The following is a 60,948-nucleotide window of genomic DNA, read 5'->3' as shown; positions in this document are numbered from 1 at the left end:
GTTGACCTAGTTTAGCCCCGAAAGAGCGGCCATGGCGGGGTACGCGTTTGAATGTACCGCCGATTGATACAACCCGCGCGAACTTGGCCAGAAGCTGCGGCGGACCGCACGCGGTTCGGATCCAAGATGGCGGACGCGAGGGCGGCCGAGTGCGATGGGTTGCGGCCAGTGGCGACCGGTAAACGCAGCGAGTGTTTTTGCATAGAATTTTCACTCATGAATTACATGAAATTATAGTAACTTTAAACATAAAGAGTAAATCCACTCAAGAGTAAGCATAGGCTATGAAACTTATAAAGTTGAAGCCTGAGTAGGGACATGATAAACGGTGTTGCATAAGCCGTAGCTAGATTTCAGAGTCACTTAGACGTTAGGTAATTCAAAAAAAAAATCCGGTAAGCGCACGTTCTTGCCAAGATTTTTTTCCCAGACAATAATCACAAGAAATTATAGTAACTTCAATCATAAAATCCCAGGAGTGTCAAAATAAAAACAAATATTCAATACTTAAAAAAAAAACTGAACCCAACTGCTGGTACAAACGTTTTGAGGAATTTGAGCTTTTAATGACCAAGACCCCTCGATGTCCATATTGTGTCATACAACCATTGACATACAACCATCACGCAGCTTCCCCGTAAAGATAGGCAGAGAGAATAGAATTTGATATCAATTACACAATCAAGTTACCTAAAACATACTTATTTAACATTTATATTTACCCAATTAATCGATAGTTGAATCTGACAGGAATCAAAACAGGAAAATGTCAAAAAATACATTCAGAAACAAATTGCTAATCGTAAAAAAGTGTACAATATTTTCATTCCATTATTGATAAGCTTTAACAAAAATAAGGAATACATACTAGAATCTAGATGGATAAGTGTTGGAGAACCACAATTCTTAGTTACTTGAACATAGGTAGAAAATAGATGTTTCTTTTTTATAAAAAAAAAAATATGTATTATATCTGTTTATTCAACCTCTTAAGAATAAATAAATAAATGGTAAACTTATATAAAAAGACGCCTTATGAGAATCCAGGTGGACTCGTATTGGAATGATGTATTACTTGCTTTTTACTGGAAAATATATAAATATGTGCATGATCGATTTTTTTCCGATTTATTTCGGTGTTTTAAGATTAGTATTTTCTTAATATTATGTGCTCAAACGTACCAATGTATGACATTAAATTTATTTTTTTCTGTAAAAAAACTATCGTATTTTTACAAAAGCAATGATTGCATCTAAGATAATATAGTGAATAAATTATGACACATTATTCATGATTTAACTTTCATACGAGTCGTCCGTGTGTCGAGGAAATTCGGCAATCTCCGCCGGTCGCGGCGGCCATGACAGTTTCATAATGTGTGCAGCGGGAAACTGACGGCGCATCGTTCGCTGTCGAGTTTTCACTTTCATCCCTCGCCTTCCCGCGCGCTGATTGGCCGAGAGCCCCGGAGGAAAATTACACTTCCCAGCGCAGCCAATCGCGAGGCGGAGCGCGGGAAGGCGACCTATGATCGCAGGTCGCAAGCTTGGCACATAGGAACGTTGAAGTTCAAATCCTTCGTAGTTCATGCGCTACTGGGAAAAGAGAGATGGCGCGCTACAAAATGTGTTTAATATCTTTTTCATAGGGACGTGACTGCATCGAAAATATCGACTTGTCGATATTTGAATGGAAGACAAGGGAACAAGGAAATTCGGTTGTTTGAATTTTGATTAATGAATTGAATTAAATTGTAGTTATTATTATCATTATTTTTTTTTTTTGACATCACATCAAAGATGAAGAAGAATATGGAAGTCTGGGTATTTACGGGGCTTACGACCATCATAGGCTGGTTTAAGTGATCACTTTACACACGTGTAACATTCACCAATTCTACCCATTATTGACAACCACACTACTCAAATTCTTGGAATTTCTATATATATGAACCAATTTAGAAACCTTGTTCATGAATCACTAGAACTTCACTAGAGACATCTATTGGTGAGATGTAAAGAAACTTTTTATTAAGCAGAAACTCTTATATTAGTATGTGAGATCCGAATCCTGGATGCCCAGACTTCCATATTCTTCTTCATCTTTGATGAGATGTCAAAAAATAATATGAAAATAACTCCTGTAATTGGAGATAATCCAGATTTTGTGAACAAGTATTTGGACACACTCAAAATGTTGTAAATTTTAGTTACATTAAGTAAAATATAGTTACATGTTGATGCGTTGGAATGCATGATAACTATTGACGATGAGATACAATTACTAATATGTTTTATATAATTTATCAAAGGTGTAAATTTTTGACTTTGGAAAAGATTATAGAAACGTCATAGTAATCTTAAAACACGTTATTCCGTTATTCTGTATCTTAATTACGATATATCGTTTAATTAATGTAAACCAAATGTAAAAAAATAAATCAGATAATTTATATTGAAGTAACAAAAAAGTAGGTTTATTCTGAAAACCGTGAAAAAAGTCTGGAAACTCAGAAAAAAACTACATTTTAGATTTTTTAATCGAAAAAATCGATGAATCTTCCGATGTCGATCCCTACTCCTCGTTCAAATACGTGCGAACATTGCGGTCTTCGCTCTTTCTCTTTCTTCCTTAATGAGTACACGTTAGAGTAACAAGGGTAAAGATATATTTATGCTAGACAGGGACCTTTGCTGTGTCTCTTTTTATCTCGATCGTTTTATGCAGGGGTAAGAGAGGTAGCGATACATTTTCCAGAGCTTTAACTCGAGTCGGAGAAGTGCGCGATTCGCGTTTCGTCCTTTTTTGTCATCGGCTAGTCGCCGCAGGAGCGACGAGGGCGGAGATATGCCGGGAATGCGCGAGGAAAGCACACCGCGGGGCTTGGAGCCCCCTGCAAAGATGGGCGATTTGAGATGAAACTTGTGGCTTTTCATTGAATAGAGTAGGCCGCCGCCGTTCTCCCGACGCAGGCGCGTTCCGGCCCGACAAAGGGCCGAAGGCGAAGACATTATCAAAGTGAAAACTGATGTATTTATGCTTTAAAAATGGTGAAACAAGTGCGACGGCGGGCCAAAACTAGAATATTCGACGTGTCGAATCATGACAGAGGCATATGAAGAGTGAGTAGCCCGTTTATTACCCTCCGAGAAATGTCAAAACCTTCCCCTTTTCGCAGCACACTCCCCGATCCAGCCATTTTCTCATTTTCCAAAACGTGCCAGACTCTATTTTCTATCACTCTTTTCATCGCTTGCTTCATTAAAATCACATTGTGACATTTCGTTTATTTGATTAAATGTTATTTTCCTGTTTTTTCGCGTGTTTTTCGACTGTTGGGCGGGCGTGTGCACAATGACGGCGTTTTCAATCAATGACCAAGGCTACTTGCTTCATTCATAAAGACTTTGCATTTAATATCTCGTATGGCTTTTTTCACCGTATCAGAGGCCGATTTTGCGGTGTTTGTGCTCTCCACTCGAGTTTAATTGATCGAATGATACTTAATTATTACACGAATCGACATTTTTCTTCCAAAATTCGAGAAGTATATTATTTTTTTCACCTTGTACTCCCATGAATGGATGTTGGCGATGTTTTCGTTCATTTTTCAATCTTGAAGCAGATTTTCACCCACGTTTTTCGCAATTAACCCGACATTTTTATTATTTTCTTCATTCTATATCATCAATCTGTTATTTTAAATGTGCAATGTATCTCAATACATTTTTTTCATAGATATATTTTTATTACTTTTGAAATCTACACCTTAAAAACGACGAAGTATTAAATTCATATTTTATCTTTTGAAAAAAAAAATTTTGAATACGCAGTTTTTTTTTCATATTCAATACTGAAATATTAACGGATTGATTTCGTTATAAAATATTTATTTGTTTAAAAAAAACTCATTTTTCTATGTGTATTTTCCGACACTCCTAGTTTTAATTCTAAAATATAAATGGCAAAAAAAAATCAATTCATATTTAATCTTTAAAAAAAAATTATTTTAAATACACAGTTTTTTTCACATTTCATTATTGAAATATTAAACGAATAATTTCGTTATTAAATATTTATTTGTTTTAAATTTTTTTCGACATTTTTCTAAGCATATTTTCCGACACTCCTTGTTTTAATTCTAAAATATAAATGACTACAAATATAATTTTAAATTCATATTTTATCTTTTGAAAAAAAAACATTATATTTTAAATACAAAGTTTTTTCACATTTCAATATTGAAATATTAAAGTAATAATTTCGTTATAAAATATTTATTTGATTTACTTTTTTTTCGACATTTTTTTAAAGCATATTTTCTTTCCTTGTTTTAATTCTAAAATATAAATGACTACAAAAATAATTTCAAATTCATATTTTATCTTTTGAAAAGCATTATATTTAAAATACAAAGTTTTTTCACATTTCAATATTGTTTTAATATTTATTAAAGTAATAATTTCGCTATAAAATATTTGATTTTCTTTTTTTCGACATTTTTTAAAGCATATTTTCCGACACTACTTGTTTTAATTCTAAAATATAAATGACAAAAAAAAATTCAATTCATATTTAATCTTTAAAAAAAAATTCAATACACAGTTTTTTTCACATTTCAATATTGAAATATTAAAGTAATAATTTCGTTATAAAATATTTATTTGATTGACTTTTTTTTCGACATTTTTTAAAGCATATTTTCCGACACTCCTTGTTTTAATTCTAAAATATAAATGACTACAAAAATAATTTTAAATTCATATTTTATCTTTTGAAAAAAAAACATTATATTTTAAATACACAGTTTTTTTCACATTTCAATATTGAAATATTAAAGTAATAATTTCGTTATAAAATATTTATTTGATTTACTTTTTTTTCGACATTTTTTTAAAGCATATTTTCTTTCCTTGTTTTAATTCTAAAATATAAATGACTACAAAAATAATTTCAAATTCATATTTTATCTTTTGAAAAGCATTATATTTAAAATACAAAGTTTTTTCACATTTCAATATTGTTTTAATATTTATTAAAGTAATAATTTCGCTATAAAATATTTGATTTTCTTTTTTTCGACATTTTTTAAAGCATATTTTCCGACACTACTTGTTTTAATTCTAAAATATAAATGACAAAAAAAAATTCAATTCATATTTAATCTTTAAAAAAAAATTCAATACACAGTTTTTTTCACATTTCAATATTGAAATATTAAAGTAATAATTTCGTTATAAAATATTTATTTGATTGACTTTTTTTTCGACATTTTTTAAAGCATATTTTCCGACACTCCTTGTTTTAATTCTAAAATATAAATGACTACAAAAATAATTTTAAATTCATATTTTATCTTTTGAAAAAAAAACATTATATTTTAAATACACAGTTTTTTTCACATTTCAATATTGAAATATTAAACGAATAATTTCGTTATTAAATATTTATTTGTTTTAATTTTTTTTCGACATTTTTCTAAGCATATTTTCCGACACTCCTTGTTTTAATTCTAAAATATAAATGACTACAAAAATAATTTCAAATTCATATTTTATCTTTTGAAAAGCATTATATTTTAAATATTAAAGTAATAATTTCGTTATAAAATATTAGATTTTCTTTATTTTCGACATTCTTTAAAGCATATTTTCCGACACTCCTTGTTTTAATTCTAAAATATAAATGACTGCAAAAATAATTTTAAATTCAAATTTTATCTTTTGAAAAAAAACATTCAATTTTAAATAAACAGTTTTTTTCACTTTTCAATATTGAACTATGAAAGGAATAATTTCGTTATAAAATATTTATTTGATTTACTTTTTTTTCGACATTTTTTTAAAGCATATTTTCCGACACTCCTTGTTTTAATTCTAAAATATAAATGTCTAAAAAAATAATTTTAAATTCATATTTTATCTTTAAAAATAAAATTTTAATGCAGTTTTTTTCAAACTTCAATATTGAAGTATTAAAGAAATTTAATATTTCAATATATATTAAAGAAATAAATTTCGTTATAAAATTTTTATTTGTTTGAATTTTTTTTCGATATTTTTTATAGCAAATTTTCCGACACTCCTTGTTTTAATTCTAAAATATATATGACCAAAAAAATACCTTTGAGTAATGGGCAAAAATTGTTTCAAATAAAATACGATAGGAATTAAAAAAAAAAAACATTATATTAAATAAATTTTTCCATTTAAAAAAAATATCAATTTAAATGAAAGTCTGGACATTTACAGAGCCAATGATGTGTCCTCGGCTGGTTTAAGAGATCAATACACGCTGTAACATGCTCGATTTTTTAAGTGATTGAAAAAACATATTTGGTTTTTTGAAGTTTTATTTAACATGTGCTAGATATAACGTCCACGCGTGAGTTTGGAGCGTCATCTGTTGAATTTTATGTTAAGTAATATTGCTATATTGAGACCTTTATCGATGTATGCGATATTCTTTAATGAGGCTTTTTTGAAGATGCTTTTACAGGCGAAAGCTCTCAGTGATATTATATTCTTTTATATATTTTTTTGGGTGTGGTCAAATCTTTATTCACAAAATCTATTTTTTTACTCCTCTTACGAGTTATATATTTATTTGTAAAGTATTGATTTCTCAACATAGACGAAGAAGAATATGTAGGAATCTTACATACATTTCATGAAGGTTTCTGCTAATAAAAAAAACTTACTAATTCCGACCATAGATGGTGCCGAAGATGTGGCGAGACGTTTTCAATTGAAGCATAAATATGACTTCCGAAATTTGAGTAGTGTGGTGTCAATCATGGATTGAATGGTGAATGTTACACGTGTGTAAAAGAGATCACTTAATCCCGTCTATGACAGGTCGTAAGACCTGTAAATGCCCAGACTTCCACATTCTTCTTTATCTACGTCAAGATATCAATAAAAAATCTTGATTCTTAATCAGGTCATACAACGATTTTTCCACACATTCGTCTGAGGGAACGCATTTCAACGGCAATGTTGTAGTAATACCCCTCAATATAATATACAAACATGCCTTGTAATCTACTCGATAATTGCCAAAATTTTTGAATGTGTCCAAATCGTTGTTCACAAATCTGGGTTTGTCCACTTAGGAGTTATTTATATTGACATCTCAACATAGACGAAGAAGAATATGGAAGTCTAAGTATTTTACATTGCGTACGACCTTTTGTAGGTTGGTTTGAGTGATCACTTTTATACTTGTATTATTAATAATATAGTAATATTCACCTCCTTGTAGTGGCTGTCAATCATGGGCAGGATGGTGGTGAATGTTGCCCATATATATAAGTGATCACTTACAATAGCCAATGACAGGTCGCAAGCCCTGTAACTATTCATAATTCTATATTTTTCTTCATCTATGCCGAGTGTAAAAAAATATTGAAAAAATAAATTAATACTACAATTTTGTTTTTATTTTTTAAATGTATTTTTTTAAAACTTTTTGTACGTAACATTTCTACATTGATCGATTATTAGTAGGAAGCAATATCTTCTAACTACCATAATATAATTGACTATAGGGACAATATGTTAAGATTTCACTCGCTATCACAGAATTCAGTAAGCGTCCGGCAGCGCTAGAAGCCGTACGTCTCTTCACGCATATATATATATATATATATATATATATATATATATATATATATATATATATATATATATATATATATATATATATATATATATATATATATATATATATATATATATATATATATATATATATATATATATATATATATATATATATATATATATATATATATATATATATATATATATATATATATATATATATATATATATATATATATTGCATTTTTCGTATGTCTTTTAGAATATATATTGAAAAAATATTTTTATGTATATAAAATATATTTTTATTTTTTAAAAATATTTATATTTATGTTAAATTTAAAAAAAGTCACTTGGTTGGTGTCCAGACTTTGTTTTAGAGTTTCTTGGTTCGACCTCACTCTACCACAATTAATACCATTGTTACCCTAGCTGACAATTTTCTCTAAACCATAAACCCATTACTAAATGAATGGCACTGTGAGTAGTGAATTTATTTAAAAATAATATTTTTTGACATTGCCCCAACGTAAACAAGGTCTTTCGAAGCATCAATTGTACAAAATTGTATCCAATCTTCATACAAATGTTCTAAAATAATCAGCTAAGAGTTTGAAGCCATTTTAGCTAAACGAGGCAATCTCTTTTTTTCACATTTTCTCTTAAAAGATCAACAACATCTTATATGTACAACATTTTGAGTGTGTCCAAATATTTGTTCACAAATATGGATTAATATTAAATAAAAATAAATAAAAAATAAATATATATATTTTTTATTTTATTTAAAAACGTTAAATATTTGTGTTTTTATTATTTACAAAAATACTTCAATTTTATACAAAAGTGATTTTGTTACACATATTAACGGGATTTTGTTTTATAAATGTATGAACTATTGCATGAAAAACTGGTTTTAGGGAATAATATAGTCATTTTTCGCTATATCGCGATTCGTTATATCGCGATTCTACTGTATTTCTGTGAGCCTAAGCGGCTCATTTTAAGAAATTGGTATCAAATTGTGGCAGAGTGGGTTTGGACTGAGAAACTCTGACTCAAGAGTACGCGACACTAACCACGGGACCACAACCCGACCAGTTCTCTGTAGTTGATTTGTTTGGTGTGTCCATGTTCCAGGATGTCAATATTGAGATCTCCTAGTATTATTAGATTGACATTAGCTATTGATCTCCTTCTTCTTCTTCATCTTGTTGTAGGCCTTGTGGTCTGTTTTTAAGAGGGATTAGCCTCCTGCGATGTCGATTCCCAGCTAACGACCCATCTCTTTGGTGGTCGTCTACCATGGAGTTGGCCGTACAGTACGATGTGGGGGAGTCTGGATGGTTCCATTCTCACACGCGCATAACATTGTCTCCTTCGTTGCCTTCCCCACCTAACGACATCTTGGATCTCGCATATTTCCCTGATCCTGGCGTTTCTTATTCTATCTCGAAGACTCTTGCCGGATATGCTTCTTGGAGTCTTTATTTCTGGCACTCTAAGCGCCTTTTTTGTGCCAACGGTGTCCGCACTAGTTTCGATTCGATACGTCATGATGGGTCGGACACAAGTTTTGTAAATCTTGATTTTGCTGCCAATCTTCATTTTGCTGCCAACCTTCATCTCAGGGTTTTTTATGTTAGCTATTGGTATGTTGTTTTACTTGGTTTTTTGTTGTTTGCAGTGATTGGTTGGTCCGAGTGCGTGCGCAGGTGATGTGTCGGGATGAAGGCACGGGGGGCTGGGTGCCCTTGGGCGGCGGGGGTCTCTCCAATGTCATGGTGCGGAAGCGCCCCACTCACAGTGAGTATCCTCTAGCTCTTTGGGCGTTATAGGTGACCGGCATGGGCTGAGATGTGATGCTGCAGGCGTGGGGATTCATCGGAAGAAAGGGGTATCAAGCAGGCCTGGGGAGTCTAGATGCTTGCTGAATAAAGTAACACAACAGCAAGCCAGACGGATAGACCATAATATAAGACACTCAGGCCTGCTTCTTACGAGTGCGGAGTGCATATTGCTCACTCCTTTCAACAACGTCATAAATCAAATAACTTGATTTTTCCGGAGATCGTTTTTAAAGTTTTAGAATATAATAAAATGTATTATTTATTGATTCGGCATTAACTTTGTAGAATGACATGATTGAATTTCAATTTAATTTAATTTGTACCAGAAAATGAAAATATCTGTCGTTTTCGAAACTAGTCGTATATATAAATAAAACTCATTAAAGTGGTATATGCGTTTAATTTTAATAAAATAATAAAATGTATTAAAAATAAATATCAAGCCACTTATTGAACTTTTTACCGTGCAACAGATATTTTTAGTCAAAACCTGAATGTTTTTTCTCCATTTGAAAAATATTTAGTAAATTTAAAAAAATAATTAAACAATACCTTTTCTTCAAAATGCGAAAACAACACTTTCTGCCCTGTAGCGGGTAAATATTATGTTAAAAATATGCCGGTTTTGCTGGGATATAGTACATTTTCTGGGCATTCCGAAAACATGCACAGCTAAAAATTCACGTTTTTTGATTTATGATGTTCTGGAAAGGAGTGAGTAATATACTCAATAATATTCATATAACAACCAAAATGAATGGTTAATTTATTTATTTAAATTTAAATGTATTTTATTTATTGTTCCGGCATTCACTTTGTGGTAAGACATGATGAAATTGTAAATGAAAAACACTTGTTTTTACCACTTGAGTTATATTAAATTTATTTTAACGACTAGTTTCAGAAGCTACAGATGCTTCCATCTTTGGGTCTAGTCGTTAAAATAAAATAAATATAATTCAAGTGGTAAAAAATAAACATTTTTCTTTTACAATTTGTATGTACATGTTAGCACAGCCAATTACAATGTACATTACATTAATAAATATTTTTTTAAAAATACAAAAATTAAAATAATAATTTTCAAATTATCGGAAATAAATAACCTGCAAATTTTCAAAATAAGATCTTCATTAAAACTCAATGGGTTAAACATATTTTCACAGTTTTTTTTTCTGGGAAGGTTGAGTCATTTGTAATTTTTGAAAAACTTGCTTGTACCCCATTGCCTTTGCACTGTGTCTGACCTTTGTGCCGTGTATTTCCAGGTCTGGGTAATTTGGATACCCTTTTGTGTGAAGGACACCGCCATGCCTCCTCGAGCGCTTCCCAACAGCCCTCTACGACACAGCCTAAGGGGAATCCCTTCAAACAGGTGAGTTTGTAAAAGAATGAAAGTAGACTGAGAGATGTAAAAATGTTAAATGCAATTTGACACTCTAACCCAGTGTTTCCCAATGTGGGGAATGCTTCTTCTTCTTCTTTTTCTGTTTGTGCCTCAGCTTGTAGCTCTTGGGATGTCTTTCCATCTTTTCGGAGGTCTGCCTGGGGGTCTGCGTCCTTCTAGGATTCCTTGAAGGGCGATACGTGGAAGTCTGTCATCTGACATTCTGTTTACATGATCATTCCAGTATCGCCTTTGTTGTCGTCCCCGCCTCACGATATCCTCCGTCTTACACATGCTCCGGATGTCGGTACATATTTCTTACTTGGTCTCGCAATGTGTTTCCGGTTATGGATCGGAGAGTCTTCATCTCGGGGGTTCGAAGTCGAGATTTTGTTCTAGAAGTATCTGCTCTTGCCTCAATCCCATAAGTGGCTATTGGTCGAACACATGTTTTGTATATTTTCATTTTACTTTCTATTCTCATGTGTTCTTCACACCGAGTTTCTGAGGCATCCGGATATAACTGCAGCCTTATTAATTTGTTTCTGGGTCTCACCATACAAATGCACGAATCATTATTATTTTACAACATTTTGAGTGTATCCAGGAGTTGTTTTATACATTTTTGACATCTCAACATAGTTTGAGTTTTGCCATGCGATCCATGATATCCTCTAATTTGGTTCTTTCCTGGTAACTTCATTTTTTATTTTATCCCTCAGGCTAAAACTAAGCATGGATCTTTCCTGAGCTTCTCTGCATTTATCTTTGTAAGAGCCATAGTCTCTAGTGCATATGTCGCTCACTCCTTTCAAGAACGTCATAATTCAAAAAAGTTGTATATTATCCACTGACACTTTGTGATGGAATTGCATTTTTAATTTATTATTAGATTAAAACCAATATTTTTAGCTAGTCCAGTCTGATGATGTCGGTAACGACGAAACCCGGTCGCTGGTCAAATAAAAAAAGTGGAAAAGCTAAAAATATTGGTTTTAATCTAATAATAATTATTTGACTTATGTAAATATGATTGAGTCTGTGCAGCAAAAATTTCTTCGTATGCTCACATTTAAATGTCACCTAGGCCGAACTCTGTTATGTTATGAGAAGCGCCTAGAATATTTCAATATTGACAAATTGGAAATCAGGAGACAAATTGCAGACTTAATGTATCTTTATAATATAATCCATGGTAACATTGATTCAGCATTTTGTGTTGAGAAGATAGCAATGAATGTTCCCTCTCGGCGGTTAAGGAGGCACAACACATTTTCTCTCACAGTATATAACAATAATATGGCACACTTTAACTCCATTTCTAGGATGCTAAGATTGTATAATAATTTAGAAAATACTGATAATGTGACCATCGACATATTTAATGATGGCACGGAGAAATACAAGAGGACTATTAGCGGATTGGTGAAATCAATTTCAAATTGATTTCACCAATTTGGTGGAGTCTTGAATTTTATACCTTATGTAGCGTAGTTTAATTTCACTTTTTATTTTTACTTCTAATTTTTATTTTTATTTTTCTTACTTTATTACTTTTAATTGTTACTACCCTTTTTTTTCCACCAAATTACTATTGTTTATATATGTGTTTAACCTGCACCTTTATTGTTTCTGTAAGCTTGTTGTGTTCCCATGTAATTGATGAAAAACATCAAAACTATCTGTATTGCACTGTATTTCGTTTATTGTAATATGTTTTTCATTGTTTGTGAACCGTAAATAAATAAATAAATAAATAAATCAAACGAAAAAATAAAAAAAATAAAAAAATAAAAAAAAAAAATAAAAAAAAAATAAATCAAAAAAGTTGATTTCTCAGGAGAACGTTTTTAAAGTTTAAAAATATAATACAATGTATTAAAAATAAATATCAACATTTTACTGTGCAACAGATCTTTTAAGGTAAAACCTGAAGGTTTTTTTTCTCCATTTGAAAAATATTTAGTATATTTAAAAAAATAATTAAACAATACCTTTTCTTCAAAATGCAAAAACAACACTTTCTCCCTTGTAGCGGGTAAATATTAAGTTAAAAATATGCCTTCTTTTCTGGGATATAGTACATTTTCTGGGCATCCCAAAAACATGCACAACTGAAAATGAACGATTTTTGATTTATGACGTTTTTGAAAGGAGTGAGCGACATGTACTCTTCTATTATGACGTTGAGTGGATTGTTCGTTATAAAATCAAATATGCAATCGGAGCATGCTCAATAGTGTAATGTCTCTGATTCCAGCTGGTAGGCAGCAGCACCCAGACGGACCCTCCCGGGCAGCGAGGCTGCGGACCCGACTCCTCCAGCACGGAGACCAACACGGAGCGCGGCGCGCTGCCCAAGTTTGAGTACTTCATCTACGGCAAGAGGATCAACGATCAGTCGGTGAGTGCGTCACCCGGGACTCTGTCCTGACGGGGGCAGTCATGAGATTTTAAATTTTTATTATTACAGTGAAACCTCTGTCTATCGTTCCTTGAATAATCGTTTTCCCGGATGTGTCGTTTATTTCTTCTACCCCGAATTCATTTCATAGAAAATAGATCGCATCTATCGTTTCTATCCACCATTTTACCGCATTCATCGTTTGAATTATGCTACATATTTTATATAATTTGTCTGTTCTTTTACTTTTTTTTTTAATTTTCTCAATTTTTTTACATTTGACGACAATATTTCAACGTGAATTTATAAAAATTTATCCATATATTTTAAATTAAAAACAAAAATGCATTTACTAACTATGCATTTCAAAAATATTTAACCTATATGTATAAAATACCGCCTATACAATGCCTGCATTGCTCCTGTTCTCTTATACGGCTGTGAAACATGGCACCTTACAAGGGCCCAGAGCAGCCGTGTACTAAGCTTTGAGAATAGGTGTCTGTGGAGAATTTTAGGCGTGCGATGGTCTGACTTTGTGAGGAATGAAGAGATAAGGCGTAGGACGCAGGAAGTCTTGGTCACAACTGTCGTCAATAAGAGGCGATTCAGTTGGCTTGGCCATGTACTCCACATGCCTCCTGAGAGCCGCCATCAAGCTTGCCTCTTATACAAGGCATCAGGTTCGCGCCGCCCAGGATGACCACTGCTGACACTTCGTCAGCAGCTCTTGTCAGGACTTTGGGACGCGGATCTGACTTGGGAGGATGCAAAGGAGCTGTCCGTGGAGGAAGAGTCGAAGTTGAATATATAATAAATTGATTGGCGTCTTTCTCTGGTCAGGTGGTGTTGCAGTGCACCATCAAGAAGGACTTCCAGTACAACAAGGTGATGCCCACATTCCACCACTGGCTCACGGACGAGAAGCGCTTCGGGCTGACCTTCCAGACTGCCGCCGACGCGCGCGCCTTTGACCGCGGCGTGCGGACCGCCATAGAAGACCTCCTGGACGGTGAATATCCGCCCCGACCCCCAATCCTGATCTCCCGATACTCCCATCGCTTCAACGATGACAAACTATCTCATTTTATGACATCTCAACATAGATGAAGAAGAATATGGAAGGCTGGGCAATTTACAGGGCTTTAAGTAGGCCGGTTTAGTATCCCATATACGCAAAAAACAGCAATACTTAGTAAATTTTCCTTGCAAACATAGTCATTACAGTCCATACATATAGAAGCGCCCTGCGAGAATACATTCAATTACCTCATGAAATAATACAGTTAAATCAGTTATTTCTTCGCCAGGGTACTAGGTACGGGCAAATCCGCAAAGACCCATTATTTTGCTTGTATATGTGTCGCCTACTTTCAAAATCCGCCAGATCCAATTTTATAAGATTTTAAAATAAATACTCTATCGGAATGCCAAATGTGGGTTTTATTATTTAAAATATCTATATACTCTAAAACCCTGCTAAAAAATACTTAAAAACAGCGTTGTATTTCAAATTTCGCTATATTCATGGAACTTGCCTTTTGACCCATATCGGCCAATCAGACAGCGGGGATAGGTCAAAAATTAAGATGACTTAATTATTGGTTTGAGTCTCTTGTATTTTTTTAAAAACTGTTTTTTTTTTTTAAATGTTAAAATTCTCCATTTCATAATATTTTCTCTAAAGATAGACAAATCTTTTAAAGATATATGTTACCCTGCGAATTTTGCTGTTTTTGCAAAATCAACTTACACGGATCTGGCGGATTTTGAAAGTAGGCGACACATCGCTCACTCCTTTCAAGAACGTCATAAATCTTGATTTTCAAAACTTGATTTTCAGGAGAATGTTTTTAAAGTTTAAAAATATAACACAATGTATTAAAAATAAATATCAAGCCACTTATTAAACTTTTTACTTTGCAACAGATCTTTTTATGTAAAACCTGAAGGTTTTTTCTCCTTTTGAAAAATATTTAGTTTATTAAAAAAAAAAAATAAACAATACCTTTTCTTTAAAATGCAAAAACAACATTTTCTGCCCTGTAGCGGGTAAATATTAAATTAAAAATATGCCTCTTTTGCTGGGATATAGTATATTTTCTGGGCATTCCGAAAACATGCACAACTGAAAATTGACAATTTTTTATTTATGACGTTCTTGAAAGGAGTGAGCGATATGATATAGGGAAATCAGGCATAGGGTTAATAAAATTAATAGGAGTTGTGATAATATGCTAGAGAAATTTTATAAATGAACTAATTTATCTAATGTGCTTTCTATTTGGTTGCGCATACACTGGATTTCTCCATGGTGAGTTTATTTATTTATTTATCAAACCACGTACGTATATTAACGGACATATTAATGTGAGAGAAATCTTCCAACCAACCAAAAACAGACTACAGTGGAAACCCGAAAATCTGAGCAAAAGATTTTGAAGAAAAAAATTGCAAGATAACATTAGCAAAGACTGAAGAACACATTTATGTGTTCTTCAGTCTTTGCTAATGTTATCACTGTAGAACAGGGCTACTTGAACTTTGTGTTACTTGAGCCCAGTACGAAAAAATATTTAGATCTGTATTTGGTCTACAATAATGAACGTATCGTAACAATAAGTGTCACCTGTCAGGGAAACAATGAATCATGTCGATACGTTCATTATTGTAGACCAAATACAGATCTAAATATTTTTTTTGTACTGGGCTCAAGTAACACATCAAAGTTCAAGTAGCCCCGTTCTACGGCATATAATAATAAAATAATAATAAAACCCTTATCCGCACCCCAACGGTGCATAGGGCACTGCGTCATATAAACGCAGTGTTATCTTGATCGTTTTACACATAAAGGAAAGGTGATCAGCCCTCCGCTTCAGGTACCAGTCCAGGGTAATAATATTGAATAAATATTACAGTGAAAAAATCACTTATATTTATTTGACCCCCCCTGGGAATCGAACCCGGGACCTCCAGAACGGTAGCCGAGCGTGCTGACCATTACACTACGGAGGCGGTTTAATTATTTTTTATAACCTAATCTGTCTCCTCTTAATAATTCTGTCCGTCTCCATGGTGTAATGGTTAGTGTGTTTAGCTACCGTGCTGGACGCCCCAGGTTCGATTCCCAGGGGGTTGAAAATAAATATTATCGATTTTACACTCTAATATTTATTCAATATTACCTTGCACTGGTCCCTCAAGCGCAGGAGCGATCACCTTGCCTTAGTGCAGGTAACGATCAAGATAACATTGCTTTTATGTGATGCAGTGCCCTATGCGCCATTGAGTGCGGATAAGGGTCAGAATAATTTGGATTAAAAATTATAGAAAAGTTAATAAAGTATTTAGTAATTTACTTGTATTGCTACTCAAGTACTGCAATACATATTAGATTGAAATGTAGCGTGAAGTACTATGTATATTTATGTATTAATTTTTAAATCAAACACAGATTTTTTGAGTCTACTAAGTTGTGTTTTATTAACAAAAACATAAAAAATTAATAATGTGACAATTGTTTCGCCTAGTTATGGAATTTTCAAACGAATTTGTATATACAATACTATGTATGTATATACTATATTACAAATTTCTCGGCTAATCTGAACAGGCCACAGCCACAATAAGGATTTCAGGGACTCCACTGTAGTAAAAGTGGTCAAGGTTTGAGCCTCATCTGGGTATTTGCAATCGGTTGACAGATAGCGCTTGTACATGATTGAGAAGTGAAATGGAAGAGTGGAATGAACAGGGTATAATGCTATTAAGGTGGAGACTGACCGGAGCATTTCGTGTTACTTTACGATGCAAGCATTCAGGCAGTCGGTACAGCAAGCCGAGCGCTCCATCCATAGTTTCGGATGCTCGGTGATGCTCGCCGCGAGTGATGTTACGACGTTATATTATGACGAAATGCTCCGGTCAGTCTCCACCTTTAGGTTGAGGAGATTCCAAGGAAGAGATAATACTTGTTTATTGTAACTGCAGACAGTTGGTAGAATTACATATTGAATTGTTGGGTAATATATCCAAAAAAAAACACGGTTTTTTGGATTGAATTCTACATTAATTTATGTATATGTTAATATGTGACGCATTTCGTCTTCTTAGGACATTATCAAACGATAATGTCCTAAGAAGACGAAACGCGTCACGTATTAACATATACATAAATAAATGTAAAATTCAATCCAAAAACCATGTTGTATTTTGGATATATTACCCAACAAGAGAAAATACAATGGACAGATAGTGTTCAAATGGGTTGAATTTTCTTGTTTATAATTTTTTTTCCTTTTTTTATAGGTCTGGGTGGGGCGTGGCCATCGCTTCACGCGTATAAAAAACACAATCCAGCTCCACAAGAAGACGAAGACGACAACATATTTGAGGTGGGTTTGCTTTATGCATCTCTGGGCGCAACCCGTGTTCATCTAAATCCTCGTGAAGCTGCTAGAGGAGCACAGATGGGGGCTGGACATGTCGCTTACTCCTTTCAACAACGTCATATATAAAAAATCGACAATTTTCAGTTGTGTATGTTCTCGGAATGCCCAGAAAATGTACTATAACCCAGCAAAAGTGTCATATTTTTAACTTAATATTTACCCGTTACAGGGCAGAAAGTGTTGTTTGTGCATTTTGAAGAAAAGGTATTGTTTTATTATTTTTTTATATATACTAAATATTTTTCAAATGGAGAATTACCTAAAAAGATCGGTCGCACAGTAAAAACTTCAATAAGTGGCTTGATATTTATTTTTAATACATTGTGTTATATTTTTAAACTTTAAAAACGATCTCCTGAAAAATCAAGTTATTTGATAAATGACGTTGAAAGGAGTGAGCTATATATGTATTTAATTGTAATCAAAACCTTTTTTTTTTTTAATATACTAAATATTTTTCAAATGGAGAGAAAACATTCATGTTTTACCTAAAAAGATCTGTTGTACAGTAAAAAGTTCAGTAAGTGGCTTCATATTTATTTTTAATACAATGTATTATATTTTTAAACTTTAAAAACGTTCTCCTGAAAAATCCAGTTTTTTGATTTATGACATTCTTGAAAGGAGTGAGCGATATATGGTGTCAAACATTTTGATCAATATCACTAGTCTGTTTTTGGTTAGTCTGAAGATATTGCTTTTTAGCAATAAGCTCGCCAATGTACTTATTTCTTTTCTGTACATGAAGTTTAAATAAATATGCTATGTATGTATATTACTTTTGTGTGAAATTTACCCGTATCCCTTGTGACTGCTATGTTTCCATTTCTCCAGTGCCTGAACTTGCCGTCGGACTCGCGCTCTAGTTCGGAGAACTCCACGACCTCGCGCAGCGTCAGCCGCCACCCCCTCCCGCCCGTCACCACTGCCCCCGCCGTACCCCCCGCTCCATTCCACCTGTCTGGTGAGTCACACACATATTGCACACTATGATCATGTTGCAGGAGCCTGGGTCAGGACCTATCCGACACCGGATCCGTGATAGTTCACAAAGAACTGTCACGAGAGGTGGTATCATACATCGCTCACTCCTATCAAGAACGTCATAAATCAAAAAACTTGATTTTTCAGGAGAACATTTTTAAAATTTAAAAATATAATATAATGTATTAAAAATAAATATCAAGCCACTTATTGAACTTTTTACTGTGCAACAGATATTTTTAGGTAAAACCCGAATGTTTTTTCTCCATTTGAAAATGTTTAGTTTAAAAAAAATAATTTAACAATACCTTTTCTTCAAAATGCAAAAACAACACTTTCTGCCCTGTAGCGGGTAAATATTAAGTTAAAAATATGCCGCTTTTGCTGGGATATAGAACATTATCTGGGCATTCCGAATAACAACATATATATACAAAAAAAATTACTTCCTATTTCGGCACGCGAAAACCCTTATTTGTTAATTTAAAATTGCGAATATCGCTCACTCCTTTCAACAATGTCATATATCAAAAATCGTCAATTTTCAGTTGTACATGTTTTCGGAATGCCCATATAATGTACTATATCCCAGCAATATACTATATTGGCATATTTTTAACTTAATATTTACCCGCTACAGGGCAGAAAGTGTTGTTTTTGCATTTTGAAAAAAAGGTATTGTTTAATTTTTTTTAAAAAAACAAAATATTTTTCAAACGGAGAAAAAACATTCAGGTTTTACCTAAAACGATCTGTTGCACAGTAAAAAGTTCAAAAGTTTAATAAGTGGCTTGATATTTATTTTTAATACATTTTATTATATTTTCAAAGTTAAAAAACGATCTCTTGAAAAATCAAGTTTTTTGATATACGACATTGTTGAAAGGAATGAGCAATATATCGCAGTCATACAGGAGAAAGTGACCTAGTGCATTTTTTATAAAAACATGATCATTGACTATTTGATATCTTACTAGCTTAATATTGCCCTGAAAAAAGTCCCAAAGTATTTTAAACTTGGAAGTATAATATATTGACTTGTTGAAAATGACTAACTGCATTGATGTTTATTTTCTTGTCAAGCGAAAGTGACCTAAATGGTCCTCCTGAACATTTTACGTTGTTGAAAGGAGTGAGCGACATATGACCAGCCCAGTTCCACATTGATCCTTGTGTTACCTGGAGTTTATAGTAATCTCCGGGCCATATACTAACATTACGGTATTACAAGTTTGCTTTTGTTCAGGTTTGTCCGCGTCTGCCCGAGAGCTGTTGCTGAAGAAGAAACTGGCCGGATCGTGCAGCGAGGAGCCTCCCATGTTTGTGGAGGATCCCCTCAACGCCGAGAACTACTACGTCCAGCTCACCCAGGTACGATTGTCCTCATCTGCAGATAGGATAGTCAAACATTCGGGTGAGATATCGCTCGCTCCTTTCAACAACGTCATGAATCAAAAAACTTGGTTCTTTCTTTGGCGCGTAAAAAACATTTTTTTAAATATACTGGCAAATTATAAATATACAGAAAACTTCCACATTCACCGTAAAAAGGTGTTCTTACATAGAAAACTCATGATTTTGGTTTTGATTACAATTAAATACATATATCGCTCACTCCTTTCAACAACGTCATAAGTATATGAAAAAACTTGATTTTTCAGGAGATTGTTTTTAAAGTTTAAAAATATAATACAATGTATTAAAAATAAATATCAAGCCACTTATAGAACTTTTTACTGTGCAACAGATCTTTTTAGGTAAAACCTGAACGTTTTTTCTCCATTTGAAAAATATTTAGTATATTTAAAAAAAGAATTAAACAGTACATTTTCTTCTAAATGCAAAAATAACACTTTCTACCCTGTAGCGGGTAAATATTAAGTTAAAAATATGCCGCTTTTGCTGGGATGTAGTACATTTTCTGGGCATTCCGAAAACATGCACAACTGAAAATTGACGATTTTTGAGACATGACTTTCTTGAAAGGAGTGAGCGAAATGTCAAAAAATTCTCCAAATACTTGAATACTTGCATGAAAATACCTGATCTTTATGCACTTTGCATAGCTGAATTCAAAAACGAAAGCAAAAAAAAATGTAGCACGTCAGATTTTTTAGTTATGGATATTTTTAATTCTGATATTGACTAAAGTTTATCTTATTATTTATGTATATATATATATATATATATATATATATATATATATATATATATATATATATATATATATATATATATATATTTATATATATATATATATATTTATATATATATATATTTATATATATAAATAAATATAAACATATAATGCTATCATATTTAATATTAATAAGTTAATATATTTATTATATATATATATATATATATATATATATATAAATATATATATATAAATATATATATATATACATATATATATATATATATATATATATATATATATATATATATATATATATATATATATATATATATATATATATATATATATATATATATATATATATATATATATATACATATATATATATATATATATATATTTATATATATAAATAAATATAAACATATAATGCTATCATATTTAATATTAATAAGTTAATATATTTCCACTGTTACTCCATAATTATAGATACTTTTTTTGAATCCCTTAGACCTTAGACTAAAGCATGTCTAGATACCAACCACTATTACGGTTTCAACGTATGGGGTCCATACAAACAATAATATAACTGTAACATCAAAACTTGACGTGATACAAGCTTTTCACCATATAGACTTTGAATAAGAACGATTTTCAAACTTAGTCCAAATCAGTCATCAAATTTTTAGTTACAAAATCGTTTTTGGCCCGGGTTCGATTCCGAGGGGGGTCAAATAAATATAAGTAATTTTTTCAATTTAATAATTATTCAATATTACCCTGGACTGGTACCTGAAGCGGAGGGCTGATCGCCTTTCCTTCGTGTGTTAACGATCAAGATAACACTGTGTTTATATGATGCACTACCCTATGCACCATTGGGGTGCAGACAAGGGTTTGAATGAAAAAAATGAAATTCCCATAGACATATTTTTTTTTGCATGTACCAAGTAAATTCATGTAGACCCATTTTTTAACTTATTATTGTTTAGTTGAATTATTTTATAGCATTGAAAATGTTGATCGGTTTGATTTGCAGGTGCCAGAGTATGTATACCCGACCCTAGGCAGTGGTTTGGTCACAGTTTCTTCAGACAGATCTCCCTCGCAAAGTGCCCTGCAAAGAAGAGATTCCGGTGAGTACCATCGCATCCTCAAACATCGGCTTTATCCATCAAACTTCTTGTTAGTTTGACAGATATACGTTAAAAGCCTAACATCAAAAGCTAAACTTATAACTCTTATCTGCACCGAATGGCGCACAGGGCAACGCATCGTATTGACGCAGTGTTATGTTGATCTTTACTTACATGAAGGCAAGGTGATCACTCCTGCACTTAAGGTACCAGTCCAGGGTAATATTATACAATAACACTCTCCTTATCATTTATCGTTCACTTTGTGTAATATCACTTTAATAAACACTAATTTGTGACTACTATTTGTAACAAAATTATTTTGGTATGACATTTATGTAAAATTTGTCCAGCCTTTTACATAGGAATAACATCGCGTAAATTCACTATCAGAATCAAAGAACATCTAAAGGGGGAGACTGACCGGAGCATTTCGTCGTAACATAACGTCATAACATCGCTCGCGGCGAGCATCACCGCGCATCCAAAACTATGGATGGAGCGCTTGGCTCGGTGTACTGACTGCCTGAATGCTCGCATCGTAACGACTTACGTTACGACGAAATGCTCCGGTCAGTCTCCACCTTAAGGTGCCTTTATAATAAAAAAATCCTGAATTTGCTAATCAACTTTTATCTGAAGACCATAATTATTATAAATCAACGGGTATAGAAATTTTACATGTAAATAAAACGGTCTCTGTTTAGATAAATTTGGAAAAATTAGAAATTAGTAATGCTCGGAATTATATACATATTGAAGTGTTCTAATAATAATAATAATAACCATATCCGCTCCCTAGGTGGAGCATATGGAGTCCACAAACTGTCTCCAGGCTTTTCTGTCGGCTGCCAGCTCCCTTGCATCCTCCCAAGTCAGATCCGCGTCGCGAAGTTCTGACGAGAACTGCCGACGAATTGTCAGCAGTGGTCGTCCTGGGCGGCGCGAACCTGATGCCTTGTAAAAGAGGCAAGCTTGATTAAGGCTCTCAGGAGGCATGCGGAGTACATGGCCAAGCCAACTGAATCGCTTTTTTTTTACGACAGTTGTGACCAAGATTTGCTGCGTCCTACGCCTTATCTCTTCATTCCTCACAAAGTCAAACCACCGCACGCCTAAGATTCTCCGCAAACACCTGTTCTCAAAGCTTAGTACACGGCTGCTCTGGGCCTTTGTAAGGTGCCATGTTTCACAGCCGTATAAGAGAACAGGAGCAATGCAGGCATTGTATAGGCGGCATTTGGTTTTCACCGAGTATAAATCCGATCTCCAGACAGCCTTCATACTGTTAAATGCGGACCCAGCGAGTCCTAATCGCACTCCCAGTTCCTTTTGAAGGCTGCCATTTTCAGTCGCGTACACTCCCAAGTACATACTTGAAACTCTCGACCCTTTCGATGCGCTGGTTACTCAACATCAAGGGTTCTACTCCCATATTTATTATTTACTCTTGGGACCATCAACCCTTCGTTGTGGGTAAAGCGGGTATCATAGTTGTGTACTAGAACATTTTTATATTTTCTATTATTTTGTTGTTCAACTACGATACTCATTCACAATATTCCTGGCTTTATATAGATCTGATTGAAAATGTCATGTACAATCTGCAGGATCTTCACTGAAGAAAAGGGGTCCTCCGGGGCCCTACGGGGAGCCGACACTGAGCGGAGACAAGAAGCCCTACCCTATACTGGAGGGCTACAACTCTAGGCTCAAGTGCAGGTCAGTCGTTCATCTATCAACACATTTCGGACGGGTACTTTTTTACCCCTGCGGACCGCTGGCGACGGGATTTAATAATTGTGAACAGTTTTGATCTCAATAAAGAGATTGGTATGTAAATTCATATAAAAACATTGGATAATTCCTTCTTTTCTGACATTGAAACTAGGCCGGCACAAAAGGTAAAAATAATATTTTTTATTTATTTATTGGAAAACCAACAGGATATTTAACAAATAATAATAATAATAATAATAAAACCCTTATCCGCACCCCAATGGTGCATAGGGCACTGCGTCATATAAACGCAGTGTCCGCTTCAGGTACCAGTCTAGGGTAATATATATAATAAATATTACAGTGAAAAAAATCACTTATATTTATTTTATCCCCCTTGGGAATCGAACCCGGGACCTCCAGAACGGTAGCCGAGCGTGCTGACCATTACACTACGGAGGTAATGTAATGGTCAGCACGCAACAAAAATGACATAATATAATAAAATACAAAAAAATAACATTCCAATCAGAGGTTTTCACTTAATTAATCTTAAAATATAAATAAACTGTCATATACATAAAAGTATAACTGTATAAAAATCTTACATTACATGTTTTTATCAAATAATAGAAATTTTCTTTATCAACTAGTCAGATATACATCAACAATATTTCTCTTAAACGTATTAAGAGAAACATTATTGATTATTTTTTGACATCTCATCAAAGATGAAGAAGAATATGGAAGTCTGGGCATTTACGGGGCTGACGACCGTCATAGGCTGGTTTAAGTGATCACTTTACACACGTGTAACATTCACCAATTCTACCCATTATTGACAACCACACTACTCAAATTCTTGGAAGTTCTATATATATGAACCAATTTAGAAACCTTGTTCTTGAATCACTAGAACTTCACTAGAGACATCTATTGGTGAGATGTAAAGAAGCTTTTTATTAAGCAGAAACTCTTTTATTAGTATGTGAGATCCGAATCCTGGATTATAATCACACACATGAGAAACGCCAGAAAATACCATTTTCATTTTTATTATTAAGCTTATAATTTGACCAGATAATTTATTTACAACATTTTGAATGTGTCCAAATACTTGTTCACAAAATCTGGATTATCTCCAATTACAGGAGTTATTTTCATATTACTTATATTATTTTCATATTATTTATATAATATGAAAATAACTCCTGTAATTGGAGATAATCCAGATTTTGTTTACAAGTATTTGGACACATTCAAAATGTTGTAAACATTATTGATGCCTATTTCATTAAGCATTACATTGCACATATCGCAGGCTTGATTTAAAAATGAATTTTGGTTGACTTGGTAGGATCTTTATCTCAGGATTTTTCCATATAGCATTTTTCAGGCATCCTGAAATGGCTGCAGCCTTGTTTACTTGCCCCATCACTTCGCATCGCAGATCCGTTTAATTAGTAGGTAGTGTACTGTGTATAAATATCCTAATAATGTGATGTTCGTTTGCAGACACTGTCAGGAGTGGTACATGGAGAACAGCAACAGGCCGGGCAGTTGTCAGTACGCCCCGGACTGCTTCAAGTCCTGCATCAACGCGTCCACGGGAATACAGTGCGCCCAGGTAACTCGGATTGTACGCCAGAGATGTGACTAGCGGGTAGCTGCTCGAAATCCCTCATATCGTAGTCGTACAGGAGAAAGTGACCAACTAACAAAACGTAAAATGTTCAGGAGGGCCATTTAAGTCACTTTTGCTTGGCAACAAAATAAACATCAATGCAGTTAGTCATTTTTAACATATTATACTTCTAAGTTTAAAATTGCAATGGGATTTTTTCAGGGCAATATTAAGCTAGTAAGATATTAAATAGTAAATAATCATGTTTTGGTAAAAAATGCACTTGGTCACTTTCTCCTGTATGACTATGATATATGAATATCGAAATCTCTCACATATGAATTTTAACTCCACAGCTTTAATATTATAAGAGCTATTGACTCTGCGTTTCAAAATATGAAAATTTTGTTTTTGATGAAAGCCACAATCAGTCAGTACCGCAAGTTCTCCATGCATCAGGACGTTTATTTTTGTCTGATAGAGACATGTTATTTGTTTCACTCTAATAATGTAGTATTATCACAAGGAGAGAGCGAGACAATTAGATTACTCCTTCATTTGATCCAATTTCCGGCCTCTCGCTTATCGGATGGCCACCGCCAGTCGCCGCGCTGGGTAGGAAGAGTAGGAAGAGTAGGAAGATTTTAAGAGACCTCATTTTTAAAATAATGTGTTGCAGTGTATGCTGTACCATTGTATGGCGGACGCGGAAGGAGAATTCGGCGCCCATCCTTGCGATTGCAACTCCAACGATGAGGGCTACAAAAGAAGGTAAGCTATCCGCAAGTACTACACTGTTCTGTATCTCCCTTGTTGGATGGTTGGTTGACGCGTGTCTCTGTCCAGGTGGGTCGGTCTGGCCCTGCTCAGCCTGCTGGTGCCGTGCCTGTGGTGTTACCCGCCGCTCAAGGCCGCGCACTGGTGCTGCGTGGGCTGCGGCGTCGCGGGCGGGCGGCACACGCCGGCACAGCGCTCGCTGCACGCCTACCCCCACCACTAGCCGCTAGCCCCTAGCCGCATGTAGAGCGCAGCTCCCTCGCCGCAGTGGCCTTATGCTCCCGGCTCTTGTACGCGCAACCGCCTGCAGTGCGGTGCCGGTTAACGTGAAGGGACACGGCTGGACGTGGAGACCGCCGGACGTCGTGGAGGAGAAGGTCGATCCGGAGTCTAATTGGTAAAGTGACGGCAGGAGTCGATATACGACTGCATGCTTCTCAACAGCTGTCTCACAGTCTACTTTGGACGATGATCAATATACCTTCCAGTCACCGTCATGACGAAGAAGATCGATCCAGAGTCTAACCAGTGTAATGATGGCAATACCGAGTGACCGCATGCTTCTCAACAGCTGTCTCACAGCCTACTTTGGAAGATGATTAATATGCCTATCAGTCACCGTCATGAAGAAGAAGATCGATTCAAAGTCCAATCAGTGTATAACGGATTTCATAAAAGCAGGAGTTGATTTACAATACCGAGAGACCGCATGCTTCTCAATAGCTGTCTCACAGTCTACTTTGGATGATGATCATTTACCATCATGAAGAAGACCGATTCATAGTCTAATGACGGCTATCACAAACGTAGGCAGACCGCATGCTTCTCGACAGATGTCTCACAGCCTACTTTGGACGATGATCAATATAACTACCAGTCGCCGTCATCACAAAGAAGATCGACACAGAGTCTAATGACGGCTATAACAAAGGCAGGCAGACCGCATGCCTTACGACAGCTGTCTCACAGCCTACTTTGGACGATGATCAATATACCTACCAGTCGCCGTCATCACAAAGACGATCGACACAGAGTCTAATGACGGCTATAACAAAGGCAGGCAGACCGCATGCTTCTCGACAGCTGTCTCACGGCCTACTTTGGACGATGATCAATATACCTATGAGTCACCGTCATCACAAAGAAGATCGACACAGAGTCTAATGACGGCTATAACAAAGGCAGGCAGACCGCATGCTTCTCGACAGCTGTCTCACGGCCTACTTTGGACGATGATCAATATACAGTGTGTGTACAGACGGCGGTCGCTCCAAGCCACCATAACACCTCAGCGGTGGTCGGCACGTTAACCGGCACGCCTATATCGCTACAAGACATGATTTGTTCCCAAAACAAGAAACTCATATGTCGGCTGTCAAAATTGATCATATTTCTAATGAAAAAAAAACGGACTTAATAGTGCAATGGACACTGAAAAGTAACCGCGCGGTTTAAGGACGCGTTTTGACATTTTAAAGTTTAAAAAAATTGTGATTTTCTGTGCGATTGCCGCATAAACTGTGTAAAAAGTGATTGTTTATTTATATTGTCGGGTAAATGTGTGTTTGTTCCCTACAGGATAGCGAGTCCGCATATTTCAGCGGGAAATTCGCTTGAAAATGTATCGGAAAGCCGAATGGCAGTTGTTTATTTGATCGATGTTTAAATTTTACTCGAGCGTGCGATATTCGTAAGTTTGTCAAAAAAGGTGGAGGAATTTCTCGTCTGTTTTGAGATGTGTCAGACTGGAATTTACGATTGTAGTAATTCAGTATTGAAAGGTTAATTACGGGTCGTTGCGCTTTTCAAATCGACGTAATAATTTGTACATTTCATTCAAAGTGAGATTGAAAAATAGTAAAAACACGCAGGTAGAAATTTAATTATAAATTATGACAGAATCGCTTTTATTGTAACTGCAGACAGTTGGAAGAATTCCGTATTGAATAGTTGGCTAATAATAAATAATAAAACCCTTATCCGCACCCCAATGGTGCATAGGGCACTGCGTCATATAAACCCAGTGTTATCTTGATCGTTTACACATGAAGGAAAGGTGATCAGCCCTCCGCTTCAGGTACCAGTCCAGGATAATATTGAATAAATATGACAGTGAAAAAAATCACTTCTGTTTATTTTACCCCCCTTGGGAATCAAACCCGGGACCTCCAGAACGGTAGCCGAGCGTGCTGACCATTACACTACGGAGGCGGACGATTGTTGGCTAATATATCCTAAATTTAAACAAGGTTATTGGATTGAATTCTACTTTTATTTACATATATATGATAATATGTGAAGCGTTTAGTCTTATTAAGACATTATCAAACACTCCACAAAGTGTTATACTACATACATATTATCATATATATCTAAATAAAAGTAGAATTCAATCCAATAACCGTGTTTGGTCTTGGATATATTACCCAACAATATGACAGAATCATTTCAACATAAAGTATCAGATTTTAATTGATGTTCAAAAAATGTGACTTTGTTGCTGAAAATTAACTTGTATTCAGAATTTGACAGGTGAAAAATGATCTTTATTTAAAAATTGTCATGTGAAAAATTATCTTTATTCAAAAAACTTCCTGTGAAAAATTAACTTTATTCAAAAATCATCCGGTGAAAAATGATCTTAATTAAAAAATTATATTTATTAAAAAATCATGGCAAAGAATGTATTATCAATTTTGAAAACAAAATGGGTATTCCTGATTTATTTGTAAAAAAATATTAAGTGATTTTTTTCACTTGTATGTTTAGTTAATACACCCTGGACTGGTATTCTTATTGCTAATGGTCCAGTCAATCGACCGCCCTATGAACCGTATGGCGCGAATAAAGATGATGAGAAGAAGAATTGCGGCATTTCAAAGGGATGCAACTAAAATAAATTGTAAATTGAATGGTTGATGAAAAGTACAAATTACTGGTGTCGGATGAAAAGGCATAAAAATAATGATGAAATGATTTTTTTATTGTGTAACAGCATCCTTTCCACACTTTGACTTGCAAGTCTCTGACATATCATGACATGTTTAATTAAAAAACTGTCATCGAAACAGAATGACATGTTTAATTTAAAAACTGTCATCGACGCAGAATGACATGTTTAATTTAAAAACTGTCATTGACGCAGAATGACGAGTTTAATTAAAAAATTGGCATTGGCTCGGAATGACATGCTTGGTTCAAAAACTGTCATTGGCACAGAATGGCATGTTTAATTTAAAAACTGTCATTGGCACAGAATGGCATGTTTATTTTTAAAAACTGTCAATGACATATATATATAATTTTAAAAACTGTCATTGGCACAAACTGACGAGTTTAATTTAGAAAAAAAAAATGTCGGTGACATGTTTAATTTAAAAACTGTCATTGGCACAGAATGATACGCTTAACTTAAAAACTGTCATTGGCACAGAATGATACGCTTAACTTAAAAACTGTCATTGGCACAGAATGACACGTTAAGTTGGAAAACTGTCCGTGACACAGAATGATATACTTAATTTAAAAAAAAAACTGTCATTGGCACAAAGTGACACACTTGTTTAATACTAGTCGTTGGCACAAAATGACGCGCTTAATGTAAGAACATTGTGAAACGGGAATGGATGGCTTTCGATGTTCTAGAAATTGCCGGCTCAAGTTTTTGACGAGGCGTGCAATTGGTCGTTGCGCAAGTGTGACGCACCTCCGCGTCCGCAAAAGCGCAAAGACGCGACCAATATTCAGAATGTTAGACGAAGAGCGCAGCCATTTTTCGTAATTGAATCATCTGAAATTTGTAATTGAATCATCAGTGTATTTTTGGCATAACAACATACATCAGTGTACGTTTCGTAAAGATTTTTTTCGACAATCGGAAAGAGTGTTTTCAACGATGTACCCACGTGTGTGTTATGATTTTTTACTAGCATAAGCGTTTGTGAGGGGAAACCAAAGAGAGTGACACAATTGTATTGTGAAAAATACTCTTATCGCGTATATTTGTTTGCGATTGAAAGTTGTACCGTTTTGTTGAGTAGAAATAATTTGATCACTCGAGATTATTTAACTCTAGATACTAAACTATATTTATAGATACATAATAACTAAATATTCGTCAGGCGGACTACGCAATTAAAAACGTGAAAATTATCAAAAGTATTTATTAAAAATGGTAACTGGTTACATGACACTTGAGTTTGGTTTATTAGGAATGAATGTAAAAGGCATTTAATAATAAATCAGTATTCCGTAAACAAAGCCTGGCGGGTGCGGGGTGCAGGGAAGTAGGTGCACTTGACTTGCACCCAGAAGGGCGTCGTCGCGCGGACGAATGTTTAGTTATCTAGCGTTAAAGCAAGTAATTTTAACAAATGAACTTGCAAATGAAGTTTTAATATTATTATTTTTAAATATAATATTTAGTATAAAGTCAAATACAATTAATGCCATTTTGAAATAAGTCCTGGTTTAAAAAAAATATAAATCTCAGGCTTTTTACTGAATTTATATTAATGTTTATATATTTTTTTGAAAAATATGTATGTAATATTTTAAATCTTAGTCGTATAAGAGTAATATTTTAATTCCGTGTAGTAAACCTCTCCAAATAACTTATTTTCTTCTGACCATAGAACCAGTGTTCATATTGTAAAACACATAGACATCTCTCGGGATAATTGAATATTCGCCATTGAGAGAAATGTGCGATTTAACACAGGCAAAATAGCCTAACAGCGGAAGCTAAACTAGCAGTGCACAACGGAGTCCTGGTACCATCTCTGATGTATGGAAGTTAAGCATGGAGTTGGCGAGAGAAGCATGATTGTAGACTTAACGCAGTCAAAATGCAATAGCGCATGCAATAAAATAATATGCACAAAAACAAACGATGTATGAAATTGTTTGAATGGTGAAATGAGGAAAGAATGCAAGGAAGAGATAAGCACAGATAATTAATATATACAATATATTAATTAGCATATACAATATATCACAAAATTAATATATACAATATATAATTAATATATACAATATATCACAAAAGTGAATTGAGATGGTTTGGACACGTGGAACAAAAGAGTGAGGATAGAAAAGTAAAGAGAATATATGAGGCGAATGTAGTCGGAAATAGAAGCAAAAGAAGACCGATGGAAACTTGCTTTGATCAAGTACGGGTCAAGAGTCTTAAGAATCGGCGGGTGTGAAGAGATGCGTGAATGTGGAAAAGACTTAAAATGTTTGAAAAGACAGAGTGGTGTGGCGTCCTGTGTTGGTTAGTTAACATAGAACTTGAAAGGATATTCGTTATGTATTGCGCAATCTATATAACGAGTGCTAATTTTTATTATACAGTTATTTTTCTGATATATAGAATTTTACCTAATAGCAAATAATAAAATGTATGGTGGCCAATAGGATAGCAATACTGATAAACTATTCTTTCCACAAAATGTAATATTATAACTAAGGGAGATTCCTAAATTAATAAGTGTATAATAGTTAATATTCACACACATTTTAATGATCAGTGTTTAATATTTTTAATAAATGGAAAAAAATAAAATAATTTTACAGAAACCATAAAAGTTTAGTTTAAATATTTTAGAATATTTATCTAGTACATATATCGCTCACTCCTTTCAACGACGTCATATATCAAAAATCGACAATTTTCAGTTGTGCATGTTTCCGGAATGCCCAGAAAATGTACTATATCCCAGCAAAAAAGCGGCATATTTTTAACTTAATATTTACCATTTTTAATTAATGTTTTACTTAGTAAATACCACTATTTCTTAAAATCTACTGTGACACGTGTTTCGATGCATTCCGCATCATTTTCAAACTCGGGTTTGCATCGAAACACGTGTCACAGTAGATTTTAAGAAATAGTGGTATTTACTAAGTAAAACATTAATTAAAATGGATAGATTTTACCACAAAGTGACTGCCGAATCAATTAATGAAATTTATATTTACCCGCTACAGGGCAGAAAGATTTAGCATTTTGAAGAATCTGTATTGTTTAATTATTTTTTAAATATACTAAATATTTTTCAAATGGAGAATTACCTAAAAAGATCGGTTGCACAGTAAAAACTTCAATAAGTGGCTTGATATTTATTTTTAATACATTGTATTATATTTTTAAACTTTAAAAACGATCTCCTGAAAAATTAAGTTTTTTGATAAATGACGTTGTTGAAAGGAGTGAGATATATATGTATTTAATTGTAATCAAAACCAAAATCATGAGTTTTCTATATAAGAACACCTTTTAACGGTGAATGTGGAAGTTCTTTAAATATATTTATAATTTACCAGTATATTAAAAAAAAGTTTTTTATGTGCCAAAGAAAAGTTTAATGTATGTATATATATATATGTGTTAAAATAATTTTAAAATATTGCCAGTAAACGAAAATTATGCTTAAAATGTTGTTTTTTGTTTTGTAATTCTACGTAGGTACCAATATTTAAGTTATTAATTTTAGGAAATAGTTAAATTTTAATGGAGTGACTTGAAAAAATATGTTTAACTCAATATTTGGTTGTGTTATTTTTAATATTTTTTTCTCCTTATATTATATTGCAGTAATAATGTCTTTTCCGATGCGTATTTTTATATGTTTTGTTTTCTAATATTGTAATTTATCTTTTTTATATTTTTATATTGACTCTTGGATTTAATTTTATAAAATATCTACTCGTAATAGATACCATTTTGATCAATTAGTAGAAAAAAAACTTGTCAAAGGGTCAAAATTACCCCGTAAGTCAGTACTTTAAAATCAATTAATTCGGCAGCTGGTGGCAACAAAATGAGATTTTTCCTTCCTGGCAACACTGTCACTTGGAACATTTTTGAATTTTGAAAATTTCGCTATCTCTTTTATTCTAGTTGGGATATATGGGGAGTCAGTGCGATAGATATAGTCATTATAATTTGCATGAAGTATATGACAAAATGGTGGATTTTGTATTAATTTGTAAAAATAATTTTTGATTATTTATTATACGTATCAGATAAGCAGTTTAAATAAGAAATAACTTCAATTTGATTACTGAAAAATTTCATTATTACATATTACAATTGATTTTTTTGGCATTTATTTTTCTCCAAAGCACAGAAGTATTTTTGCTGCATTTAAAGAAAAACCTTTATCCCTGTTAAAATTTACATAATTTATTGGCGTTGCCTTTTTTCGAAATTTATCTCAAAATATTACATAAGACCTATTTTAAAATCAAAAAATAATATTCGTCTAAGTGTTTGTCTATCTGAATGTTATTCGATGTACTAAAATAAGATAATATATATTTAAAATGGGTGTTATATTCATGTTCCAGAGAGTTTAACGAAGTTTAAAGGAATTTTAAGAAGAAGAAAAAAGAATGATTAAAATATCAGGCAAAAGGAATAAAATATGTGTTAGATGGTAATACTTAATATCTGTACTGTGTAATTTTCAATGTATAATATAAACTTTCTCACTATTCTCTTTCATATTGATAGTCAAAAAGCTCAAAGTGATAAAAAAGTAACGATTTACTTCATAATTTTTAATTAAAAGTTTTCTGAATGTTTTCTCAAGGGCTCAACAGAATTCATTGATAAAACTTTTGATGTTTGTAAATTTTTATTATATATTTTAGCATTTCAAGTGTACTTTTTTTATTACAAGAGCTTTTAAAAACGTGTCAAATCGCTTTTGAAACTGGCCTAAAGGTGATTTAGTTGAAAATATTTTAAAAATTTGATGTAAATCTATTAGTTAATATTTTTTTTAATGTATTTATTTTTGTATATATCTTTTGGCCTGTTTCATTCGTAAGATTACGCGTGATGTGTAATATACATTTGAAATATCGGTGTGTAAAATTACACATAAATATTGTACCATTCCATATGATCAGTGTAAAATAATTCTTTAGCGTCTAGATGTAATGTAACTAATTTGTAATCATTGTTATCGATTAAACGTATGGTGTCATTTCTGGTCAGCATAAAATCTCAGCCTCTAAGCGAAATATAATTATAGAGAAACAATACCAAGTAATATAGTGAGCGTAAGGTACTCGTGAGGTCCTCGTAAGGTCCTCGTAAGGTAACGCATGTGTGCCGGTTTGATATTCAGCAAGTCATAGAGAGTACGCATAGTGTCGTAACTTAGGATAATGATTACCGAGTGTAAGTTTTGCCAAATGTGAGGCAGATAATTAACGTATGGGCATGTTTCAATATCATGCATCTTATTTATTAAACTAGATTAATGTATCAAGTATTATGTATGCTACTTACAAATAAAGTATAACTAAACGTGACACGTGTTTTATTTTTCTTTTTATGAATTTTGCAAGGATTAATTTCTTTTTACAATATTACATATCGCTCACTCCTTTCAAGAACGTCGTAAATCAAAAAACTTGATTTTTCAGAACGTTTTTAAAGTTTAAAAATATATTAAAAATAAATATCAAGCCACTTATTGAACTTTTTACTGTGCAACAGATCTTTTTAGGTAAAACCTGAAGGTTTTTTCTCCATTTGAAAAATATTAAGTATGTTTAAAAAAATAATTAAACAATACCTTTTCTTCAAAATGCAAAAACAACACTTTCTGCCCTGTAGCGGGTAAATATTAAGTTGAAAATATGCCGCTTTTCCTGGGATATAGTACATTTTATGGGCATTCTGAAAACATGCGCAACTGAAAATTGACGATTTTTGATTTATGACGTTCTTGAAAGGAGTGAGCGATATATAAGGTGGCCCAGACTGGGTGCCAACCGTGCGGTGGCAGGTATCAAAGATGGCACAAACTGTGTGCCAACCGTGCTGAGGCCATTATCTTAGGTGCCACATACTTTGTGCCAACCATGAGTGGTGAGTATCTTAGGTGGCACAGACTGTGCAAATCGTGTGATGACTAGTATCCAAGGTGGCACAGACTGTTTGTCAATTGTGTGGTGGCTACTGTCCAAGGTGACACAGACTGTGTGCTAATCGTTAGGTGGTAAGTATTCATGGTAGCACAGACTGTGAGCCAACCGTGTGGTGGCTACTAAGCAAGGTGACACAAACCGTGTGCCGACCGTACTGTGGGTACTAGCTAAGGTGGCACAGACAGTGTACCAAGCCAGCTGTCACTACTATCTAAGGTGGCACAGACTGTGTGCCAAGCGTCTAATGTACTGTATTCAAGGTGGCACAGACTGCGTGCCAACTGCGGCAATGTGTCAATGTATTTTTCAAACGTTGACCTCGCTGTTTTGCTATCGATAACAGTTCTCAAACGGGCAAGATTTATTGACATTGGCAATGATGAATTTTTTATAGATAATAATTAAGAAACATCAATGTATTACAATCCTAAATTGAAACAAATTGGAATGTCATTTTTCTAATCAAATCAATTCACTTGCTAGGCCGATAAGATTGTATAATTTACTTTAGTTTACGTCAGGGTCATTATTTAAAATATATACTAAAGCAAGGGTGGCTAACCCGCGGTCCGCGGGCCGCATGCGGCCCGCCGGGTGTCTTCTTGCGGCCCGCGAAGCAAATCACACATTTTTCCTTTAGTGTACACAAAACCACCAAAATAATATTCCATCGTGCGTAGTTCGTATAATATCCCATATATGGGAGTATTTCACTATCCTGGCAATTTCAAGACCCATAATGGCGTCAAGTAGTTAAAACGTTGGACTAAAGAAGAAAAGAAACATTTTGAGTGTGTCCAAATACTTGCTTTTTACTAAATGAAAATAAAAAATTGATCAGTTAAAGTGTGTTAGTGTGTTGCAATGGATATATAGTATATAAATATATATATACATATATATATATAAATATATATATATATATATATATATATATATATATATATATATATATATATATATATATATATATATATATATATATATATATATATATATATATATATATATATATATTATATATATAAATATATATATATATATATATATATATATATATATATATATATATATATATATATATATATATATATATATATATATATATATATATATATATATATATATATATATATATATATATATATATATATATATATATATATATATATATATATATATATATATATATATATATATATATATATATATATATATATATATATATATATATATATATATATATATATATATATATATATATATATATATATATATATATATATATATATATATATATATATATATATATATATATATATATATATATATATATATATATATATATATATATATATATATATATATATATATATATATATATATATATGTGTGTGTGTGTGTGTGTGTGTGTGTCCTTATCTTGTTTGCTTTGAATAATACAATAAATTTTGTTTTACGGCCCAGTAGGGAATCTCATTTCCAAAATCTGGCCCGGCTACTGAAAATGTTGGCCACCCATGTACTAAAGGTATCTCAACTCAGACAAAGCATCTGCCGATCATATACCAAAGAAGATGGGGGACAGGGAGGGGGGTTATCATTTTGTTTTTACCATCCAAAGTACATAATAGTACATCAAACGACAAAATATAGATAGGTATGACTCAAAATAATGCACTGAAATTGCATTTATGCACTGATTTGATCAGTGAATATTGATTTCTCTTCATTTAACAAGGGCTCGCCTGAGCCCCTCCGAGCCCCCTGCAGCCCATCGCTGGTTAAGGTTAACAAGACTGAAACACAAATCGGTAGTGTAAAGGCAAAGGGGTATAGCTGTCTCATACCAAATTTTACAGGAGAGCAAAAACAAACTTGTGAAATTAAATAACTTATCTGTTTTATACATTTTTATATGAAGATATTTATTTTAATAGAACTAATTAAGTATTGCAACTACAGCTATATCCTTTTGCCAGATTATGGAATACACTATTTTAGACATTTTGTGGAACAAACTTAGAAAATGAAAAATTTGACAGATATACATGCCATTACACTACCGAAATAAGAAAGTTTAAAAAAATCAATCAAGCAATCTATAATTTGATCTAAACTATAGTTTGAATTTTGATATTATCTACGTTACCATAAATTATGATTTGTATGCTTTGCTTTATGTACCTACCTATCACTAAATTCAGTTCTTATAACTAGTTATCATCCCTAAAAGTCCACGCGAAATGTCAAATTACACCGTAATGGCGGCCGACTGTCGAATAAAGGCGGCAAATTGAGGCGCGCTTGTTATTTTTCGAGGCGTTTTCCTTTTGTCATTTGCGTCCGAGACGCGTCCGATAATACAACGTCTCGTTTGCGTCCAGGGCGAGATGTGGGACGACTTCTGGTGAATTATTAGACCTCGTTTTGCAGAAACCGTCCCACCTACAATTTGGCAAGCTGAGATAATCGGTTTTCCTCATAATCACAAGACTATCGGTAGCATTCTTATTGAAACCTGTAGAGAAGTAAGGGAGATATCGTAGTCATACAGGAGAAACTGACCAAGTGCATAATTTTTTACAAAAACGTGATCATTTACCATTTGATATCTTACTAGGTTAATATTGCCCTGAAAAAATCCCAAATATATTATATATATATATATATATATATATATATATATATATATATATATATATATAAATATATATATATATATATATATATATATATATATATATATATATATATATATATATATATATATATATATATATATATATATATATATATATATATATATATATATATATATATATATATATATATATATATATATATATATATATAAATTTATATATATATATATATATATATATATATATATATATATATATATATATATATACATATATATATATATATATGTATATATATATATATATATTTATATATATATATATATATATATATATTTATTTACTTGTTAAAATGACTAATTGCATTGATGTTTATTTTGTTGCCAAGCAAAAGTGACTTAAATGGCCCTCCTGAACATTTTACGTTTTGTCAGTTGGTCACTTTCTCCTGTACGACTACGATATGAAGGTTTAAACTTAAAATATTTTAATAAAACGAAAAACGGACACCGCTATACGTCATCAAATTTATTCATCGGGTGTGTTATGGGGCGTATCCCTTTATGTATCTGCTTTATAGAGCTGTAATATTAGTAGTATGGATTCGTTTCTGTGACGTCATTGGTTAACAACTTACTTAAGCAATTTTAATTAAATTAAACACTTGAATAATCCACTGAATTGAGTTTTATTTTTATTTACGACTAGTTTCGAAAACGACAATTGTTTTCATCTTCTGGTACAAATTAAAACTAACGAATAATTAATAATAATAATAATAAAACCCTTATCCGCACCCCAATGGTGCATAGGGCACTGCTTCATATAAACGCAGTGTTATCTCGATCGTTTACACATGAAGGAAAGGTGATCAGCCCTCCGCTTCAGGTACCAGTCCAGGGTAATATTGAATAAATATTACAGTGAAAAAATCACTTATATTTATTTGACCCCCCCCTGGGAATCGAACCCGGGACCTCGAGAACGGTAGCCGAGCGTGCTGACCATTACACTACGGAGGCGGACGAATAATTATCAATGTTAATTATCATTATTATCAATGTTTCCTTTTACAAAAAAAATTGTTCCTTAACCCCCCCTACCTAAATTTATAAACCTATATAAACACCTAAATATTATTCGTTAGTTAGTTTTATAGATGAAAACAATTGTCGTTTTCGAAACTAGTCGTAAATAAAAATAAAACTCGATTCAGTGGATTATTCAAGTGCTTAATTTAATTAAAATAATCATGTCATTCCACAAAGTTAATGCCGAATCAATAAATAATATTACTTAAGCAACGTTTTTACGAGGGCTAATTTCGCAAAAGAAAATAATGAATGAAAATATTAATTATATCGGCTGTTATAAACACAAAACTAGTCTTACACAATCCTTTGAAGGTTGAGTTTGTCAAATTAGATATTCCTCCCAAGTGATAATACCTTATTGCATTTAAATATTTTCAGAAAAAAAACATTACTATGTTAAGACCTAATAACGTACGTTAAATCGCAAATTAAAATGGCGATTTATTAAAAAAAAATACCATGAAAAATGCCAAAGCTAAAATCTACCCACATGGATATTTCTAACATTTTTTTTTCATGCATTTTTTGGCTTGTCGGTTAGAAAAAAAGTTCTCCGAAAATATCGTGTTGATCATTTGGGTCTTCAGCAAATTAAAAGTTGACTTCATTTAAAGTAGCATTCAAAAAGTAAAATTTTACAAATTGCTGGTTGGATGGTTTTGGCATAACACCGCCGAATGACGTCACGGGGCGTAATGGCGACCGTAAAGAGAAAAGTTTTAATGAAGCGCAGGAAAAGCGCAGGGCTGTCACTAGTAAGTTACGCGCATAAAACGGATTATTCGCTAAATTCAACATATTCTGGACTAGGACTTCTTAACCCAAAAGCGATGTATAAAAACGCGGTAAGAACGGTGAAATAAGTAAAGAATACAAGGCTCAGATGCACAGCGAGTGTTTTTGCCTGGAATTTTCACTCATGAATTACATGAAATTTATAGTAAATTTATTGATTTGGCGTTTAATTTGTAGAACTCATTTTAATTTATGTATTAATTTTCATATAATTTTTTGACATCTCATCAAAGATGAAGAAGAATATGGAAGTCTGGGCATTTACGGGGCTGACGACCGTCATCGGCTGGTTTAAGTGATCACTTTACACACGTGTAACATTCACCAATTCTACCCATTATTGACAACCACACTACTCAAATTCTTGGAAGTTCTTTATATATTAACCAATTTAGAAACCTTGTTCTTGAATCACTAGAACTTCACTAGAGACATCTATTGGTGAGATGTAAAGAAGCTTTTTATTAAGCAGAAACTCTTATATTATGACGGTCGTCAGCCCCGTAAATGCCCAGACTTCCATATTCTTCTTCATCTTTGATGAGATGTCAAAAAATAATATGAAAATTAATACATAAATTAAAATGAAGTTCTACAAATTAGAAGCCAAATCAATAAATAAATAGTTAAGTTGAATTATGCTTTTAATTTTTACTTCTTATTTTTAGTATTTCATTACTTTTTATTGATATTACTCTTTTTTGACAACCACATTTTATTCTTTCTTTTTATATGTATTTAATATATCCTTAAAATTGTTCCTGTAATGTTGTGTTCACACATCGTGATATTTATCCATTTAGTTACAAAGTCATTTTCTTAATGTGAGGCACATCTCTTATTGTTTATGCTTGCTGATAAACATAAGAATGGTCCCAGATGAGATTAAGTGATTGTTTAACTGCTGCGATATAAAATAATACCACCGCGGAGTCCACTCATGTTACAAATTCTTAAAAATGTAATTTGTCACCAAGATAAAAACATACTTTGATGCAGAATTCACATATCGCTCACTCCTTTCAACAGCGTCATTTATAAAAAATCGTCAATTTTCAGTTGTGCTTGTTTTCAGAATGCCCAGAAAATGTACTATATCCCAGCAAAAATGGCATATTTTTAACTTAATATTTACCTGCTACAGGGCAGAAAGTGATGTTTTTGCATTTAGAAGAAAATGTACTGTTGAATTAATTTTTTAAATATACTTGATATTTTTCGAATGGAGAAAAAACATTCATGTTTTACCTAAGAATATCTGTTGCACAGTAAAAAGTTCTATAAGTGGCTTGATATTTATTTTTAATACATTTGATTATATTTTTTGAACTTTAAAAACGATATCCCGAAAAATCAAGTTTTTTGATATATGACGTTGTTGAAAGGAGTGAGCGAAATATTATAATCTAAATGTGCATCTACAACATTTTTAGGTGTGTTCAAATCCTTGTTCACAAATGTGGGTTTCTCGACATTTTAACATAGATGAAGAAGAACATGGAAGTCTCTATTTTTATTCATAACATTTGTCAAATCATCTTCTAACCCTTATCCGCACCCAATGGTGCATAGGGCACTGCATCGTATTGACCCAGTGTTATTTTGATCGTTACTTATATGAAGGCAAGGTGATCACTCCTGCGCTTCAGGGACTAGTCCAGGATTATATCAAATAAATATTAGAAAATATTTATTTAAAAATATATATTTATTTATTTATGAAAAAGTAAAAACACTCATATTTATTTTCATCCCCCATGGGAATTGAACCCGGGACCTCCAGCACGGTACCTAAACACGCTTACCATTATACCACGGAGGCAAAATCACGAGGCACGGAGGTCAAATCATAAGCTGCATAAAATTTTAAAATCATGTTTTCTGGCATCTCCCAGCATGTAAAATAATCCGGTTAGGTCCTAGACCTAACCGGAGGTGGCCTGATGATTTTCAATTTTTATGCTGCTTAAAATTTTACCAGATTATTTTATTCCAAACATTTTTAGTGTGTTCCAAATACTTGTTCACAAATTTGGGTTTCTGCATTTAGGAGTTACCCAGATTTGGTAAAAAATGGAATCGAACCCGGGACCCTACAGCACTGTAGCTAAACGCGCTAACCATTACACTATAAAACGAGGCGGACAACGTCAAATGTTAAAAAAATAAAATAAAACCCTTATCCGCACCCCAATGATGCATAGGGCACTGCGTCATATAAATGCAGTGTTATCTTGATCGTTTACACATTAAGGAAAGGTGATCAGCCCTCCGCTTCAGGTACCAGTCCAGGGTAATAATATTAAATAAATATTACAGTGAAAAAATCACTTATATTCATTTTACCCCCCTTGGGAATCGAACCCGGGACCTCCAGAACGGTAGCCGAGCGTGCTGACCATTACACCACGGAAGCGGACACGTCAAATGTTACCTGGGTATAAAGAAAATTTAAAAGTTGCGATTTATCGTATATAGGGCTATCCAATTACAAAAACATACCACAAAAAAACAAACAAAAAATCGATCTTTCTCTTTGGGTCAGCCCTATTTTGATCGATTTTATAGATTTATCTATGGAGTCGAAAATAACATCTACGACGGATCTCAAATAACGCCAGATCGCGTAACGGTACCTTGTTATGTACATCCAGAATAGACGCGTCAATCAATTTCCCGGAATATAAATATATATATCGACAAATCGGAACATTTACGCACATAAATAATCGTAAATTAGAATAGAAAATGGCGGGCGTCATTCGACCGGAAACCATAGAAGTTTAAAACCGTTTCACAACAATAAAATAGATCTAAATAAAAATGTAATTTGACATTTCGACAAAGATGAAGAAGAATATGGAGGTCTGGGTATTTGCAGGGCTTAGGACCTAATATAGGCTGGTTTAAGTGATCCCTATATACAGTGTAACATTCACAAATAAAAATGCAAATTGACATTTTGATAAAGATGAAGAAGAATATGGAGGTTTGGTTGTTTGCAGGGCTTAGGACATATTATAGGCTGGTTTAAGTGATCTCTATATAGAGTGTAACATTCATAAATAAAAATGCGAATTGACATTTTGATAAAGATAAAGAAGAATACGGAGGTTTGGGTATTTGCAGGGCTTAGGACATATTATAGGCTGGTTTAAGTGATCTCTATATACACGTGTAACATTCATAAATAAAAATCTTAATTGACATTTTGATAAAGATAAAGAAGAATATGGAGGTTTGGTTATTTGCAGGGCTTAGGACCTATTATCGGCTGGTTTAAATGATCTCTTTACACACGTGTAACATTCAACAATTCTACCCATTATTGACAACCACACTACTCAAATTCTTTGGAAGTTCTATATATCGCTCACTCCTTTCAAGAACGTCATAAATAAAAAATCTTCAATTTCCAGTTGTGCATGTTTTCGGAATGCCCAGAAAATGTACTATATCCCAGAAAAAGAGGCATATTTTTAACTTAATATTTACCCGCTACAGGGCAGAAAGTGATGTTTTTGCATTTTGAAGAAAAGGTATTGTTTTATTATTTTTTTAAATAAACTAAATATTTTTCAAATGGAGAAAAAACCTTCAGGTTTTACCTAAATAGATCTGTTGCACAGTAAAAATTTCAGTAAGTGGCTTGATATTTATTTTTAATACATTGTATTATATTTTTAAACTTTAAAAACGTTCTCCTGAAAAATCAAGTTTTTTGATTTATGACGTTCTTGAAAGGAGTGAGCGATATATGAACCTAATAAGTTCTATATACCTGTTTTTGTTTAAAACGAACTTCGTAAATAGGTCATTGCCATTTTTTACAAAAAACAATATTTTTAATGCCAAAGTAATTTTTCATTAAGTTTTGGGAAGATTCCAATTTTTTTACGCATTTTTTGCACAGAAAACTTGGCCCATATATTTTTTTGCATTTAAAAGTAAACGATTTTATAATACTTGCTTTCAGCTTATCTTTATATAATTAAAACCACGTCAATCAGATACAATGCCCTATGCACCATTCGGAGTGAGGAGGCTAGGGGTTAGATGAAGAAAAGAACATGAATTTATTAGAATTATATAAGATATACGAGAACGAACAAAAAAAATAATTATATAAGGAAGAAATAATAAATATAAAAAAGGCAATGTATATATATATATATATATATATATATATATATATATATATATATATATATATATATATATATATATATATATATATATATATATATATATATATATATATATATATATATATATATATATATATATAATTCAAAAATGCAAAAACATCACTTTCTGCACTGTAGCGGGTAAATATTAAGTTAAAAATATGCCACTTTTGCTGGGATTTAGTACATTTTCTGGGCACTCCGAAAACATGCACAACTGAAAATTGACGATTTTTATTTATGACGTTCTTGAAAGAAGTGAGAGATATGACGTTGTTGAAAGGAGTAAGCGATACGTGAATGTATTAAATTTTAGGTACAGCGTGGAGTCCCACCTTTGCAAATTATTTTGCAGTGCTTTATTCTCGACACGTTTCAATATACCATTACTAGTATGGTGCATTTTATGACGCACATTAGTATGATAATAATCTACTTGCAGTGGCTTAAAATACACGTGACATATAGTCGTTATCAGATATTCTTTAACTTGTGTCAATTATAATTTTTATGAAACAATAACAACGATTTTTTTTCTTATTTACTTGTCCGCCTCCGTAGTGTAATGGTCAGCACGCTCGGCTACCGTTCTGGAGGCCCCGGGTTCGATTCCCAAGGGGGTAAAATAAATATAAGTGATTTTTTCACTGTAATATTTATGCAATATTACCATGGACTGGTATCTGAAGCGGAGGGCTGATCACCTTTCCTTCATGTGTAAAAAACGATCAAGATAACACCGCGTTTATATGACACAGTGCCCTATGCACCATTGGGGTGCGGATAAGGGTTTTATTATTTATTATATTTATTTATAGTGGTTACAAAAGTTTTTATTATAAGTTATAGTTTCTTTTGAAGGCTGCCATTTTCAGTCGCGTACACTCCCAAGTACTTGAAACTTCACCCTTTCGATGAGCTAGTTACTCATCGCTAAGGGTTGTTGGGCATCTAGATATCTAGGTAAGAATTTTATATACAGGGTGTCTTATAATCCGACGTATTCCTTTTAAAGGGTTAGGCCAGCTTATGATACACCAAAAAATTAAAATATGACCTCAGTAAAAGTGCCTTAGTTTTCCAGATATTTCCATTTTTGTGAATTTTCCGAACATTTACGCCTTAGATCAGTTTTTTGAGTATTACTTTTTCAATTTTTCATATTTTAGGATTTTAATTTTTGTTTCATAATACTGAATAAGTATTTTATTGATCACAGTCCAAAATGTTACCAATACTGGCTTGCCTTGGCAGAAAAAAAATATATATAAATATATATCGCTCACTCCTTTCAAGAACGTCATAAATAAAAAAACTCGATTTTTCAGTAGAACGTTTTTAAAGTTTAAAAATATAATACAATGTATTAAAAATAAATATCAAGTCACTTTTTGAACTTTTAACTGTGCAACAGATCTTTTTAGGTAAAACCTGAAGGTTTTTTCTTCATTTCAAAAATATCAAGTATATTTAAAAAAATAATTAAACAATACCTTTTCTTCAAAATGCAAAAACAACACTTTCTACCCTGTAGCGGGTAAATATTAAGTTTAAAATGTGCCTCTTTTGCTGGGATGTAGTACATTTTCTGGGCATTCCGAAAACATGCACAACTGAAAATTGACGATTTTTGATTTATGACGTTCTTGAAAGGAGTGAGCGATATATGATTTTAAAATAAATTTTTAGGTGACCTATGAAAAAATGTATCACGCTAACCTGGCAAGTTTTTTTAAAATTTTGCTCAATTTTTGTCATTTTGAAAACAGTATAACATTTACTATATTTTACATTACAAAAAAAGGTATTGCTCTTTAATGCATTATGAGCTGATTTTATAATTATTTCATTTTTAGGAATTCCGATGTAAAGAATTGCTTTGTTTTATTACAGTAAAAAGTGTTCATGTTAAATTAAAAATTTTCTGTGTATTACTGTGAAACAAAAATTAAAATACCTAAATACGAAAATTTTAAGAAATTTAAAGAAACTCATAAAACTGATCTATGGGGTAGATTTTCGGAAAATTCATAAAAGTGGAAATATCTCGAAAAGTAAGGCACTTTTACTGAGGTCATATTTTCTTTTTACGGTGAGTTATAAGCTGGCCTAATAAAAAAGCGGAGGGCTGATCACCTTTCCTTCGTGTGTTAATGATCAAGATAACACTGCATTAATATAATGCAGTGCCCTATGCACCATTAGGTGCGGATAAGGGTTTGCAAAAAAAAAATGAAAAAAGTTTCCGTCGGTCTCCCTTTGCTATATGTTAATATAATTAAAAGTCCCTAAATATTTTTATTTAAAAAATTTCGGTAACATTTGAGAACCTGTTTGTGTAATTTGAATATTCTATGCGCAGTGTGATTTATTAGAGAAACAATTAAAGATAACTGTCCAAGAATTGGAGTCATCGTTATCTAATTAAATTTATTATTGATAATTATTATCATATATGTGTTATATGGTAGCGTTAAGACGTAAAAGGACTTGTGATTTTTTTGCAAGGGGCTATTAAAATAGCGATAAGAGAATGGATCATTCTCATGACGTGTTATTATTAGCTAATAAATTAATATAAAGAATCACAAGACTATCGGTAATATTCTTATTGAAATCTGTAGGGAACTAGGGAGATATGAAGGTTTAAACTTTAGATATTTAATTAAAACGAAAAACGGACACCGCTATACGTCATCGGGTGTGTTATGGGGCGTATCCCGTGTTTAGTTTTGGATATATTAGTCGTTATATTGTCTTTGTCTAGCCCTGTCGGAAAGCCTCGTGTTGGTTAGTTAGTTTATATATGTATATATATATATATATATATATATATATATATATATATATATATATATATATATATATATATATATATATATATATATATATATATATATATATATATATATATATATATATATATATATGTATAAATAAATAAACACATATATATAAATATATATATATATATATATATATATATATATATATATATATATATATATATATATATATATATATATATATATATATATATATATATATATATATATATATATATATATATATATATATATATATATATATATATATATGTATAAATAAATAAACACATAGCTAGTTAAATTACACTTGTTTAGCGCCATTTACCGGGCTGTAATCAATGAATGCTTTGTTCCAGTAAGATAAGCGTTTAAAAATAGTACTTGAGAATGCAACGACATACATATTTTTCTCTTACAATATGCAATTTGCATTTCCTTGTAAGATTAAAATGCGTTGCATTCATACAATGGTACATTAACTCTGTAGTCGGTTTACAAATACTTATTTGAAGAAATTATTTAAATTTAATTTAACGATTTACTGGATTACTTATAATCATTTATATTTATATATTATATAATAAAATATTTAATCGAAATAAAGACAAAATTGAGAGTTCACGTATCCGTGAAAGCCTGGGTGGAACTGACATCAATAGTAAGGTAGAGGAAAGGCAATTGAGATGGTATGGGCACATAGGACGCAGAGAACCTGAATATATTGTAAACATGGCAATCGCCATGGATCTTCCTCGAAAGGCATCTAGAGGAAGTTCAAAAAATTCATGGATGCTGCAGAAAGATAACATGATTCGAAGGTATGGCCTAGGTGACGTTGTAAATGATAGAAGGACCTACAACCTGAAGCAAGAGCTGATCCCCAACAGTCTAAAAAGAAGATAAGTTGGGATGGAGCCAAGAAGAAGAAGAATATAACATTTATTCACAAAATTTTGAGTGTGTCTGAATCCTTGTTCACAAATCTGGGTTTCTCCGCCAAAGATTATTTTAATATCTTAACATAGATAGATGATAGAGCAGATGCTTCTAGAACAAAATCTCGACTTCGAACAAATCTCGACTTCCGAGATGAAGACTCTCCGATACATAACCGGAAACACATTGCGAGACCGAGTAAGAAATACCGACATCCGGAGCATGTGTAAGACGGAGGATATCGTGAGGTGGGGACGACAACGAAGGCGATACTGGAATGATCATGTAAACAGAATGTCAGATGACAGACTTCCACGTATCGCCCTTCAAGGAATCCCTGAAGGACGCAGACCCCCAGGCAGACCTACAAAAAGGTGGAAAGACAGCTGAGAGTCAACATCCCAAGAGCTACAAGCGGAGGCTCAAACGGATCCTTAGGATCTAGAAAAAAAAGAAGAAGAAGAACATAGATAAATAGGAATATGGAAATATGGATATTTACAGGGCTTACGACTTATAGTAGGCTGGGTTTATTGATCACACTGTAACATTCACCGTTCTTTCCATGATTGTCGAATACACTACACTAATTTCATAAGTTATTTGTATACAATTGAATAATCATGATATTCCTTGTGTAAGTTCTTCGATGACATCTGTGCTTGAAATTAGTAAGTAAATCCACAACTCGACATAACCCTTAGTGTCGGGTTGCAGTCCCGTGGTAAGTGTCGCGGACTCTTGAGTCAGAGTTTCTCGGTTCGAACTCACTCTTCCACAATTTGATACCTATTTCCAGGGCTTTTTTGCCATGTGACACGGTGGAACGTTGTTCGTCAAAATAATAAAATATGGTATTATAATGAATATATATTATCTTTTATTAACATAAATTGTTCCGCCTCCGTAGTGTAATGGTCAGCACGCTCGGCTACCGTTCCGGAGGTCCCGGGTTCGATTCCTAAGGGGGGTAAAATAAATATAAGTGATTTTTTCACAGTCATATTTATTCAATATTACCCTGGACTGGTACCTGAAGCGGAGGGCTGATCACCTTTCCTTCATGTGTAAACGATCAAGATAACACTGCGTTTATATGACGCAGTGCCCTATGCACCATTGGGGTGCGGATAAGGGTTTTATTATTATTTAACATAAATTGTTAACATTTATTTTAATCACAATTTTAAACATTTTTAAAATAAAAATCGCAGAGACCCACCAAGCCACCTTGTGTGTCTTGTCGGTGGAGTTCTTTTTTAATACATTTTTCATTGTTTTTAACCATTTTAACCTAATATATACACAAAAAAGAGAAAAATTAAGGAATTAATATTTTTAAATTTTCATAAAATTAACTGTTGATCATTCACCCATTCCATTATTTTTCCTAACATGATATTTGAATACATTTTTTAGTAAAAAGCTAGACATGAAGTGAGTTCTGGGACCTATTTTGTTTTAAAAAAGCCCTGCCTATTTCTAACAATGAGCCGCTTATGCTCACAGAAATGTTTGAAAATCATAAAAAAACATCAATATTTTACGTTTAAAAAAAGTATTAATATTTTAAGCTTTATTTTATGAAGTTGTGTGGTAGGTACACTTAGGATTCTATCCACTGTATGTACCATAAATCGTTTTTAGTATTGTTTTCCTAAAGTGGCAACCGTTCGTACTATCATGTAGTGATCAAAAATTTACACAGTGCTGGATTAAGGCCCAGTATTCGTAAGTCGCAACATAATTTACTCTAAATCCAGATAATATTTTACGTTTTTGATTTTTTCTTAAAACACGGTTTTAGCATTGAAAAATTATATAAATAATTATATGATTTAGAAAAGAAAAGATTTATTGAAAGGAAAGGAGTTAAATAAAACATATTATATATTTTTTTATGTATATAAAAAAATCTATATACCGTAAAGTGGGTATACTTTGCACCATGGGTGATACTTTGCACCACCTTCTGTAAAGAAATTGTAGAGCTGGTCATCTCTGATACATGTCATTTTTCATTCTACTTTCTATTGTTTCTGATAGATGGCACTTCAATCCACTTTTTAGTTTACAGAAGTAACAGTCGGTCGCTATTGCTTCAATGCGTTTTTCCTGTCCGAACGTAAAGAAAGTTTTCTGTCTGAAAATTGTGTCCGAAAAAATCCAGTGGAATCAGTATACTGAAACTAGTTACAACAAGTGAATGGTCTCTAAATCATAGGTAGATAGGCCCTGCTTTTCTCAAATACTGTATTTTTTAGTTACGTTGTCAAGTTTATGTAAAAATAATATTTTTTTAAGAACTGACTTGTATTGGCCACATTTGGGGTAACATTGCACCAAGTGCAAAGTATCCACAAAAGGCCATAGTTAATTAATTTGATGAAAAGTCTTAAAACGGATAATACAACTTGACATGTTTGCTAAATATCTATTGGTTTTGTGTACTTACTTAATTCCTGATGGTATATTTTTTTCAAAAATGTCAAGAACACACAAACAGCGGCCTTATGCCAGACGATACTGCAATTTTACACCGAAGAGAGTGGAGCAGTGTGTGGAGGTCATTCGAAATGGTACAATCAGTCAAAGAAAGGCTGAAGAAATTTTCAAAATCCCCAGAAGGACGATTAACTATAAGCTCAAAGGTCAGCACACAAAACCTGTGGGAAAACCTCCGATATGTGACAAGTGCGAAGAGCAATCCTTCGTAAACTGCATAGTAGACATGAGTGAGTACGGTTTCCCAGTGAGTGTTTTTAACATTCGCTACATTCTAATAGCCTATTTGGATAGATTTGGCAGAAGAGTACGAATATTAAAGAACAACGTACCAGGCTCTAAATGGATAAGATCATTTTTGCAAAGACATAAAACCTTGACTGTTGCTAAAACTAGTCAGTTGCTTAATCGGTTGCCATTAAAAGCGTATGACGATGACGTGCGCCAGAGTTTTCAACAGTTTTTGGAAGAAAACAGATTCAACCCAAAGAATTCAGTCTTAAAACGCAGGAAAACAATACCGATAGAACCAGGTTAGAGCATTGCTCACAATCCAAATGTCGAAATGAACGTTGACGAGACACAAATGCTACCTGAACCAACTACATCAATGATCCCACCTTCCACATCGAAACTTCCAGCATATCTAGCATTAACTGATTATAGTTGACACGGAAGCTTTGAGGAAGAGGGAGAAGAACAAAAACGATGACTGAAACCAGTTATCGTATTTGTTCTTCCGTTTCATTAGGACCAGTAAAAAAGAAGGTGGGAAAATATGTCGTATTTCATTATGAAGGAGAAAATTTTCCGGGACAGATTTTGGAAATAAAGAAAGACAGAGCTGTTAAATCCATGCAGGAGAGTCTCAAAACGTGGAAGTGGCCGATGAAGGATGACTTTCTTCAATATTCTTGGAAGGATGTAGCGGGTTCCATAAAAGAACCGAAAATGCAATCCAAAAGAGGTTTCTTTACCGTCCCGGAACTTGACCATATTTAGACCTAATTTAATTTTGATTCCTATTACCTATATAGTACGATATGTTTTAATATCCACCTTTTATTTTATATAACTTTAAACCTTCAGTATTGAAAAAAAAAACATTTTTGTTAGATTTTTCAATATTTAAAAAAAAAAAAATCTATCAAGTGTCTTATTTTTCCATAATTATACAATATTATAATCTGCATTTAGTGAACTGTGAGCCAAAACCCTTCATAAGGTGCAACAAAACTTGTAGGATAGCCTTTACTTTGCATAAATTTGGATTCTAGTACGAAAAGTGTAGAGAAAATATCATGGTGCAAAGTTGTACTTTACCCCGGGATACTTTGCACCAAAATATAAATATAAAAAAAATACAGGCAAAATAGATAAAAATTTAAAAACGTATCAGACATGTTACAGGTATATGTGTTATTACATTGCAATAGTTGAAACCTCAGAAAAAGTAAAAAACCTGATCTGAATAGACAATTTTTTGAAAAAATGCAGTATTTTGGTGCAATGTAAACCCACTTTACGGTACTGTATTTCTACATATACAGGGTGTATTTCCATAATCCAATGTATTCCTTTCAAGGGGCGTTAGGCCAGCTTATTACTCACCAAAAAATGAAAATATTACCTCAGTAAAAGTGCCTTAGTTTTCGAGATACTTCCACTTTTATGAATTTTCCAAAAATTTACCCCTTAGATCAGTTTTTCGAATGCCACTTCTTCAAATTTTCATATTTTAGGATTCTGATGTATGTTTCACAATAACACACAAAAATAATTCAATTGCACATAAACGCTTTTTACTTAAACAAAGCAATTCTTTACATCGGAATTTCTTATAAATGAAATAATTATTCGAATCCACTCTACTACAATTTGATACCTATTTGTAATAATGAGCCGCTTAGGCTCACAAAAATAGTATAAAATTGTATTTTATTAAATAAAATAAAAAAAAACACAAATATTTCTCTTGTTAATAAAAAATAAAAATAAAAATCTCGCTGTTCCCAGCGTTCGCCAAAATAATATAATAATAATAATAAAAATAAATCTTTATTCCAGCTTGACTAAATGGTGGGTGCAATACTTAGCCAGCCATATGTGTTTAACAACATATTTTTTATAAAATGAAATTAAAAATAATAAACAAATAAAAATAAGAATACTGAAAAGAAACGATGAAAGAAAAAAGTATAAAAAATATAAAAAGTAAAAACTTAATCCTGTCCTGTTGATCAGGCGCCAATGAATGGTGGAATGGTGCCTAATTCGGCTGATATCCTTAATAGGGCAGCTATTGGTGGAGTTAATATGACGGCTCTTTTTAAATTAAAATGAGATACTGTTTTATATCAAGGGGAACACCCAAGACCATTCCTATCTTGCTACTATTACTCATAATAATAATAAAAATTATGGCTTTTTTTCCATGTAACGCGGTAGAACGGCGTTCCGACACCTTTTTTCACAGATATATATATATATATATACACACATATCGCTCACTCCTTTCAAGAACGTCATAAATATAAAAAACTTGATTTTTCAGGAGAACGTTTTTAAAGTTTAAAAATATAATACAAAGTATTGAAAATAAATATCAAGCCACTTATTGAACTTTTTACTGTGCAACAGATCTTTTTAGGTAAAACCTGAATGTTTTTTTTACTATTTGAAAAATATTTAGCATATTCTAAAAAAATAATTAAACAATACATTTTCTTCAAAATGCAAAAACAACACTTTCTGCACTGTAGAGGGTAAATATTATGTTAAAAATATGCCGCTTTCGCTGGGATATAGAACATTTTCTGGGCATTCCGAAAACATGCACAATTGAAAATTGACGATTTTATATTTATGTCGTTCTTGAAAGGAGTGAGCAATATATATTTTTTTTAATTTTCAAAATCAATCAGACGAAACAATGTTTGCTGTTATGTAATTACAATCTATATTTATATAAGTCGTCTAACTAACTAACTAACCATCACGCCGCTTCCCCGCAGGGGTAGGCATAGAGAATAGAACGCCACACCACTCCGTCTTTGCAAACATTTTTCGCCTCCTCCACGTTCATGCATCTCCTCATACATACCCGTCGATTGTGACGACTCCTAACCTGATCGTGCTATGTTTTTCTCGGTCTTTCTCTGCTCCTTTTTCCAATTGCATTCGCCTCATAAATTTGTTTTACCGTTCTTTCCTCACTCATTCATTATTTTTTTGCTCTTTTTTATTTCTAGTTCTGTCCGCCTCCGTAGTGTAATGGTCAGTGCGCTCGGCTACCGTTCTGGAGGTCCCGGGTTCGATTCCCAGGGGGGTCAAATAAATAAAAGTGGTTTTTTCACTGTAATATTTATTCAATATTACCCTGGACTGGTACCTGAAGCGGAGGGCTGATCACTTTCCTTCACGTGTAAACGATCAAGATAACACTGCGTTTATATAAAGCAGTGCCCTATGCACCATTGAGGTGCGGATAAGGGTATTATTATTATTTTTTATTTAAGTCGGAATATTCGGCGGATATGTATGAGGAAATGCATGAATGTGGACTGCACTACGCAGTTAAAGCTTTAACTTCCCTTTATAATCGATGCCCTTGCAGTATTATTGGAAGTGAGATCATTTCCCCCATGAGTCACGGACGTGGTTGGCTGATTGCGCAGTATGCATACCGCCGGAAGGTTTGAGTTCGAATCCCGGAATCGATTCTACGAAAAAATATCAAATTACTGTTATAAAATATCAAATTACTGTTATTTTATACGGCCGTATCAGTATATAATTTGCAAACTATGTGGTTTGAGATTTGTACTGACATTTTTCGGCGACTCTGCATTTTATATAATAAAACAAAAACTTTATAACATTTTAGGTACGTCCAAATCCTTTTTCATAAATTTGAATTAAAATAATCGACGATATAAGAAAGGAATGTAAGGCTGAACGAGGAATAATTGAAAAGATTAGAAAGAGCTCTTTGCGGTGGTATGGACATGTGGAGCGAATGGATAGCGAGAGAATGACTAAGAAAATATATGTGGCGAATGTGAGAGGGAAAACAGAACGTGGACGACCGAAAAAGACTTGGCACGATCAGATTAATCAGAACCTAAAATCTGGCGGTGTCAAAAGTCTGCGTAATCGGAGGGCATGTATGACTAGATGTATGGATGTGAAGGAGGCTAGGAGTGTATGTCAGGACAGAAGAGTGTGGCGTTCCATCCTCTCTGCCTACCCCTGCGGGGAAACGGCGTGATGGTAGTAGTAGTAGTAGTAGTAGAATTAAAATAATTGAAAATCATGTTTTTGGGTGGTGACAAATGTTTCTATATATTTATTAACATTGTCCGCCTCCGTAGTGTAATTTGTAACAAAATTTTTATTTCAATAAAAAAATAATAAAATTAATAAGTGTGGCAATATATTGTGAATTAATTATACGGTCAAATTTTAAGCTAAAATGACTAGTATATTTTCTGGCGTTTCTCATGTATGCGATTATAATCCAGGATTCGGACGTCACATACAAATATAAGAGTTTCTGCTCAATAAAAAAGCTTCTTCATATAACCGATAGATGTCTCTCGTGAAAATTCTCGAGATTCAAGTACAATGTTACGAAATTGGAACACATATATTTAAATAGAATTTCAAATCAATCATGAGTGGAATTGCAGAATGTTTCACGTGTGTAAAGTGGAGTTATTTTCATATTATTTTTGACATCGTATATATTACATTATATATATATATATATATTTATATATATATATATATATATATATATATATATATATATATATATATATATATATTTATATATATATATATATATATATATATATATATATATATATATATACATATCTATATATATATATATATATATATATATATATATATATATATATATATATATATATATATATATATATATATATATATATATATATATATATACAACATTTTTAGTGTGTCCAAATACTTGTTCACAAAATCTGGATTATCTCCAATTACAGGAGTTATTTTCATATTATTCTTTGACATCTCATCAAAGATGAAGAAGAATATGGAAGTCTGGGCATTTACGGGGCTGACGACCGTCATGGGCTGGTTTAAGTGATCACTTAAACCAGCCGATGACGGTCGTCAGCCCCGTAAATACCCAGACTTCCATATTCTTCTTCATCTTTGATGAGATGTCAAAAAATAATATATATATATATATATATATATATATATATATATATATATATATATATATATATATATATATATATATATATATATATATATATATATATATAAATATATATACGTATGTTTGTATATATATATATATATATATATATATATATATATATATATATATATATATATATATATATATATATATATATATATATATATATATATATAGAATTTCATGTCTATCATGGGTGGAATTGGTGAATGTTACACGTGTGTAAAGTGATCACTAAAACCAGCCATGGCTGTCGTAAGCTCTGTAAATGCCCAGACTTCTATATTCTTCTTCATCTTTGATGAAGATAGCTTAGAATGATTTTTTAGCGGGAATATTCTCAATCATTACGTAAAGCCGTTTATTTACAAAAACTTTCTCACCTAAAATAAAATGGCGTATCTCTATTTATAAACGATCTGTATAAACAATGATTCCAGATGGAAATTGGCTTATTAGTCATATTTTTAAATATAATTTCGACAAGTAAACAGTTTGCGCGAGTTTATTATTTTCAAGGTTTCCAATACTATATATATATAGGTACCGTATTTTCCTAACTGTGTTTTTGCCTAGAATTTTCACTCATGAATTGCATGAAATTAAAGTAATAAAATAATGATAAAACCCTTATCCGCACCCCAATGGTGCATAGCGCACTGTGTCTTATAAACGCAGTGTTATCATGATCGTTTTACACATGAAGGAAAGGTGATCAGCCCTCCGCTTCAGGTACCAGTCCATGGTAATATTGAATAAATATTACAGTGAAAAAATTACTTATATTTATTTTTACCCCCCTTGGGAATCGAACCCGGGACCTCCAGAACGGTAGCCGAGCGTGCTGACCATTACACTACGGAGGCGGACAAGTCGGACGGATAGTAACTAAACATAAATAGTAAATCCACTCACGAGTAGGCATAGGCTATGAAACTTAAAAAATTGAAGCGTCAGGTCATAATAATCGGTGTTGCATAAGCCGTAGCTAGATTTCAGAGTCACTTGGACTTTAGGTAATTAAAAAAAAACTGACTAAAAGACGAACTTTTTTTCTTTTAAAAAAATAAGGAAAATCAAAGAGCATCTAAACTAACTTACTAACTAACCATCACGCCGCTTTCTCGCAGGGGTAGGCAGTGAGAATAGAAACCCACATCAATCTGTCAATGACAATACCAAACAATGCTTTTAATAAATAAATACAGATAAAAAATGTAACTTTATTAAATAATATTTCACAAGAAAAATACTTGTATAAGTGATTAGTTATATTTTCTATTTTTTTAAAAGTGGTATTAGACAAAGTGAACGAAGAATGATAAGGAGAGTGTTATTATATTAATATTACCATACTACAAAGTTAAGAATGCTTTTTAAATATAAAAATGTAGCATTATTAAATAATTAAAAGAATGTTTGTTATATCGCTCACTCCTTTCAACAAAGTCATTTATTAAAAAAACTTGATTTTTCAGGAGATCATTTTTAAGTTTAAAAAATATAATAAAATGTACTAAAAATAAATTTTAAGCCACTTATTTAACTTTTTACTGTGCAACAGATCTTTTTAGGTAAAACCTGAAAGTTTTTTCTCCATTTGAAAAATATTTAGTATATTTAAAAAAATAATTAAACAATACATTTTCTTCAAAATGCAAAAACAACACTTTGTGCCCTGTAGCGGGTAAATATTGAGTTATAAATATGCCTCTTTTGCTGGGATTTAGTACATTTTCTGGGCATTCCGAAAACATAAACTATTGAAAATTGTCGATTTTTGATTTATGACGTTCTTGAAAGGAGTGAGCGATATAAATATAACAGTATACTTTGAAATATTGCGTCTCAGCATTCAAACGGTTAAATTAACAAATAAATCCATTTTTTGTTCGACTGAGATATAAGTATTCTTTAAGTGGGTTTGTTTGTTTGTTTGTCTTTTAAGTTGGATTTTTTCAATTCGATCGCCCATGTTTAAGCGGTTAGCGACGCATCGATATTCGTCCACTCACATGTGATAGTTATTAGAGACTAGTTTGAGTATGTATGTAGTATTAATACCCAGTACTTAGGGCACATCAAGCGTACGTGGAAGAGTCTGGAATGTTCCGTACGTGTAGCTATTGCCACTATGGATCCGCCTTACTTTAGCTCTCGTGCTATTTCTCTATAACCGCTTTTTATTAAAGTGGCATATTTTTAACTTTATATATACCCGCTACAGGGCAGAAAGTGTTGTTTTTTGCATTTTGAAGAAAAGGTATTGTTTAATTATTTTTTGAAATAAACTAAATATTTTTCAAATAAAGGATAAAACTTCAGGTTTTACCTCATAGGATCTGTTGCACAGTAAAAAGTTTAATAAGTGGCTTGATATTTATTTTTAAAACATTGCATTATGTTTTGAAACTTTAAAAACGCTCTCCTGAAAAATCATGTTTTTTGATTTATTACGTTCTTGAAAGGAGTGAGCGATATGTTTTTGTATGTTTTTCAAAGTGAAAAACATCCATATACAGGCGGACTGTCATCCTTCGCACAATTCGCTATTTCGCACATTATTTTTTTTTAATGACAATAATGCACAAAAACAATTAAAGTGTTAAGAACGTACTGAATTATAATATTGTTGTCGTACAGGAGAAAGTGACCAACTAACGAAACTTAAAGTATTATTTTTTGAAGTATCGGGGCTTACGACCGTCATAGCCTGGTTTAAGTGATCACTTTACACACGTGTAACATTCACCAATTCTACCCATTATTGACAACCACACTACTCAAATTCTTGAAAGTTCTATATATATATGAACCAATATAGAATCTTTGTTCTTGAATCTATAAATATAAATATATATATATATATATATATATATATATATATATATATATATATATATATATATATATATATATATATATTTATACATATAAATATATATATATATATATATATATATATATATATATATATATGTATATATATATATATATATATATATATATATATATATATATATATATATATATATATATATTTATATATATATATATATATATATATATATATATATATATATATATATATATATATATATATATATATATATATATATATAAATTAGTTAAAGAGCAGTTTCAGGTTGACCTAGAGCTGGGTGATGACATCACTACTCGCAACACCATAGAAGACACGCTGGTTATGTCAGCCAACAATGAGCTGTTCGCCATAACACTATGGTGATTGGGAAATAATTCAAGGCTAGTGGCGCTGCTTCCCGTTATAACCGAGTACATTCATACATGCTGTAATTACATTATAATAATATTTAATTCAGATGCAGCAGATAACGATTGTCTCCACCATAGTATATTTTTAATATAAGTATATGTATATTCTCCTACATCCTAAACTATGAAAATTTGAAAAAATGGCACTCAAAAAACTGATATGACGCGTAGATGTTCGGGAAATTGGAATGTAAAAATATTTAAAAAACTAAGCCACTTTTTCTGAGGTCATATTTTCATTTTTTGGTGGGGCATAAGGTATATTATTTTGAGTAATAAAAAGACTTTGTTTTTTTATCAAAAAAGCTGTTGCCCTCTTCAGGGTTTAATTTATGACTAAATTAAACCCTGAAGAGGGCAACAGGGTGTTGCCGAAACTAGTTGGTTGTTAATAAAATGTGAGTGGATCAAAAAACAAAGTCTTTTTATTTCTCGTCGGGTAGAGCCAAGGATTAAACCAGCCTAAGACGGTCGCCAGTCCCGTAAATGCCCAGAATTGCATATTCTTCTTCATCTTTGATGAGATGTCAAAAAATAAAGATGAAAAGAGTAACGGAAGAACTAAAAAGTTTTGAATGAACTATATATGCAATGATTCCGTTTCTATCTTGAAAAAGTATAATAGTAAACGACAACACAATACTAAACATGCAAATAAGTTTGAAAAGTATCAAATAAATATGTTAATATAATATATATATATATATATATATATATATATATATATATATATATATATATGTAATAAAATAACTAGGTACCTACCTATACATTTTATTAAGTACTTACAAATAGTACCTACATAAAACAGTTACCACCAGATGTCGCATGCGTCGCACAGAATTAAACAAAAGAGATCCGATAGAAAAAATAACTGTCAGAATCAGATAGATAGATAGATAGATAGATAGATAGATATAAAAATTATTATAAAGATAAATTAAGAATAAACTTTAATTACAAAGCAACACATTGTTTATTTTATTATTATACACCCACTTTACATATTATTTACACTTAATTTTCAAAAGGAAAATATTACCACGTTATATATATATATATATATATATATATATATATATATATATATATATATATATATATATATATATATATATATATATATATATATATATATATATATATATATATATATATATATATACATATATATATACATATATATATATATATATATATATATATATATATATATATATATATATATATATATATATATATATATATATATATATATATATATATATATATATATATAATCAAATCCCATTTCAATACCATATCCATGCGTGTGTGATTAACAGTCAAGTTGACAATTCTTCAATCCCATGAGTTGCTATAAGCACCATTGGGTGCCGATAAGGGTGAGAAAATCAAAGATGACACCTTAAAAGTGCAAAGTGCTACCGCACTGGGGGTCTTGGGTTCGATTCCCAGGTGGGGTCAAATAAATATAAGTAATTTTTTCACCCTAATATTTATCAAATATTACCCTGGGCTGGTACCTGAAGCGGAGGGCTGATCGCCTTTCCTTCATGTGTTAACGATCAAGATAACACTGCGTTTGTATGATTCACTGTCCTATGCACCATCGAGTGCGGATAAGGGTCAGAAAATCAAAGAGGACGTCTTAAAAGTGCAAAGTCCAAAGTACGACCGGTCACCTCACCTTTGCACACTTTATCGGGTCGTACATACAATACGAGGAAAACATCTTGAAATTACAAGAGGTGACGAATCCAATCTAATTGAATTACAAACACTGAAGACGCTAAGATTTGAGCAAATAATGTCATAGAAATATGTCACCTTTTTTATTATTTAGTAAAAATCCCACGTTCACTTTTGTTCGGCAAATCGTAAAGCGTTTTTCAAATGGAGTTCTCAAATAAACTGTGTCGGTTTTTTTTTTAATTTTACGATACGGCTCGGGGTGCAGTTTGGGTTGGCCAGGCCTGGTTTAGACCTTAACAAAAAGATTGGTACATAATATTTATATAAAAACATTCAAAAATCCTTTTTTTCTGACTTTGAAATGGGGCCGGCTCAGAAGGTAAAAATACCCTTCTCGTCGTTAAGCATCAATCGACCGAATGGGTAGAAATACCTTTCCCGTCCTAAGTGTGTTAATAACATGTGAATATAATGCCTGTGTCGGGTTGTGGTCCCGTGGTTAGTGTCGCGGACTCTTGAGTCAGAGTTTCTCAGTTCAAACCATAATTTGATACCTATTTCTAATCTGAGCCTCTTAGGCTCACAGAAATAGTATGCGATTGAAGTATTTTTGTAAATAATAAAAACACTTAATATTTCTCTTTTTACAAAAAAATAAACTTATTAACTTAACACCACAC

At 32.4% G+C, this 60,948-nt stretch overlaps 1 protein-coding gene across 3 annotated transcripts; it reads left to right on the top strand.

The window, feature by feature from the left end:
* Positions 1-2,938: 2,938 nt before the first annotated feature.
* On the top strand, positions 2,939-29,438 carry Spred (Sprouty-related protein with EVH-1 domain). Of its 3 annotated transcripts, XR_015838873.1 has the most exons (14): positions 2,939-3,123; positions 9,293-9,411; positions 10,724-10,830; positions 13,103-13,246; positions 14,090-14,258; positions 17,558-17,643; positions 18,535-18,664; positions 19,931-20,055; positions 21,867-21,963; positions 23,574-23,685; positions 25,198-25,309; positions 25,986-26,077; positions 26,153-27,018; positions 27,144-27,491. XR_015838873.1 is itself a non-coding variant. In XM_088274110.1 (13 exons), exons 1-13 carry the CDS (start codon positions 3,104-3,106, stop codon positions 26,304-26,306), a joined length of 1,467 nt encoding a protein of 488 aa, XP_088130236.1. In that variant the 5' UTR covers positions 2,944-3,103; the 3' UTR covers positions 26,307-27,491. The 3 variants fall into 3 exon arrangements, 2 of the variants coding, with proteins under 2 accessions (XP_088130236.1, XP_088130237.1); XM_088274110.1 differs by having other exon boundaries at positions 2,944-3,123; positions 26,153-27,491; XM_088274111.1 differs by having other exon boundaries at positions 2,948-3,123; positions 17,609-17,643; positions 26,153-29,438.
* Positions 29,439-60,948: the final 31,510 nt, after the last annotated feature.

This window comes from Brachycentrus maculatus, unplaced genomic scaffold (assembly GCF_059751285.1).
Source record: "Brachycentrus maculatus isolate JH-2025_06_01 unplaced genomic scaffold, ASM5975128v1 h1tg000633l, whole genome shotgun sequence".
NCBI classification, from domain to species: domain Eukaryota; kingdom Metazoa; phylum Arthropoda; class Insecta; order Trichoptera; family Brachycentridae; genus Brachycentrus; species Brachycentrus maculatus.
This window is presented reverse-complemented; position numbering and strand designations above follow the sequence as displayed.

Coding starts and splice junctions, on each gene's coding strand:
- Spred (XM_088274110.1), top strand. CDS start 3,104: ATGACAGAGGCATATGAAGA. Junction 9,412..10,723: donor GCGGAAGCGCCCCACTCACA/GTGAGTATCCTC, acceptor GTGTATTTCCAG/GTCTGGGTAATTTGGATACC. Junction 17,644..18,534: donor AAGACGACAACATATTTGAG/GTGGGTTTGCTT, acceptor CCATTTCTCCAG/TGCCTGAACTTGCCGTCGGA.